We start from the raw sequence: 72,089 nt of genomic DNA, 5'->3' as shown, positions 1-72,089 counted from the left end.
TCCCAGAAATTTTCACTACACTAAATAAATTTATAAATATTTAAATCATTTAAATAAATATAAAACCTTGACTTTAAATCATAGAAAATTGTAGAAATTCGAGAAAAATATAAATACTCTTTTAAAAAGCATAATTAAATATTTTAAAATACTAAAAAATTTATTTCAACTAGTATCAAAATTCATGGTCCTTTACACACTCTCTCCAAGAAACCCTATCTCCTCTCGTACTCTATCTTTTCCTCAAAACCCACACCAAGCCATCCCCTCCCTCATCTCACCAAGAAAACCAACCCAGCTCCCCCTCTCTCCTCCACTCCCCAAGAAAACCAACCCAGCTCCCCCCCTCTCTCTCTTCGTTCTCCTTCTCTCTCAATCCCACAGGCCCCAGACGCACTAGCCCTTTGGCCGACGCATCCACACCCCGCCGCCAAGGCCTCTCCTACGCACGCCGCACGCACTACCGCGCCATCAACCCCTGAGTTCACTGCCCATATCTCCTCATCGCAGCACCCGCACCACCACCTCATCGTTGCCCAGCTCCATCACCACCCGATAGTCACCTTCATCTCGAGCTCAACCTTCGCCGCAACCAAAAACCCCTCATCCACCAACTCCACAGCCCTCACTCCATCACCTCAACTCCTACGACGTCCTAATCTTTCCCTCCACCCACTCCAGCACCCCAACGCCTCCAGTCTCCGCCTACACCCAGCAAACACCTTCCCTTCGTGCGCTCTCTGACGTCATCGTCCTCCTCTCTCCCCTGCTGCGTGTCCCACAATCAACCGCACCAATGCCACCACTCCTCCTCCTTTGCAGTCGAGCACCAACCTCTCTCTTTTCGTGTCCCATCACATGACTACCACCCTTCGTTCCCAACTCACCAAACCACCCTCTCGCTGATCCGTCAACTCTCCCCGGCCATTTTCCGAGCAGCCGCCACCCTTGAACCATCTTCAGTAGCTCCTCCCTCTCCCTACAGCAGCCCCACCATCACTCCTCCCACTATGCCTTAGCTCCAATCAGCCCCGTCACTGCTCGAGCTTCGAACCCTTGCCACCGTTCTCTTCGAGCTCTCTGTAGAGCCGTCGGCGCGATCAACAGCGCTCCTCAACCGTAGTGACGCCGTTGCCTCATCCGCGTGCTCGTATCCTCGCACGGTAACGACATATCGATCAACAAACCCCGAGGCAAGATCCTGATACTCTCTTGAAGTCATTCAATTCTTAGATCCGCTTTGTGAATTAATTAGTTGCTTGCAAGATTCTGCTTCTCTTGCCTTGTATTTTCATTATTTATATCTGTTAGTAATTGGTTACATAGATTAGTTTGTGATATAATTATCTGCGTGGGTTTGTTAATGAATAATATTAGATAAATCATGATAATTTAATAAATAGTATTTTCAGAATAACTATTATAAATTAAAAGAATTTATTTTGGTAGCAGAATCATTTCTAGATAATTATATTAATTTCAAAGGAATTTATTTCGAGAACGAAATCATTTTAGGAAAATTATAATAATTTAAAAGGAATTATCTTGGAAAAAGAATCATTTAGAATAGTTATAAATAAATTTAGTTTGAAAAAGGAATTATTTTGGATTAATTATAATGAGAAAAGAAATTATTTTAGAAGAGGGAATATTAAAAAACATATTTAAAGAATGTTTTTAGAATTATTTAAAAGGAGTTATTTTGGAAAATGGAATTATTTTTGGATAACGATAACAAGAAATAAAGAATTTTGTTTTGGAAAAAGAAATTGTTTTTGAAGTAAATAAAATTACTATTTTAAAGATCATTTTGAAAATTTCGCGATTCGTGATTCTCATTTTAATTATGTGATATGCAATGATATCGTTGCATATGATTGGTTGTATTTAGTGTTTCCTGTTGTGTTTGAGAACCCCTAGTAGTTCATGACTTAGTGGCCTCGTGCGTCATGAACGGACTTAGTGACATGTGTGTGTGCGTGGACTGAGTTTAGGTGGTGAACCCGAGTTTCAATGAGAATTATGGTTGACTCAGAAATACCAGAGAGTTGGGATGGGAAAGTCATAATTCATGTGCTCGAATAAGATTGTTGATATGTCTTCCAGGCTCGCGCCATTGGCCGGTGTCGCCTTTGGGGTTGGTTTGTAGGGCCTGAGTGAATGTGTGTACATCACTTTGGTTAGTAGGGATCTAAATTTAAAGAATTTATTTCCGACACCCGGGTCCTGTTTGAAGTTCGGACTAGACAGGAAACAGATTGCGTGTAGTCCTCTAGGCCACATGTGTGTAGCGGGATTGGATACATGTAGGGGATCTATGAACAGTTAGATATCTGAGAATATGAATGTTGACTCTGTGTGAGATGTGGACCAGTGAGCCATCGTAGAATGACTAGTTACATGACCCGTTACTTGGATGAGTTCGAGTTCTTATGAGATACGGACCAGTTATACTCCTTTTCATACATAGATCGGGATTAATATTTAATTATCTACAATTTGAGACATATGGTATATATATGAGGGACATAGATCGGGATTAATATTTAATTATCTACAATTTGAGACATATGGTATATATATGAGGGTTTCCTTATTTGGATTATTTCATAATATTTAATTATCTACAATTTGAGACATATGGTATATATATGAGGGTTTCCTTATTTGGATTATTTCACTCGATGTACTATGTCTCGAGTTGTAGATTTTTAAGTATTAATTCTATCTAGTTGTATGACCTTGTTAGTTGGATACTTGTTCTGATCGCTAGTTGCATAACCGACTTGTTACTTGATTGATTTTGTTGAATTTCCAGTTGCACGTCTTTTTATCGCTTATGTTATCGTATCGTTTTCCGCTTTGGGTTTTCGATCGTTCTAATTCTTTTGTGGGATCTTGCCGTGTGCCATGCACACTGATGTAAACCTGTTTCCTCTGGTGTACGTCAAATTTAGAGGACGGACATGTCCAGCTGGGAGATATGCCAGAGCCAGATGATCCAGAAATTGAAGCGTAGTTATTTCATTTAGTTGTTCGATGTTCCTTGTTTACTTTTGTAGTACTTTTTATTTCAGTCTGATCGATGTATATTATACTTTTCAGTATTTCATTCAGATCGTTTTATATATGGGCGTGTTGACCCGAATATTATGACTGGGATGATGTTCAGTTGTGATATGTATATTTTTCATTCTGTGTTATTTATTATATTCTCGCTACTATGATCGGGGACCTGTGCCTTTACTTTATATTTCTTGACGCTTAGCGTATTAGATTGAGAAGACGGGATCTAGCACTTATCTCTCCTCAGTCTAATATTTCACGGGCTTGTTCACGTTCCGATTCCCTGTTATTTTGGGAAGTGGGGCATCACACAAACTTAAACCAAAACTTAAACCCTTGTTAAAACACTCTTAAACTTATTTAAAACATTATCTTGATTTTCTCAGAAGTTAGAGGATATGGGGTATATATAGGCTCATGAAACAACCCCAAAAACTAAGAGAAAACATCACAAAAAGACAAAATAACAAAAACTAAAAATCTAAAAAAACTAGCCGTTATCATGTTATCCGTTGACTGATATGTCGACCGATGACCTCATCAGTCGACAGGTCAGTCGACCAGAATAAAAACAGATAGTTTTAGAGTTCTGGAATTTTGTGTATCTTGCTTTGTAAAATTAATTAAAAATAGTAAATCAACTTCAAAAATCATGTAATTTTGAGAGAAGTATATAAACATGTATAAAAATATGTTAGAGAAAGAATTTATTAAATATCATTTCCGATTTGTGAGAAATAATTATTTGAACTCAGATATTATAGTTTCTAAAAACTGCTAAAACACCCGATCTTGTAAAATTAATTTGACAAAGTAAATCTACTCCAAAAGTCATAACATTTCTAGAGAAGTTTCTAAGCATGTATGTGAACATGTTAGAGAAAGAAGTTTGTAAATATCTCTTCCCATTTGAGATAAATAATTTATTTTGTAAACTGGTCAAAAACCAAAAATCTAGAAATTGTACAAAAACTAGCCGTTATGAGTTTATCAGTCGACTGATGATCTCATCGGTCGACTGATAACCTCATCAGTTAACTGATGAGTCGACTAAGAAGAAATAGAGATTTTTTGATGATTCCAGGCATTTTCATCAGTCGACGGATAACACAATATCAGCCTGAAATTAATAATAAAACTAAACTTTGAAGTGCCTTTAAAAATATCAAATAAATTCCAAAATTATAAAAATTTGGAAAATAATTGTAAATATATAAATGAACATGTTACAAAAATAATTTTTTGAATTGCACATCACTTTGTAAAATATCATCATTTTATAAAATAGTCCAAAACATGAAAATACAACAACACTTATTTTTTGTCATTTTGATGAAACCATATTTTGAAACTTTATAAAGTGATTTTACAAACTTAATAAAGTATGTATAAATTGATATTAAAGTCTATAACCAAATAAGACAACATTATCACAAAAACACCTATATTTTGATAAAATCAACAAAATCAACAAATACGTGTGTATGATTAATATATGAGCTTAAAGTATCTACACACAAGTATAAACCTAAAACTAAATTACCCAAGCTTGATCTTAAAGTATCTACACACAAGTATAAACCTAAAACTAAATTACCCAAGCTTGATAGATCTTCATTGAAGTGCTTCTTGGTAAACTTACGGATGAAGCTTAAACTTGAATCTTTAACTTGAATTGTATTGCTTCACTCCACAATTTTCGCCAACCTCCATTGGATATGATCGTTGAAGCTTGATTCCATCCATCCTCCAACATATTGTTTATCTAGAATAGATACAAATCACAAACACTAGACAAATACCATTTGATGTAAATTGTTTGTAAATCATCATCAAAACAAAAGGACCCAACACCTCTCTCTCAAACCCTAGTCATAATTTGTGAGATTTGGGAGAGTTCTTGAGGCGTTTGTCGAGAGGAAGACGAGATTTTGCGACTTTGGTGAAAAGGGATCTTACACTTACGTGTTCAAGAGTTTAACACAACATTTGAGGCAAGATCATCTTCCTCCAAACCTTTCCCTATAGTTAATTCATGATTTAATATGTTTAATTGATGAATCTCATGTTTAAGCTTAACCTGATGTTTTAAAATATTAGTTTATGATGTTAATATTTAAACCAATATAAAAAGTTGTAGTTTTAGTTGCTGTTTATATTAGTTTGATAATCATGATCATTAGGGTTATAATTAATTTTATTTTTAACTTGTTAATCATGTTTGAATCATGTTTAAACCCTAGTTTAATAATTACTTGAGTTTTCTTGCTAATTAAAGAGGTCTAAACCTTAGGTTGATGATACCTAAGTGATGTGAGCATGTTTAAACGAATTTATCTCTGTTCAATGTTTAGAATTTAGATACCTAAGTGATGTGAGCATGTTTAAACGAATTTATCTCTGTTCAATGTTTAGAATTTATCATGTTTACTTAACCATATTATGTGAGCATGTTTAAACGAATTTATCTCTGTTCAATGTTTAGAATTTATCATGTTTACTTAACCATATTAATAAATTAGGTTATTTTAGAAATTTTGGTTAATTGAGATGCTATACCCTAACTAGATTAATTCAAGAGTTTAAATCATGTTTAGTTAATCCCTGTTAAACAAATATAAATGTTTAAATCTTGTTATATACCTTATGTTAATAAAATTAAGTTTTTGAATAAAGTTACAAAAATACAAATGCCAAAACCTGATCTATGAAGATCTTCTTTGGCCAGTTGACCGACCAAGGCTAGCCGGTCGACCGGTGAGATCCCGTGAGTACACTTTGTGCACGTTTACGTTCGGTCGACCAACGCCCTAGGGACGGTCGACCGACCTGTGTTCTTTTTTGTTTGAAATATTGTTTTTTACACCTTTTGTTTTCGAACGTGGGGTTTGAGGCGCATGATGATACGCATACAATCATGAGTATACATGTATAGTATCGTAGCACACACATGGGTATCTCGAAGAGGATTAATACAGTTATTGTTTCGATTACATGGGAGATATAAGTTATTTAAACATTATATACTTGTATGGATATCGTTGATGAGCACCGCTCAATACTACTTGGAATAATGCGTTGATATACCATTAGTACATGCTATTGCATCGATATACCATTAGTACAAGCCATTTGTTTTATAATTTTAAGGTTTTAGAGTGATTTTTGCAATTATTAAAATATTGAAGTTGTCTTTTACAAACTATAAATTTTTAAGGGGATGCTGATGATTTTTTAAATTTGCTACGTAGGGTCTGAGTTTTGCAATTTGTGAGGACCCTCCCCCCCGCTTTGAATTAATATTAATCGTAGATCTCGATCTGATAATTTTGAACCATCTGAGTTTGTTGTATCCTCGATTTTTGACACATGTCACATCTTTTATTCTAAGTTGTAGATCACAATTATCATTATGTTTATCTTTTGATAAAAATTAAGTTTTGAGTTTTTAATTTGTTATATTGGTTTCTTGATGACTTGATCTTTATGAGAGATAATGGGCTTTAAGGCATGATAACATATTCGGTTGGATTCACTTGAAGATATCCACTAACCCACACCACAATTCATGATTCCTCATATAAAAGCACTATTTTCTCTCCCTCAAAAACTAAGGCTAAGGTTTTGGAGAGCTTGGAGCCTAAGAGAAGAGAGATCTACACGCCAATGCAAGTGTTTTTGCTTGCTAAATTAATTATTTTAATATTCTAATTTATAGGTCTTTTAGATCTTGACTTCCTGTATCTTTTTAACCAAGAAAACTTTGATTTTGATTACTCTTAAGTTTGTGGGTTTTGATTAAAGGGAGGATTTCTCTAATTGGATCACATTCCACAATCTGTTTTAAGGGCCCATTGTTGTAGATAGATAATATATGTATAAGATTGAGTCTTTTATTTCATAATTTGAGGTATTTTTCATGTGTTCTTGTGTATTTTGAGATCTCTACATTTTTTTTTTTGATATTTTTGGATTGAAATGAGTTGTTTAGATAAGGGGTTATTCTCATTCTTAGTTTAGATTGCGATCCCTTGAGCTCTAATGGTGAATTGGTGAATACTTGATGTTTTGAAATACAAATTAGTGGAGTAGTTTTTTTGGGTAGTACAAAACTTGGGTAGATGTTTGTTTTTAAATGGATTTTGGATCTAGTGAGTATTTGATAGAAAATATTTTAGGAATCACAATTTTTAGCATAGATGCACGCGCTTGACCTGATGAGCTCAGACGAAAGTAGAAATATGAGAACAAATTATTTTACGATGTTTGAACGAACACACTCAATCAATGAACACATGTGCTTAAGCGAGCTTTTGGAAGATGGTTTTTGTTTTGTGTTTTCTCAATCTTCTATCAAAACTTGGCTGACATGGAGTCACGTTGAGCGCATGCACACAACATCTGGGCACACACATTTAACGTGCAAACAAATTCTTTTGATTTAGAGAAATTGATCTGTTTAGGCTTATTTTTTGGTGTATCTTTGGTTTCTTTACATGGATTATGACATCAATCATACAATTAAGCTTGTTCTTGCCTTCTTGAGATATAGTAGCATTTGTGTCGGAAATTGATTTCTTTGCTGAATCCATTACAATCGTTTATCGATTTTTACAGATTCAAAAAGATGAGTCTTTCTATAAGACTTCTTTACACAAAAGAAATAGATCAACAATTCCCTAGAAACACACACAGATGATGTTATCATTCGCTGCTTGCGTGGGATCTTTGCCTATGCTAGGGTTTATCCGTGGATCACCACGGATTAGATCCGGTTGATTTCGTTGTCTCGCAAAGGAAATAAGAAATTGAAGTGAATGACTCAGCAAAGTGAGGCAGACACTCTTCTCGAGATCAAATCAAAGTTTGATCTTAAGGGAAATAGGTAACAGGTGCTGAAGGAGCTAAAGATCTGCCGGACTCCTCCTCTTTATGCTGAAGAACACGCAGATCTTTCTTCATCCTCTGAAATTCATGCTCCTTTGCAGTTCAAAATGACAGGGCTTCGCCTCCAGCTCAAAATTCCCGATTCCCCATGCATAAGGGCCCTAGGGTTGTATTTATAGGCTTCCGGATGCCCTATTTGTAGATAAGAATCCAAGATTTAACCTTATCTTCGGTTTAACCACTCTCCCACATTTAAGGATAGGCTCAAGGCAGTTGGGGAGATTCCAGAACCGTCAAAAGAGATCCAAAACCACCAAAAAGCATCCCGAGAGTCCCGACTAGTGTGAAACACCAATGGTGTTTCGCATCAGGTGCGAAACACCAATGGTTTTTCACACATGGGTACGAAACACCAATGGTGTTTCGCACTATAGGTGCAAAACACGGGGTTGTTTGTCCGTTGTTTCGCCATTTTGCATGTTTCGTTGACTTGTACGCTTCACCAACTAGCTTCAAACATTCGTTTGTTTCTTTACGGCATCGGGCGATCCCAATTGAACCGGACAACAACATTCATTGCCTTTTCTTCATCACGAGCTGTGTACGGGAACCTATAGGTAATTTTTAACGCCTATAAATACCTCATCCAATATGTTTTAGTCTCATTCTTTTATAGAGGAGCCTGAAATACTTTGGATATGATACGCCCAACCTTCAATTCATTGACTTCTTCAGCTTTCAGTCTATTCAGTATTTTGTCGAATAGCTAAAATTCTTCCGATGCTGCATTTATCTTCTGGCTGTTATCGAAATCTTGAACTGAAGTTGGTGTGTTGATTTATAAATTTAGCTCGTGTAGTTGAATCAACGTTGAACTGATCATCCTTGTCGGGAATTCGTATCTGAATCACAATTGAACTCTCGAGGATTATCCTTTGACCTGGAATTTCATCCTGAGCCTTATTTCGACGAAAATCATTAACGTGTTGACTGGCGTAGTTCTTCATTATAACGTGTTGACTGGCTTTGACTTTCATTGCATAGCGTCATTTGACATTAACATAGTTTATATTCGTACGTTTATTTGAGTCTACACAGTTTGAGCTCGACCGGCTTTGTAAGAAGAAAATTGAAGAAAATGAGAAAATAAATTTGTATTATTCTCTCTAATAAACTCAGAAAAAGAATTAATTATAATTCTCTCGATACAATTTGATGCTGCATAATTATGTACCAAAATTACAAGTACACAATTGATCAAGTTATAGTATAAAAAGTTATCGATCCCACGAGGAAGGTGATTTTAAGAGATTATTAGAATTGGTTCTTATGTTGTGTGCGTGATAAATAGGAGTGAAGAATAAGTACGATTGTGGAGAGATAATAAGAGTGAAGGTGATAGTGTATAAATCAATGTGTTTGAGAGTGGATATGAGTAAAAATAAATGTGGCAACAAGGCAAGAAAGAAGAATGAATAAAATCGAGAAACAAATAAAAATCAAGAATGAAAATAAAATTCAAGAAAGTAAAGATGGCGGATTCAATTAAAGATATGAGTAATCTAGAATTGAATCCACTTCTTAGAAAAGAGTGATTCCCTAGAGGGTTATAGCTTAAAGGCGAATCAAAGAAAATAAAAATAAATAAAAAGAAAAACTAAACCTAAGAGGGTTCTAGCCTCAAGGTGAATAGTGTAAGAAATTAAAATCTAACTACAAAAAAATTGTAAAATCTAAACTATAAAATAAATTATAAGAATTAAAGATAAGAAAATAAATCTACTCTATAAGCATGAAATAAATCTAATCTATAAGCATGAAATAAATCTAAGACAAGAGGGTTCTAGCCTCTTTGCTATTTAAACAAGAAAATAAAATCTAACTACAAGCATGTAAATAAATCTAAACTAATAAGCAATAAAAAAGAAATAAAAGAGGAAAAAAACCTCCAAATTAATCTTCATCTCTATCTTTATCATCCAACAAAGAGAAGAAAAATTTAAAGTGGTGAAAAGATTATTTTATTAATTGTAACAAAAGTTATAAATTTGGAAGGCCTTCTCAATTAAGAGTAGCCTCCTCTCCAAATAGAGTTACAAAAATTTTCATACCCCTAACCCTTCACTCTCTACCCTTATTTATAGTAAACATCAGTGAATGAGAGCCTTTGGATTAAATCCTTATCCAAAACCATCAAAAATCAGCTATTGATCTGTAACTGATTCATCAGTATCGATACCAGCATCGATGCTGGTATCGATGCCAGCATCGATGCTAGCATCGATGTCCAATAAAAAATCTACCTCCGTAGATGGCTTCGTCCCGTCGAGATAGATGATTTTTATATATTATATGTTAAATTCCGTCATCCGGATTGAGAGATATCGTCGTTTCTTTACGGCCAACCATCTTGAATACATTTTGTTTTCATATTTGATTTTTTTTTTATTTTCTCCGGCTTCTACAAGCTACTCGGTTTGAATCTGGGCTTGGGATTTTTTGCTCTTGCTTGTGTTCTTTATTTAATTCATGAGCTTTTGTTGAGAGATGGGATTTTTGGGCTTTATTCTTCATTAACCTGTAATTAAAGATAAAAATAATTATTAATGGTATATTTATTCATTAAAAATAGATAATGAGGGTATAAAATTATAATAAAATGTTATTATCATAACTCCTCTCTAACAGACTTAAAAAAGAAATTACAAATCTTCTCGATCAGTTTTCTGATTTATAAAAGAGAGTAGAGTCGACTGAGATCCTTCCCTTTGTTTAACCTGGGTTCTTCACGGTAGATGAGATGCCTCTCTCGAAACTCGCGTCAAGTTTGCTTCTCGTTGATGATCCGAATACCTCCCTGGATTGAAGTTAATGAAACTTGCATGGTAAGTTTTAAGAATAACTCTTGACGAGTTTTAAAACATAGAACGGGTTTAAACTCTGTAACAGAGTTAATTTGAACCAAAAATCGGTTTTAAAGCCAAGTAGGAAATCCTTAAAGATTTTTTGTTTCTGAAGAAAGCTCCAAGATCTCCAAAAGATTGATCTCCAGATCCAAAGAGAAGATCCGAACGCCTAGAGCCAAAAAATCAGCCCCAAACTCAGTTGAGTTTACTCATATTTATAGGGGGATTAAGGGGTGTACCTTCCCCCTTAATTCACTCAGTGGGGCAAAAATCCCTCCAATTGTGGGGGAAAATAGTTTCTGCAACCGTTCAACTCATGTTTGAATGAGTCAAATGTCGAAAATGGCGTTCTGGGTTCCAACTCTACGTTTTAGACCTAAAACACAGAGCATGTGCTTTAGGCTTAAAACGCCGTGTTCACACTGCGTTGTGAATCTGGAATGCAGAAATGAACTCTGCATTTAAAGAAATTGTTGACTTCGAATCTCTTTCACCAGGGCATTTGTAGAGATTGTCATTTTGTAATCTCTACCTTAGCACCTTAAAATGTGGGAGTCGTCAGATTGTAACTTCTGCAGTTGTCTGTGAAGACTGTTGAATCATAGTTTCCATCGATTGTCGTGAAGGTCGTTGAATTGTAACTTTTTTGATCTACGTGGAAATCTTCTAATTGTAGCCTTCATTTGTTGATGTCAAAGTTATTCGCCTGTAACTTTCATTGTTAAATTGTTCATATAAAAGTCGTCAAATTATAACTTCTATTATTGGTGTTTAATGAGGATCAGCTATCTGTAGTAATTTTTTAAACAGTTTACAAAACCCCCTCCAAAGTTTTCGAAAGTTCGTGGTTGACTGGAATGAATTTTCAGAATACTTTGGATCCCCAAATTGATTTGAGATCTGTTGTCGAATGACATATCACCATATCTGTTTTGAAGATATCATGAATTCGATTGTAGAAATTTACTGTATGTTGTAGTTCTGTTTCCTCTATTTATCAACTTCTTCTCTAATTTCCTTAAGATCTCCTTTGGTAATGATTGAACTCATACTTCCGACGAACGCATAGAAGTAGTTAAGGTAGCTCTAACCTTCTTAAACCAAACAAGATAACTTTTGTATCTTAGTGAAAATGAACTTAGTCAAACAAGCTAAAGCCCAAATCATCATTGTCAGATTCATCAGTAAGATCGACTTTTTCCGCTAATGCAACAGGGGTGATGGCAATAGCGAATTTTCTTGGATCCTTGAGATAGTTCTTCAACTTGCATGAAGGTGTATTCAGTGTCAACAACACCAATAAAAATATTCTTGTAGGTATTGATAAGCACCCAAGGCGCAGCTGCAAGAGTTGGATAAGAAAGAGCCATAGACAACGAAGTAACCATAGAAACACCAGCTGCAAACTTGTTAACGGGGTCATCCTCAGTGAAGTTGAGCACCTCTGGGTTAAAGACAGATCTATTGTCATAAACAGAGAGAACCACAAGCCCATACTAGAAGGACCTTATCCCAAGTTTGGTTAGGAGGGCAGCCTCAGAAGAACCCACTTAGTCTCCTTTCTTGATCAACTAAACTGGGGTAATGATTTCAACAATATCCTTGTTAATCTTGGTTGGAATGTTAAGTCATTTGGAAGGATGAGTTGCGCGACTGATCGAGCTTGATAGTATTAGCATTATCAATTATAACCTGTCTGTACTCATCCAAAAATTAGTTTCTTCTCTGCTTTCATCATCTTTATGGCCATTACTAGCTTCTTTGAGTATCTGAAGACGATTGCCAAAATGCTTGTGTTGAAAGGCCAAAAACACACAAACGAACCCCACATCTAGGATTCAAAGCGCTGGGTGAACTTTGTATTTAGAAGTTCAACCAATATGAATGCAAAGTTCCTGTTTTGGGTAGGATTTTTGCCTAAAATCTAGTCCCGATTGATAGCTCATAGCTGTCTATAAATAGACCGCTGGGGTCAAATCAAGAGTCATTTGACTCTTTCATCTTGTCAGAAATTTAACAAAATTTTTTCGTTTAATTTCTGCTGGATATCATGTCCCCAAGATATAATTTTGAAGATAACAATTTATTCATTATGTGTATCACTATGAATATTATTATGCACTAACATAATCAATGCAACTTTCAACATCAAATATGAACAAATGCAAGATGAGTTCAAGGCATCATGAAGTAAAGAAGATGAAGAGCTTATACATCAATGTACATTTTACATTTTCTTTACTTAGATATTTTTGTACAAGCCTTGATCACTCACACATACACACACATAGTGATTAGAACACACTAACATATACTTAGTGTGTTGGTTAACAATAGAAATCCTCTATGTTAACCATTAGAGTTTATAACTTATCATTAAGTATAAAAATATCTCATTCATATCAATTTTTACCACTTAGTAGTCGACCAATAAGACTCGTAATTGACTACTGAAGTTTAGATAAAAAATATAAGTTTTTGTCAAATTATAGTCTAGTCGACTAATGACCTTTTATAGTCGACTACTAAACACTTAGGTAAAATCTCAGTTTTTGTAAAGTTACAATGTAGTCGACTACTAGACTATATAGTTGACTACTAAAAGTTATTTCAGAAATCTAACTTTCTGTTGTTTATAGTGCAGTCGACTACTACACAGTATAATCGACTATTCAGCTTTGAATTTGAATTTTAGACTTTTTGTCGTTTACAGAGTAGTCGACTAATGACCAGCGTAGTCGACTACTAAGAAAAATCTTGAATTTATAGAGTCTGTTTTAACTCAGTGTAGTCGACTACAACGACTACTAGTTGACTACAAGGACTACTAGTCGACTACAACGACTACTAGTCGACTACAGTGATAGTTTTCTGACATTTTAAAATTTGATTTACTGACTGTTTATAGCCATTATTTTCATTTGAAAACTCTTTGCATGATTCTCATGTTCCTCTTCTTTTGATTTCATAAATCCATACATTGTTATGATTTATTTAAAAAAAAATATCCCTTCTTGATTTTGTTTCCTTATACCCCTACATATAAGCAAATTATTTTCCTTTTTTGGATCCTCATTTCATCTCTTTGGGGCAAATATGATAAATGTTTGGTTTGTATATATACATCTTAAAATCTTTGTAACACCCTTCATGATGTTATATATACACATGTGTTCTTATTTCATGTGAGTTGTTTAGCATTTTTTTACTTGCTCACATGTTTTGCCATGATCTTTATTGCATACACTCCATATGGCTTTTTGATAGGGGGAGCTATTCCCTATTCTATATTTGTTTTTATACTCACCTATGTTTATTGATAGGGGGAGCTTTCGCTCTCTTAATTCTTTTGTCCCCTTTTTGATGTTGTCAAAGGGGGAGAAATATTATGAGTATATTCTTTCTTGTTTATATGCATGTGAATTATAAATTATATATTCATTTCCTTCATGCATATATTTTTTTTTGTAAATTGTTTGTCATCATCAAAAAGGGGGAGATTGTTAGCCATCTTGTTTTGATGATGTTTAACAAACAATTTACTTCTAATGTTATTTGTCTAGTGTTTATGTTTTCGCATTTATTCTAGGCAAACAACGAGTTGGAGGATGGATGGAATAGCGCTTCAACGATCATATCAAATGGAGGTTGACGGAATTGTGGAGTGAAGCATCGTACAATTCAAGTTCAAGATCCAAGTTTCAGCTTCATCCGCAAGATATATATATAGTTTCTATGCATATATATAGTTATATATATACATACATGTGTTTTTGAGTATTCATGTTTATAAATATGAAATCACATGTTTCATATTTATTATCGTGTTTTAGTATATATTGCATAGAATATGTAATTTTGTGAAAATTTTGTTTTTCTTAGTTTTGGAACTTAACAATAATCATATACATATTTTATTAAGTCTACAAAATCATTGTGCAAAGTTTCAAAACATGGTTTAGCCTAAATGTCAAAATTCATATGTTTATATTTTTTATGTTTTGGACTATTTTGCAAAATGAAGCTTTTTTACAAATGGGAAATGCAATTTGGAAAATTCTTTTTGTAACATGTTCATTTACATGTTTATATACAAATTCTTTTTGTAACATGTTCATTTACATGTTTATATACATTTCCCAAAGTTTTATTATTTTTGGACTTCATTTGTTATTTTTAACAATTTTCCAAAGTCTTAAAAATCAGCTTTTAAAAACTGTTTTTCTGTAGTATCAGATTTCGGTCGACCGCACCGGTCGACCGCTGATGTGATCATTCATTAGTGGGTAGCAGAGAGTTTGTCGGTTGACCGCACCGGTCGATCAGAAGCTTGAAATTTCCATCGATCGACCGCACCGGTCGACCGAATAAGTCTTTGCTCGTTTTCTCAAGTTGGGATCTGGATTGCGGTCGACCACGAATTTTTTCGGTCGACCGCCGCTCAGTTGGGATCTGTTTGTGTCAAAAGTTGCCTTTTCCATTGTTTTCAAACCTGTTACACCGTTTATTGATTACAAGTTCAAACTGAAAAGAGAGTTGATCTTTTTATAAGATCTTCTTACAACGAAAAATAAAGATTACAACTTTATCAAACAAAACGCAGCAGTAGTTTATCTGGATAGCGGGGTTTATTTTTATGCAAAGGGCTGAGACGATCCATTATGCTCATTTTAACTCGGGATAAGTCCACATTACCGTTGGGTTTTACAGGAGGTGAGGAAGTCATCGGAACAAAAGCAGGAGCTGTCGGAGACTTGAAGCTGGTCGCAGGAGGTGAAATTTCTGCAGACGGAGATAAACCAGCTCGGTGGTTACGCGGGTCAGCAATTGGTGGCTCGGCCTTGGCCGAGCCAGCGTTTGGCGGCTCGGCCTTGGCCGAGCCAGCGTTTGGCGACTCGGCCTTGGCCGAGCCAGCGTTTGGTGGATTTTGGCCTCCAGATTTGACGTGGTTTTGTCAGTTTAAAGTCTGCAGTACTTGTTTGTAGTTTCTTGGCCTCTTGTACCAGGATTCTTGCGTGCGCAAGTAAAGCGTGGCGCTTCTTGGTTCGTTCTTCAAGAGTGGAACGTGTCCTCTTAACGGGGACCCATTCATTTGTCATTGGTTTGGACCAATCGCTAAGTCGCTGTTGTGCCTGTTGGCGTCCTCTAGACTTCAGATCCGCTTCGTAGCGGATTCCATCCACCGGCTCGGAGGCCTTGGCCAATTGGCGTGCTAGGCGTTGACGCCGTCTTTGACGCGCCCTCTTGGATAAAGTCGGCTCGGCCTTGGTAGCTTCAGCTTCACAAGGAGTCTCTTGAACCGCTGCGGGATGAGGTTCTTGATTTTGAACCTTCAAATCCAAATGTCCTCGACCTTTCCTTGTGGAGTTTCTCCTATTCCTACGAGGGGAGGATGATCGGGAAGAGGAGGATAAGTACTCTTCATATTTTGCTTGGTCGAACTCGTACTCGACCTCCTCGTTGATCGGTATGACGATCTTTGGTTGCGACACTACAGCTTTTGCAGAAAAGCTGTCGGCTCCCACTGTGGTCGCCAGTTTATTTGTGTCAAAAGTTACCTTTTCCATTGTTTTCAAACCTGTTACACCGTTTATCGATTACAAGTTCAAACTGAAAAGAGAGTTGATCTTTTTATAAGATCTTCTTACAACGAAAAATAAAGATTACAACTTTATCAAACAAAACGCAGCAGTAGTTTATCTCCCGCTGCTTTGCGTGGGATCTTTGCCTGTGCCGGGGACGCGTTAGTCCGTGGACCACCGCAGACCAAAGCCGATCGACAATATAATTACGCTCTTGTTTCACGAGGGAAACAATTACGGAAGCGACAATCACGACCAAGCGAGATTGTGGCTCTTCTCGAGATTAAAACCAAGTTTAATCCGGAGGAAAGAAGGGAAAAGAATCACAAACCTTTCGAAGGGGCTTTCTTTATGAAAGTGTTCGCCAAGCTCTGATGATTCTCCTCTGAAATTCGTGGTTGACTGGTCAATTTGACAGCACCTCGCCTTCTTAATCTCAGATCTCCGATCCCCTTGAAAGAAGACCTTAGGCTTCTATTTATAGGCTTTTTGAGATGTGTCTCCTAGTAGGAATTGATGTTTAAACGTTATCTGCGGTTTATAACTGTCTAAACGTGTTTATGGATAACCTCAGAGCAGTTGGAGAGGTTTTGGGACGAAAGAATCCTTAAAAATCATCGAAATCCGTGTTTGGGGAGGTTTTGTATCCAACAAGAGTCCTGGTGACTCGGGACTGTGCGAGTCAGCTTCTGGTGACTCGGAACTGTGTGAGTCAGCTTCTGGTGACTCGGAACTGTGCGAGTCAGCATTTGGTGACTCAGCACTGTTCAAGCTTCTAAGCAATGTTTCGTGATTCTTCCAGCTTCTTTGTTTTGCGTACGCTTCGTCGCCTTGCTGATTCGTCGGTTTGTGCCGAGCTTTGGATAATAACGTTTATCGTCTTTTCCTTGTCTTGCACTGTGTTTGAGGACCTATGGGCAATTTTTAACGCCTACAAATGGCAGCTCCTCCAAGCCGCCAACGAATGAATGGGTCCGTGTCAAACGAAATCGTTCGATTGTCGAATATCTGTAAGAGTTCCGGTGCTGCATTTATTGTCTGACCGTTGTTGGAATTTTAAACTTAAAGTCGATTCCTGATTTTCTAATCTTTAGCTGACCATCGATTGTTGGCGTTGAGTTTTTATTTGCGCCGCGTTGTCCGGCGTAGTGTTGTTGAGTTATCCTTAAGAATATTTATAAAAAAATATTCTCTAGGAACTTCCCAACCAAAAATAGGGAATAGTTTATACTCATATACCTTATTGGAGTATTAAGAAGCAGTTTATACTCGTATACTCTTCGGAGTATTGATTCTTTCGTTGCAACGCATTGATCGGCGTTGACCTAGGGTTACGCGTTGACCGGCGTTGACCTTAGGGTTTTGAATGTCGTACGGTGACTGTTTGATCGCAACGCGTTGACTGGCGTTGACCTTTTGATCGCAACGCATTGACTGGCGTTGACCTAGGGTTACGCGTTGTCCGGCATTGACCCTAGGGTTTCGAATGTCGTTGGATGCTCAAGTCACGAGACCAACTAATGAAGCTGATGCGTCAGTGACTCTTCGTATTTATAGGATTTTTGGCAAACCCTCAGCCATCAACGGATTTGACGTGCTCTTACCGATTACCGTTTGACTCGGGCTTACATGCGGATTGTCTAAACCCGTTCCGCATGTGACGTTGTGATAAAGGAATGAACTCCCTCAGACTTGATGCTACGACTTCGAATACGTAGACTTCGCCATTGTTATGGGAATAGGCTACCCAGCAACGTGTTTTAGACGCTGACTTATCCCTACTTAGGCTTCGGGATAAAATTCCCCAGAATCGAACTCTGGTGTCTTTTATTTCGGAGAAAGACTAAACCGGCGACGCGTGTTAGGCGTCGGCATATCCTTTCTTAGGATTCAGGATGAAATTCCCCATGCGTGTAAGGCATGGATTCTGGTGTTATTAATAACAACCTGCCACAATATGTTGAATATGTGAACGGGTGTTCTTTTTGACGGTTAAGAACTAACCGGCAGCGCGGGTTAAGCGCAGACTTATCCTTGCTTAGGTTTCAGGATAGAATACCCCAGAATCGAACCCTGGTGTCTTTTTGTACGGAAAAAGACTAAACCGGCAGCGCGTGTTAGGCGCAGACTTATCCCTGCTTAGGATTCGGGATAAACTTCCTAAGATGAATCCTAAATTGACAAATTTTTTGGAAAAGGTTGGTGTCTTCTCTTGGGGCAAAGACGAACCCGAAATGGGAGAGGAAGAATTTTATATTCTATCTCCCGACACTGAAGAAGAAGAATTTTATATTCTATCTTCATCTGGAAAGGAGACTCGAGGTGGGATCTCCATCCCTAGAATCCGGAAAAGTGAAACTAAGAGTGAGATCCCCACTCCGAGAATCGAAAAGATTCAGATAACCCTAACTGTTGGAAGGTTTGATTACCGAACTAAAGATGAATTCCTCGTTTATCGAGAGTGAATTGTGGTTTTGGTCCTAACTGTAGGAAGGTTTGACCAAGCAGGAGTTTGAGATGACCCTAACTGTAGAAAGGTTTGATCACTCGATTTGAAAGTGGACCTCTCGTTCATTGGAGGAATCGAGAGGGGATTTTGACTGTGGTCCTAACTGTAAGAAGGTTTGACCAATTGGGAGGTTTGAGACGATCCTAACTGTAGGAAGGTTTGATCGCTCGATCTGTGGACCTCTCGTTCATTAAAGGAATCGAGAGGGGATTCTGGTTGTGGTCCTAAGGTTTGACCAGGTAAACGGTGGGTTTAGTGCTTATCACTTTATTTGTAATGATCGGGTTATCCCTAAGAAAATTACATGTAACATTCTTTCAGGAACTTCCCGTTACATGAATTATCCACCCCCAGCTTTTCTTGTGAAACTGGGTTTATCATCGTATCGGTTGCATGATCGGGTTATCCTTAAGAATACCACGCATGGCACTCTCCAGGAACTTCCCGTGGAAGAAAGGAAATAGTTTAGACAAGAATACCACGCATGGCACTCTCCAGGAACTTCCCGTGGAAGAAAGGAAATAGTTTAGACTCATATACTTATTGGAGTATCAGGGAGCAATTTAACCTCTTATACCGGTCGGAGGATTGAGAAGCAGTTTGTACTCATATACTCTTTGGAGTTTTGCCGTTCTTATTTGGCTTATCTGAGCGATATGACGCCGGCTTCAACCAAGGTCTGAATGCTATTCTTGAGAGCAAAGCAATCCTTGGTGGGATGAACGATCCTCCTGTGGTATGCACAGTACTTTGGGTCCGTAGTATTGTTAGCTTCCTCCTGATTTGTGATAGGTGGTAGCTTGATCCTGTTGCTTCCAAGGAGGGATTCGAAGATGGCTGGAACGTCTTCGTCCTTAAAAGAGTACTTTTTTTGGAGTCTCAGACCCGAATCCTTTTGCTGCCTTCGGGATTGCTGTTGTGACGTTTGATTAGCATCATCAGCAGCTACAGGTGCCTTGCCCTTACCACGAGAGGTGAAGTTTGAGTTGAGCGGATTAACTGTCGGTCGGTTCCTCTCGGCCTTCTTCCTTCGGAGGAAGCGTTCGGCTTGTTCACCGCGCACCTTCAAGTCTTTCCAAGTGTCAGACGGTGCTGTTCCCATTGCTTCCAACACGTCCAGTGCAAGGTTGTTGTGGCAAGTCTGGAGAATGAACTCCTCAGTGATCGGGTCCCGACAGTTCATCACCTTGTTCCGGAACCTTTTGACGAAGGTGTCGACTAACTCCTCGTCCTTCTGCTTCTCATCGAGTAATGATCCGATAGATACCTCGGTGTCATCGTCGAAGAAATTGGTGAGGAACATGGTCTCCATATCGTCCCAGCTGTTCACGCTACCTGGCTTGAGGCGGCGATACCAATCGAAGGCGGCTCCGCAAAGAGTGCCGACGAATGACCGCACCATCAGAGGCTCATTGCCAAAGATTACCCCCAGGTATGATTTGAAATAAATCACATGCTGAGTGGGCGAACCCTTCCCATCAAACGGCGTGAAGTTGATTAAGTTGAACTTCGCCGGATACGGGATTGATTCCCATTCTCTTGGGTAGGGACAAGGAATGCCAGTCTTCTTTATCTCTTGAGCGGAAATCAACGTATTGATTTTGCTCTCGAGGTTTTTAATCTTCAAACTTTCACCTGTATTTTCGTTAGCACGATTCTGAGGTGGAAGTGTGGCGTTATGACTAGCATTCTCGATACCACCCCCTGCATTGTGTTCTCGCGGGGAGTCTCGATGTTAAGATTTTCTTCTACCTCTGAGTCGCTATCTATCTGATTAGCGGTCGGACGAAGACTAGATTCACCGTGCTGGTTTGTCAGCTGTTGGAGTTGTTGTGCGTGTAAATCTTTAACACGTTGTACAGCCATCTCCATTTCAATTTTAAAATCCTCCTTTTGCTTTGCCAAAGCTTCTTGAAGAAGTTGAGCCATCTGTTCTGTGGTGATCATGAACGACTCTCGAGACTGTCCTGTACTAGATACAGTAGCATCTGAAGCGATCGCTGAGTTAGCATCCGACGCTTCTTCGTCTGAGGACTGTCCCCTCTGGATTCTGTTGTAATTGTAATCTCTAGGCCTTATAGCCCCGGTTTGCAGCCGAGTTAACCGTTTGGACATTTGTGAAAAGGGCTCAGGGTTGTAGCGCCGCGTGGACTTTCCTTTTTCTGCCATATTAATCGTGAATTCCGAAAGTTCACGTTCCTGAACGGGTGGCTTTCTTTTACGGAAACGTCTTGATTTATTTCTCTCCGTTTCTGTAGAAAGTCTTTCAAACACTGAAATCCTTTGCGAGGCAGTCTTGGAACAGTTACATTCTGCTAATACTGCCTTGATGAGTTTAGTACAAGGACAACGAGAATCCCTTTCTCGGGAGTTTCTCTTCCGAGATTTACTCATACCCCCAGTCTGATAGTACAGCTCATCGATATTATTATCGGAGCCACCTATCTTGTGTTGGCATAACCCTCTTATTCTAACATCGTCTTCTTCTGACGAATAAAACTCTCTTTGAGGATATATCGCTCCGTTATTATTTTCAAGAGTCGCTCGTTTGAAAACTCGCCTCCGCGCGCGTGAGGGTTCAACAGAATCTCGAACTTCTACCCGTAGCCCAAGGCGAGCGGTTACTGGTACTTTCTCTGTATGAGGAGTTTTTGAGTTACTGGAGACTCGCTCCCGTCCCCCATTTTGACCAATCAAGCGGGGTTTGTTTTTATGCAAAGGGCCGAGACGATCCATAATGCTCATTTTAACTCGGGATGAGTCCACGCCGCCGTGGGGTTTTACAGGAGGTGAGGAAGTCATTGGAACAAAAGCAGGAGCTGTCGGAGACTTAAAGCTGGTCGCAGGAGGCGAAATTTCTACAGACAGAGATGAACCAGCTCGCGGGTCAGCAATTGGTGACTCGGCCTTGGCCGAGCCAGCGTTTGGTGACTCGGCCTTGGCCGAGCCAGCGCCTTGGCCGAGCCAGCGTTTGGTGACTCGGCCTTGGCCGAGCCAGCGTTTGGTGACTCGGCCTTGGCCGAGCCAGCAGCCTGTGCCTCGGTTTTTTCGGGCTTTGTTCTGGATTTTGGCCTCCAGATTTGACGTGGTTTCATCATTTTAAAGTCTGCAGTACTTGTTTGTAGTTTCTTGGCCTCTTGTACCAGGATTCTTGCGTGCGCAAGTAAAGCGTGGCGCTTCTCGGTTCGTTCTTTAAGAGTGGAACGTGTCCTCTTAACGGGGACCCATTCATTTGTCGTTGGTTTGGACCAATCGCTAAGTCGCTGCTGTGCCTGTTGGCGTCCTCTAGACTTCAGATCCGCTTCGTAGCGGATTCCATCCACCGGCTCGGAGGCCTTGGCCAATTGGCGTGCTAGGCGTTGACGCCGTCTTTGACGCGCCCTCTTGGATAAAGTCGGCTCGGCCTTGGTAGCTTCAGCTTCACAAGGAGTCTTTTGAACCGCTGCGGGATGAGGTTCTTGATTTTGAACCTTCAAATCCAAATGTCCTCGACCTTTCCTTGTGGAGTTTCTCCTATTCCTACGAGGGGAGGATGATCGGGAAGAGGAGGATAAGTACTCTTCATATTTTGCTTAGTCGAACTCGTACTCGACCTCCTCGTTGATCGGTATAACGATCTTTGGTTGCGACACTACAGCTTTTGCAGAAAAGCTGTCGGCTCCCACTGTGGTCGCCAGTTTGTTTGTGTCAAAAGTTGCCTTTTCCATTGTTTTCAAACCTGTTACACCGTTTATCGATTACAATGCAGAAAAGCTGTCGGCTCCCACTGTGGTCGCCAGTTTGTTTGTGTCAAAAGTTGCCTTTTCCATTGTTTTCAAACCTGTTACACCGTTTATCGATTACAAGTTCAAACTGAAAAGAGAGTTGATCTTTTTATAAGATCTTCTTACAACGAAAAATAAAGATTACAACTTTATCAAACAAAACGCAGCAGTAGTTTATCTCCCGCTGCTTTGCGTGGGATCTTTGCCTATGCCGGGGACGCGTTAGTCCGTGGACCACCGCAGACCAAAGCCGATCGACAATATAATTACGCTCTTGTTTCACGAAGGAAACAATTGCGGAAGCGACAATCACGACCAAGCGAGATTGTGGTTCTTCTCGAGATTAAAACCAAGTTTAATCCGGAGGAAAGAAGGGAAGAGAATCACAAACATTTCGAAGGGGCTTTCTTTATGAAAGTGTTCGCCAAGCTCTGATGATTCTCCTCTGAAATTCGTGGTTGACTGGTCAATTTGACAGCACCTCGCCTTCTTAATCTCAGATCTCCGATCCCCTTGAAAGAAGACCTTAGGCTTCTATTTATAGGCTTTTTGAGATGTGTCTCCTAGTAGGAATTGATGTTTAAACGTTATCTGCGGTTTATAACTGTCTAAACGTGTTTATGGATAACCTCAGAGTAGTTGGAGAGGTTTTGGGACGAAAGAATCCTTAAAAATCATCGAAATCCGTGTTTGGGGAGGTTTTGTATCTAACAAGAGTCCTGGTGACTCGGGACTGTGCGAGTCAGCTTCTGGTAACTCGGAACTGTGTGATTCAGCTTCTGGTGACTCGGAACTGTGCGAGTCAGCTTCTGGTGACTCGGAACTGTGCGAGTCAGCTTCTGGTGACTCGGAACTGTGCGAGTCAGCTTCTGGTGACTCGGAACTGTGCGAGTCAGCTTCTGGTGACTCGGAACTGTGCGAGTCAGCATTTGGTGACTAGGCACTGTTCAAGCTTCTAAGCAATGTTTCGTGATTCTTCCAGCTTCTTTGTTTTGCGTACGCTTCGTCGCCTTGCTGATTCGTCGGTTTGTGCCGAGCTATGCTAAGGGACCTATAAGCAATTTTATATGCCTACAGGATCTTAGATTGGTTAAAAGATAACCGCGAATTTTTTTCGTTGGCCGGGGCTGTTTTTGTCTTTTGCTTGGGGGTTTTTGGCTGAGATTTTGAGTGGGTATAAATACCCCATTGCCTGTTTTTGTCTTTTGCTTGGGGGTTTTTGGCTGAGATTTTGAGTGGGTATAAATACCCCATTGCTGTTATCTTTTTACCAATCTAAGAAGTTTTTAAACAAGGTTTTAAACAAGGGTTTAAGATTGTTTAGTTTTGGTTTAAGTTTGTTTTGGGTTTGCTGTTACAAAGAGGAGTTTACATTAACTATTGAAGAGTTCATCTTCAACATTTCATCATCCTCTCTTTGTGTTTATAGAGAAGTTTCCTTAATTCTATTTCCTAGCATTTCTACTATTGTATTTCATATCAATCTTATTGATAGTTCTTTTTGAGTTAAGTTTTTGATTTTACTCATTGTTACATACACCCACTTTGAGCTTATTGTATTTGCATACATATTATATTAGGGTTGTGAGAGATTGTAACATTGAGTTGTGCTTAATTGAGTTCTCATTTATTGTAGAGAACAAATTTATATTTGTTACATTGTGAGTGTTGTAAGGTTTTCGGTGAGCTAGAAAACCGAGTGTGTTGTGAAGTTTTCTCTGAATTAGAAAACCGATTGTGAGGAGTGAACGTTGTTCGGTGAGCATTGAAAACCGACACTGTGAGGTGTAAACGTTATTCGGGTGAGCGTAGAAAAACCGGTTGTGATTGTGGATTTCTCCCCGGGGGTGGGGAGCGGAGATGTAGGACGGAAGGTATGAACTCCGTAATCATATAGTGTGTTTTAGTGTGCTTTGGCATTCATTTATATTTATGTTCATATCTTATATCGCCATTGTCCATAGCTCATTATTTATATGATCCACTTTTTAGTTCATATTGTTTACCCCTTGTGTTAGTTTACATATCCTTGCATATATCATATTGTATATCTCTTTGGTAGGATATATTATCTTGTGTTAGTTTATATATCCTTGCATATATATTTTTATCATATAGGATATATCTCTTTGTTGTTCATATTACTTATGCTAGCTTATATATCTTATGGTATTTCATACTTGCTAGGATAACTTGTTAATTAATTTTAATTGGCATATAATCGGATTAGATTAGCATAAGACCCTAATCACCCCCCCTCTAGGGTCTAACAGCCACAAGCTCCTAAATTACTGCCATCCGAGCTATAAGGGGAGCCATAATATCTATAAGGTACTGGGGGAGCCTGCTGCAGCTCAGATGGAGTCTGTTGTGGCTCGGATTGAGCTGGCTGCTGCTCAGATGGAGTCTGTTGTGACTCTGCCTGCCCATCTCTCCGAGTACGAGGCCTACCATGTCCTGCCATCTCTCTGATCATAAGAAAATGAGATTTTATGAGTCAGAATAGACCTTTTATAAATAACGTATCACAATACAATTTTTCACAACATATAGTATTCACACAAATACTTTAAATTTACACAAAATAGTTGTCATAATAAAAAAAATTTCAATTTTTGAGATATACGCATATATCGCCCTCACTCATACTAGGAAATCCTTACGGACTCTATACATGAATCCTAAGAAACTCTATCCTAGCTCCACGACTCGACACAAGATGATCCTAAGGATACTGGAACTAGAGCTCTGATACCAACTGTGACGCCCCTGCGTTCACACAAGGCTGCAGTCCAAGGTGAAACCAAGAATATCAAACCTGCCATGCACCACACCGTGTAATAACATGTTTCACCATCACAATTAACATTTCTCTAGTAGAGTCAACAACAAGTGTAGGTACAAAAGCAAGTAAAAGATAATACAAGTGATAACTACTGAAATGATAACAACCACATAGATATCTCATCATCCAACCTACAGAAATACATAGTCAATGGCTGAAGTAGATAAACTGGAGTTCTCAACAAGTCTCAAATACAAAATGTCTGAGTAAAGGAAATAAGGCACACCGCCTTTACAACATCTAAAATATAGTCCTCAAATGTCTAACAAAATCTACAGTGGAGCTCCAAAATAAAACATAACTAAAAATAGACAGCTAAACACTAAAGTGTGTCGCCATCAACCTGCGACTCTCCAAGCTCCTGGCTCGTTACCTGAAAAGGGGAGGGACAACGAGCGTCAAAGCTCTAGCGAGCAACATCACAACCAACCCCAAGGGAAAGGGCTCGTTGTAAGAAAATACAGTTAATACATATAAATCTAAAATCATGGATCCTATCACAAAGGGTTTTAGTATTTAGAAACTTACAACACGAACTTAGGTACGTCGAGCGAAATAATCCAAACAAGGAAACCCTCATGTATATACCTTGTATCTCAAATTGTAAATCCCTAAACACCAAACCTGAAAACTAGTACGGGAACAATAATAAAAAGAAAATACAACTCATCTCAGAATATAAATACTGAATCATGTCATATCTAACATAGGTGTCATGTCATAACATACATGAGTGTCATGTCATAACCTCATGTGAAGTGCCATATGCAGGGTTAATACAAGTGTCTAATACATGAACTAGATATAGTGATTTACCAACTCATGGTACAAATGAGTAAATGTCCAACACGAGGACTGAAATGGATTATAGTCCAACACGAGGACTCCTATGGATTATAGTCCAACACGAGGACTGTGCAACTATGCAATTATTACTAATATACATAGAAAGATCTACTATACAGATTTCACACTTGACTCGGTGTGCAATTCTAAGTTGGTACCCTCAGGTCATCTATCATGCATAGATACATAGTACGACTGAAAGCCAAAGTAGATAATTGAGGCAAATTCTCGAACACGTGTAAATATACCACAGAGCAAAATTGTGCGCCAGGCTGTGTGGCGGTCGACCGCAGAGGTCACTCTGGTCGATCGCGCACAGAGTTGAAATTCTCTACGCTTAAAACTGTGCGGCGGTCACAGAGCAAAATTGTGCGCCAGGCTGTGTGGCGATCGACCGCAGAGGTCACTTCGGTCGATCGCGCACAGAGCAGACGGACTCTGCCTTTACGCGCCCAGCGGTCGACCGTCGTAGTCCACCGCGGTCGACCGCGAAGCAGACAGAAGCCTAGTTAGGGTTTCTGTCAGCTTCGCAACAAATTCAAACATGATGATATCTATGTTAACAAAACTTTTAACATTTCTAATATGTCATATAGCAGCCAACAACGAATTTAAACCTTTAAAAATCTCATCACCAAGATCTCAGATATATATATAAACATGATTTAAAGAAGAAAAATGGGTTTAGAATAGTAAAACAGGTTTTAACGTTTGCTAAAACGATTTTAGATCTAGATCTCATTAATTAAAATTCGTTGGTGAGCTTTTAAAATCTGAATTACTTGATTCTCACATCATATACCATAATGATCTATTATCTATACATAAAAAAAATACAATTTAGTCCCAATAAAACCGGATTAAAACTCAAATAAAGTATGAAAACCAAAAGGGGTGAAGTTGGGCGAGATGTTACTCGCCTCTGATGAGAATAGAACCCTAGATCTGTAGGAGGATGGTCCCTTTCACTGAATCCCACCAAAAATCTACTGAAAAACCCTTCGAAGCTCCTCCCAAATTACCAAAGAATGAAAACTAGGGTTTGAGGGGAGAGGGGGGGGCTAGGGTTTCTGATTTCAGATGAAGAGAAGCCTCTCTCGTGTATAAATATATATATATACTAACCCCACAAACCCGACCCGAAACCCGTTAAGACCCAAACCCCGAAAACAAAAATGTCTGTTGTGCGATCGACCGCCACGGTCGACCGCACAACAGGAAAAGAATTTCCTGAGTGCCCGACTGCTGTGCGGTCGACCACGCAGTAGAAAAAAAAATGCCTGTTTCGATTGATATCAACATGCTGACTATCCACTTGATTCCTCTCACATAGAATCACTTGTTGGGTTCTCGAACACAGATTATCACATTCATCTATGATATTTATGATTATTTATCATAAAAGAATTATTTATCACTAATAATTCACATATATTCATATACATTCATTATAAAAAAAATTACGGGGTTCTACAACTAAGTATTGAGAAAAATATTATCTGAGTTAGCCTTTGATCCACATTCAATATACAACTTATTTAGGTAATTTTCAGAGATTAAAAACATTCCTAAAGCCACGGCTACACATCACTACAAAATCAAGTCTTATAGGAATTATATTGTTGATTCAAGAAAAGTTCTCTCAGGTGTGAGAGTTGTGATCTCTTAGTGAAGAGATTGTGTGCAATTTACATGATCTTGCAAATTGGTCATGTTTGCTATTTGATTTTGTAAGTTTTTCAAAATTATAGTGGAACTCTTAAGCAGGATTTTCTTAGGGACTGAATGTACACCGGGGAGGTGGAACCAGTATAAAATACTGTGTTTGCGAATGTGATTCTCTGTAATTTTGCTATCTTCATTGCAATTTATAATCTATTTTGCATCTTTTTTAAAAGGAACATTATTCACCCCCCTCTAGTGTTTTAGTGAGCATTATAAAAGATCCTACAATTGGTATCAGAGTAAGGTGAAAGATTGCATCATCAAGTACATCAAATACTTCACAATTCAAAGAGGGACATTCCACACAACGACCACCTCTCTTTGATGGCAAAAATTATAACTATTAAAAGTGTCGGATGAAGATCTACCTTTAATCTCTTGGCTATGACCTATGAAACATTGTAGAGACTGACTTCACAAACCCAACGACCCCATACACCGAATGGATAGTAGTATAGAGAACAAACGTTAATATGGACTCTAAGGCGATGAATGCACTATTTTGTGCCTTGGACAAAAACGAATTCAATCGAGTGTCTACCTCTACATCAGCACATCAAATTTGGCTCGCTATTGAGGTAACACATGAAGGAACTAATAAAGTTAAAGAAACAAAAAATTCTATTCTTGTTCACAGGTTTGAACTATTTAAGATGAAAGAGAATGAATCCATCACAGAGTTGTTCACAAGGTTTACAGATATTACTAACTCTTTGATTGGATTAGGAAAGAATATACTCAAGTTGAGATGGTAAGAAAAATCCTAAGAGCATTAACTTCGAAATAGGAAAAGAGGACTACGACACTTGAAGAAGCCAATGATTTATAAACTCTCTTTGTAGAACATCTTATTGGAAATTTGATGGCATATGAAGTTCAAATTAAAAATCGAAAGAAAGATCACGAACCAAAGAAGAAAAAGATACTTGCCTTCAACGCATCCTCTGACACTGATGAATACAACGAAGATGATGCTGATATTGTAATGATTACTAATAAATTCAAACGATTTCTTAAGAAAGGTAAATTTAAGTCAAATAAATTTAAGAATACTAATACTCTTCATTGTGTTTCCCTTGTAATAAGCTAGGCCATATAAAGAAGGATTGCCCATTACTCAAGTCAAAGTCAAAATCCAAAAACTCTAACAATTTTAACAACTTCAAGAAGAAGAAGAAAAAGACTATGGCAGTAACTTGGGATAATAGTGATGATTCATCTTCTTTCGAAGAAGAAGAAGAAAGAGAAGAATCAATACACATATGCTTTATGGCACAAGATGAGGTAAATTATTCTTTAGACAATGAAGAACTTTTAAATGCTTTTAATGAACTTTATATTAAGTTTAAAGATTTAAATGCAAATTATAAGATATTGAAAAGTGAAAATAATAGATTAAACTTAGAATTAGTTTCATCAAAATTTTCACAAATTGAAGAATTAAAGGAATTAAATGAAAAATTATTTATTGAAAATAGAATATTAACTGAAAATAATATTTATCTTAAAACTGAATGTAATGATATGAAAAATAAAATTTTAGATTTAGAAAGAATATGAAATCACTTAAACTTAAATATGAAGAATTATTCTTAAATGTAAACAAGTTTAATAAAGAAAAAGAAGACTTAACTGATTTGTTATCTTATCAAAAGTCTTCTAGTCAAAAATTTGGCTTAGGATATGGTCATAAGAAGTATGAAAATGTTTGTAGTACAAATCTTGCATCATCTTCTATGAATAACAATGTTAGAAAATTCCATGAACCATTAATAAGAAATATACATGTTAAAAATAATCATGCTTTATCTTTATTCATTTGGGTGCCTACAAATGTTAGTACGCATGAAAGAAATACTTATATTTCAAACTTGAAGAAAAATATATGCTATTCCACTAATTACATTCATGTTAACAAAGAAAAATCAAATTCCAAGTGGATTTGGTCTCCTAAGTGCTAATCCAATGGACCCAACATAAAATGGTACCAATGCTTAAATGTCTATTTTTTAGGTACCTAAAAAAGAAAAGTGGATACTATTTAGTGGATGTTCCAAATACGTGACCGGTAACTCTCAAATGTTGTTTTCAATTCAATACAAAGAAGGAGGCACAATTACATTTGGAGACAAAAATAAAGGTCAAATAATAGGTATTGGAATAGTAGGTAATATTAACAAACCTCTAATAGATAATGGATTATTAGTAGATGGTTTAAAATATAATCTTCTAAGTATACGTTAACTATGTGATAAAAATTTTAAAATTATAAAAGATTCATGTCTTATATATGATCAAAATTTATCAAATATCTTGTTTAAAGGTTTTAGAAAGAAAGATATATATGTTTTATCCATGAATTTTTATTCAAATGATCATTGCTTAGTTGCATCTTTAGATGATTCATTATTATGACATAGAAGATGTGGACATATTAAGTTGAGAAATATTTCACGTATTTCTAAAAATAATTTAGTAAATGGTTTACCTAAAATTGTAAATAAGAAAGATCATTTTTGTGATTTATGTAAACAAAGAAAAATGCATAAATCATCTTTTAAATCTAAATGTGTTGCTTCTACAAGTATATCATTAGAGTTATGACATATGGATTTATTTGGTCCTTCTAGAATTGTATCTTTAAATGGAAGTAGATATGCATTTGTAATTGTTGATGATTATTCTAGATTTATATAGGTTATGTTTTTAAAACACAAAAATGATGCTTTTGATATGTTTTTTCTATATTTTGTAAAAAGATACAAAATCAAAAATCCACTACTATTATTACTATTAGAAGTAATCATGGTGGTGAGTTTGAAAATGAATTATTTACTGACTTTTGTAATAAAAATGGCATATCACATGAATTTTCATTTCCTTAGACTCCTCAACAAAATGGAGTTATTGAAAGGAAAAATAGAACTTTACAAGAATGTGCTATGACTATGTTTGTTTAGTTTAACTTACCTAAATATTTGTGGGCAGAAGCAATTAATACTTCTTGTTATGTTCAAAATAGAATTTTATTAAGACCTATATTAAATAAAATAAGTTTTGAATTATTTTGCAATCGAATTCCTAAAGTTTCTTATTTTAAAGTATTTGGTTGTAAATGTTATATATTAAATACAAAAGATAATTCCTAAAGTTTCTTATTTTAAAGTATTTGGTTGTAAATGTTATATATTAAATACAAAAGATAATTTAGATAAATTAAATGTTATATATTAAATACAAAAGATAATTTAGATAAATTTGATTCTAAATCAAATGAAGGCATTTTTGTAGGTTATTCTATGCATAATAAAGCTTATAGAATTTTTAATAAGAAGACTTCTACATTAGAAGAATCCTTACAAGTTTCATTTGATGAATCTAATTCAAATTCTAACAATAATAATAATAATAATCATGATGAAGATGAAATTGTTAATCAACCACCCCCTATTGTTGATGATAATTTTAATGATGATGATTATTATTATTGTTAGAATTTGAAGAAAAATAGTTCAAAACTCAAACTTGATCTTTTTTGGTCGGATCAGTCGATTAATGTTGCTATCAGTCAACTGACAGGAGCTCATCAGTTGACTGATGGTAGTCATCAGTCGAGCGACGAGATTATTTCCTATCTTGTGCATGTTGATGTTCAGTCGACCAATATATCAGTCGACCAAAACCCTATATCTGTTGACTGATCAAGACCAGAACATGAACCTGGGTATTTTTCTTTGCTGTGTTGATTTGCGAGCACGATGCGCACGTCGTACTTTGATATAGATGTATATTTTGAGAGGTAGACGTACTGATAATCATATTTTATTATAGCTTTATACCCTCATTATCTATTTTATATGAATAAATATACTACTAATAATTGTTTTTATCTTTAATTGTAGGTTAATGAAGAATAAATCTCAAACTCTAATCTCTCAACAAAAAGCCCTTGATTTAATAAAGAAATAAAGCCCATGAGGCCAAAGGAATTCTTTCAAATATTTAATGAAGAAATAAATCAAAGCCCAAGTGGAAAATCAAGAGAAAATGCCAAAGTCCAAATGTTGAAGCCCAAAAGTACAAGCAAAGCCAATTGTCCAAACCCAAAATCCAATTGAAGAAGAATTCTGCAGGCAGCAAAAGAAGAGAGCTTGACATCGATGCCAGCATCGATAGGGGCATCGATGCCAGCATTGATGCTCGTATCGATGCCAGCATCGATGCCAGCATCGATACCCCTATCGATGCTGGCATCGATACGATGTACAGTTAGTTACGAATCTATGGCTGATTTTTGATGTTTTTGGATAAGATTTCGATCCAACGGCTCTCATTCACTTATGTTTACAATAAATAGGGGTAGAGAGTGATGGGTTAGAGGTGTGAAAAATTTTGTAACTTCATTTGGAGAGGAGGGCTACTCTTAATTGAGAAGGCCTTCCAAAAATTGTAACTTTTGTTGCAATTAATAATAATAAATTTTCTCTACTTTAAATTTATTTTTCTCCTCTTTGTTGAATGATGAGGATGGAGATGAAGAACAATTTGAAGGTTTGCATTTCTTTTATTTTTCTCTTTTATTTCTTTTTTGTAATTTCTTTATTATTGCTTATTAGTTAGATTACATTCATGCTTGTAGTGTAGATTTATTTTCTTGTCTTTTTTTTATTTCTTTTTGTACTTTAATTTGTAGATGTTCGCGGGAAAAATCGTGTCTTTCTTTGTAATTGATTCCATTGTCATCTTAAATAACAACTTTTTGAGTTACAAAGATCCGGTCTTTTTATAAGATCCGGTTACAATGAAAATCAAAGAAAATAAAAAAAAGATTACAACTTTCTCCTTGTTTGTCGAACAAATTCGCGACTCCTGTTTTGCGGTCGCTCGCTTTGTGGGTTCTTTGCCTGCGTCGGGGTTTATCCGTGGACCACCGCGAGATCTAGATCCGGTCGGATCTACGCAGTACGACGGGTATTATTTCACCAAGGAAATAATAGCCATGGAGGATTAGTTCACCAAGGAAATAATCGTCCAAATCTCGGGATTAAAGGCCAAGCTTTGATCCGGAGTATGCCTGCATAGATCTGAGATCCGGTCCTCTCGAACACCTGCCTTATTTGGCGTTGACGATCGCCGAGCACCAGATCTGGATGAACAAGTCCTCGAAGTCCCAAAGCTTGGATCTTTTTAAGTTCTGAGTCTTGAATCCAGCAGGGCTTCGCCTCTCCCAATTTTCCAACCTTTTCAAATGAACAAAGGGGAGCCTATTTATAGGCTCTCTGAACTGTGCCCGCGCACAGATCTGGGTCGGCCACCCATGGGTGGCCGGCACTGGGCCGAGCCACCCATGGGTGGCTCGGCTCTTGGCCGAGCCCCCCCTTAGGCATTTCTGTTTTGTCGTTTTGTCCGGTCTCGTGGTTGATTCGAACTCTGATTTGTTGATCTGATTTGGCAGTAGATCCGATTCCTGATTTGGCAGTAAATCCACTTCTGATTTCGAGTCCGAAACTGATCTTGATTCGATCGTGATTCGTCCGAGTCTGCCCTTGGTTGGGATTTGAACTCTGATTTGTTCTGGATCCTGATTTGGAAGTCTGGATCCTGATTTGGCAGTAAATCGGCTTCGGTGTTTGAGTTCGAATCCGTTCCGTAGTTGGATGACTCGTTGACTCATCGCGATTCGTCAACCTTGTCGCCTCGTTGGTTCGTCGGTTTATGCCGAGCTGTGCTAAGGGACCTATAAGAAATTTTATACGCCTACAGATACCCCCTCTAAAGTATTTCAGCCTCGTTCTTTTATAAAAGAGTCTGGAATACTTTGGATATGATTGTCCCAACCTTCAATTGGGGTAACGGGACCTTGGAATGGCTTCCGTTCTTGATTCCTTCAATCCTCCAGGCTATTCGGTGCTTTGTCGAATGTCTGTAAGAGTTCCGGTGCTGCATTTATTGTCGGAATTTTAAACTTGAAGTCGATTCCTGATTTTCTAATCTTTAATTGACCATCGATTGTTGGCGTTGAGTTTTTATTTGCGACGCGTTGTTCGGCGTAGTGTTGTTGAGTTATCCTTAAGAATATTTTTAGAAAATAAAATATTCTCCAGAAACTTCTCAACCAAAAATAAGGAATAGTTTATACTCGTATACCTTATTGGAGTATTGATTCTTTCATTGCAACGCATTGATCGGCGTTGACCTAGGGTTACGCGTTGACCGGCGTTGACCTAGGGTTTCGAATGTCGTACGTTTTAAGTTTGGTCGCAACGCATTGATTGGCGTTGACCTAGGGTTACTCGTTGACTGGCATCGACCCTAGGGTTTCGAACGTCGTAGGATGCTCAAGTCACGAGACCAACTAATGAAGCTGATGCGTCAGTGACCCTCGCATTTATAGGATTTTTGGCAAACCCTCAGCCATCAACGGGTTTGATGAGCCTTTACCGACTACCGTTTGAGTCGGGCTAGCATGCGGATTGTTCAAGTCCGTTCCGCATGTGACGTTAAGCTAAAAGAGTTAACCCTTTTAGTGCTACGATATTGAATACGTAGACTTCGTCTTTCTCCTGTGAAAAGACTAAACAGCAACGTGTATGAGACGTTGACTTAGGATTTTTGGCAAATCCTCAGCCTTCAACGGATTTGACGTGCTCTTACCGACTACCGTTTGAATCGGGCTTACATGCGGATTGTCTAAATCCGTTCCGCATGTGACGTTGTGCTAAGAGAGTTAACGCTCTTAGTGCTACGATATTGAATACGTAGACTTCGTCTTTCTTACGGGAATAGACTACCCGGCGACGCGTGTTAGGCGTTGACTTTAGGATTTTTGGCTAATCCCCAGCCTTCAACGGATTTGATTAGCCTTTACCGACTACCGTTTGAGTCGGGCTAGCATGCGGATTATCTAAATCCGTTCCGCATGTAACGTTGTGCTCAGAGATTGAATCCTCAGAGACATGTGGCTATGACTTCGAATACATAGACTTCACTATTGTTATGGGAACAGGCTACCCAGCAACGTGTATTAGACGCTGACTTATCCCTACTTAGGTTTCGGGATAAAATACCCCAGAATCAAACTCTGGTGACTTTTTCTTCGGAGAAAGACTAAATCGGGGACGCGTGTTAGGCGTCGGCATATCCTTTCTTAGGATTCAGGATGAAATTCCCCATGCGTGTAAGGCATGGATTTTGGTGTTATTAATAACAACCTGTCACAATGTTGAATATGCGGACGGGTGTTCTTTTTAACGGTTAAGAACTAACCGGCAGCGCGGGTTAAGCGCAGACTTATCCTTGCTTAGGTTTCAGGATAGAATACCCCAGAATCGAACTCTGGTGTCTTTTTCTACGGAAAAAGACTAAACCGGCAGCGCGTGTTAGGCGCAGACTTATCCCTGCTTAGGATTCGGGATAAACTTCCTAGACTGGAATTCTAGTGTATTCTTCAATCGGTGAAAGACTAAACCGGCAACGCGTGTTAGGCGTTGACTTATCCCTACTTAGGATTCGAGATAAAATTCCCCTATCTTCAGCTGGAAAGGAGACTCGAGGTGGGATCTCCACCCCCAGAATCCGGAAAGGTGAAACTGAGAGTGGGATCTCCACTCCGAGAATCAAAAAGATTCGGATAACCCTAACTGTCGGAAGGTTTGATTACCGAACTAAAGATGAATTTCTCGTTTATTGAGAGTAAATCGTGGTTTTGGTCCTAACTGTAGGAAGGTTTGACAAAGCGAGAGTTTGAGGTGACCCTAACTATAGGAAGGTTTGATCACTTGATTTAAAGGTGTACCTCTCGTTCATTGGAGGAATCGAGAGGGGATTTTGGTTGTGGTCCTAACTGTAGGAAGGTTTGACCAAGTGGGAGGTTTAAAACGATCCTAACTGTAAGAAGGTTTGATCGCTCGATTTGTGTGCCTCTCGTTCATTGAAGGAATCGAGAGGGGATTTTGGTTGTGGTCCTAAGGTTTGACCAGGTAAACGGTGGGTTTAGTGCTTATCACTTTATTTGTAATGATCGGGTTATCCCTAAGAAAATTACATGTAACATTCTTTCAGGAACTTCCCGTTACATGAATTATCCACCCCCAGCTTTTCTTGCGAAACTGGGTTTATCATCGTATCGGTTGCATGATCGGGTTATCCTTAAGAATACCACGCATGGCACTCTCCAGGAACTTCCCGTGGAAGAAAGGAAATAGTTTAGACTCATATACCTATTGGAGTATCAGGGAGCGGTTTAACCTCTTATACCGGTCGGAGAATTGAGAAGCAGTTTATACTCATATACTCTTCGGAGTCTTAAGAAGCAGTTTATACTCTTATACTTATCGGAGTGGTGCCGTTCTCAACTGGCTTACTCTAGCGTTATGACGCCGACTTCAACCAAGGTCTGGATACTATTCTTTAAAGTAAAGCAGGCCTTGGTGGGATGAAGGATCCTCCTGTGGTATGCGCAGTACTTCGGATCCGTAGTATTGTCAGCTTCCTCCTGATTCATGATCGGTGGCAGCTTGATCTTGTTATTTTTAAGGAGTGATTCGAAGATGGCTGGAACGTCTTCGTCCTTGAAGGAATACTCTCTTTGGAGTCTCGGACCCGAAGTCTTCTGCTCTCTCCGGGATTGCTGTTGCGACGTTTGATTAGCATCAACAGCCGCTGCAGGTGTCTTGCTCTTAACACGAGAGGCGAAGTTAGAATTCGAAGGCTTAGTTGTTGATTGACCCCTCTCGGCTTTCTTCCTTCGGAGGAATCGCTCGGCTTGTTCACCGCGTTGTTGATTGACCCCTCTCGGCTTTCTTCCTTCGGAGGAATCGCTCGGCTTGTTCACCGCGCACCTTCAGATCCTTCCACGTTTCGGACGGTGCTGTCCCCATTGCTTCCAACACGTCCAATGCAAGGTTGTTGTGGCAAGTCTGGAGAATGAATTCCTCAGTGATCGGGTCCCGACAGTTCATCGCCTTGATCCGGAACTTCTTGACGAAGGTGTCGACCAACTCCCCTTCCTTTTGTTTCTCGTCGAGCAACGTTCCGATGGATATTTCGGTGTCGTCGTCGAAGAAGTTAGCGAGGAACTTAGTCTCCATGTCATCCCAGCTGTTCACGCTACCTGGCTTGAGGCGGCGATACCAATCGAAGGCGGCTCCGCGAAGAGTGCCAACGAAGGACCGTACCATCAGAGGCTCATTACCAGAGATAACACCCAGGTGTGATTTGAAGTAAATCAAATGCTGAGTGGGTGAACCCATCCTATTAAACGGCGTGAAGTTAATTAGATTAAACTTCGCCGGATATGGGATCGATTCCCATTCTCTTGGGTATGGACAAGGAATGCCTGTTTTCTTCATCTCTTGAGCGGAAATCAATGTATTGATTTTGCTCTCGAGGTTTTTGATCTTCAAATTTTCACCGGTGTTTTCGCCAGCATTCTCATTACCACCCCCTGCGTTGACGGGAGGATCATTGGTGTTACGAGCATTTGTATCTTCATCCGCATCCGTATGCTCAACTTCCTGAACAACTTGATTACGACGGCTTGGTTCGCCTTGCAGGTTCGTCAGTGTCTGGATTTGTTGCTCATGCATTTCTCTCATATTCTGCATGGCCATCTGCATTTCGAACCTGAAGCTCTCCTGCTGTTTGGCCATGGCTTCTTCGAGCATCTTGGCCACTTGTTCTGCGCTTATCATAAATGACTCGCAGGGTTGTCCTTCGCTGGACACTGTATTATCTGATGCGACCGCAGAGCAGGCATCCGATTCTTCATCTTCTGAAGGTGTTCTTGTCCGAACCCTACCATAAGTTCCTCGTATGATGGCTCCAGACCTCAGACGAGTTAGATACTGGGGTACCGGCGGAATTGACTCAGGATTATCCCTTGTCGATGCCCTTTTGCTGGTCATATTGGTGGTGACCCTCGGAAATTCCCCATCTTCAACCACCGTTCTTCTTCGTCGGAAACGCCTAGGCCTTGGTTTTGGCGTTTCGGTACTAAGTCTTTCGAACACCGAAACTCTCTCGGGGACTGCCTTGATGCAGTTGCATTCAGACAGTACTGCCCGAATGAGCTTTGAACAAGGGCACTGAGTTTCTAGCCTTCGAGGACTCCTCTTTCTTGCTTTGCTCGTACCCCCAGCACGATAGTACATCTCTTCTGTTTGAAAGTCGGAGCAACCTATTGTGTGTTGGCATGATTTCTTAGGTATAACGTAATCATCATCAGACGATAACGTTTCCTTCTGAGAGCGAATTACCTTCTTCGGACTTTTGAGAGTCACGCGCCTCGAAACGCGCCTTTGTGGGCGTGAATTCTCAACGGGCTCCTGGACTTCAATGCGCAAGGTAGTGCGTTTGGGTGCCATGATCTCTTTGTCATGTTGAGGGTTACGGCGACCCCCAGCATGTTGATTCGTTCGGGACTTCTTCATTGGCCCTAAACGTTCCTGGACTGGAGCTTTGCCTCGTTCCTTGGGAAGTGGACCGAGGTGCTCCAAAACCGACTTCCTTTTCTGGGATGGTCCCGCGGGATCTCCCGGAATAGTCGTGGAAATCATCGGTGGTTTGGATTGATTCGCCGGAAGTTGAACTTTCGACGGCTGTAGTTGACGCTCTTTGGTCTGAACCGCCGCTTCAGACTTCGGCCTCCAAACTTTGCTGGTTGATGGAGGCTTCTTGGCCACCTCTTTCTGCAAATTCCTACGGGCTTCTTCAGCTTGAGCCCGTGCCTGCGCTGATAGTGCGCGGCGCTTGCGAATGCGCTCCTCCAGCGTTGATCGGTTCCGTTTGACACGGACCCATTCCATTGTTGGCAGCTTAGAGGAACCAGCATTCATTAATTGTTGAGGCTGCTTGCCTCTTTTGTTCTTCAGATCCACGTTGTAGCGGATCCCGTCAACTGACTCCATGGCCTTTGCGAATCGTTTCGCAAGGCGTTGACGTTGCCTTTGGCGGGCTCTCTTCGAGAGAGTCACCACGCCCTCTGCGGTAGAAGGGTTGGCCAGAGCAGATCTGCCCTGGTTGGGAATTGGAGGAATCTCACCCGATGCGACTTTGGCATCAAACGGGGCGAGATCTTCGTTGGTGGCTTCGACTTCTTCAAACCAACGAGTTTTTTTCCTGGAGGAGAACTTGGACTTCTTGGACTTGCGGGGGGAGGTTGATCCGGACGAGGACGACAAGTATTCCTCGAACTTCTGTTGGTCGAACTCGTATTCGACCTCCTCCACGACCGGGATTGAGATCCGCGGCTGCGACGCTCCGATCTCGTCGGCGAGATCGGTGGCTCCCACTGTGGTCGCCAGATTGTTCGCCGGAAAAATCGTGATCTTTCTTTGTAATTGATTCCGATTGTCATCTTAAATAACAGCTTTTTGAGTTATAAAGATCCGATCTTTTTATAAGATCCGGTTACAATGAAATCAAAGAAAATTTAAAAAAAAGATTACAAACTTTCTCCTTGTTTGTCGAACAAATCAGCGAGCTCCTGTTTTGCGATCGCTCGCTTTGTGGGTTCTTTGCCTGCGCCGGGGTTTATCCGTGGACCACCGCGAAGATCTAGATCCGATCGATACTACGCCAGTACGACGGGTATTATTCCGCGAAGGGAATAATAGCCGGGGAGGATTAGTTCACCAAGGAAATAATCGTCCGAATCTCGGGATCAAAGGCCAAGCTTTGATCCGGAGTATGATCTCGTGTAGATCTCAGATCTGATCTCTCTCTCTCTCGAACTCCTACCTTTTGTGACGTGGATGCTCGCCGAGAATCAGATCTGAATCTTCAAGTCCTCAAGTCTTCAAAACTCCAAGCTCGATCTTCAATTCGGCAGAGTTTCGGCTCTCAAAGTTCCAACCTTTTCAAATGAACCAAGGGGGGCCTATTTATAGGCTCTCTGAACTGTGCCCGTGCACAGATCTGGGTCGGCCACCCATGGGTGGCCGGCACTGGGCCGAGCCCCCCCTTAGGCGTTGGGTTTTGTTGTTTTGTCCGGTTTCGTGGTTGATTCGGACTCTGATTTGTTGATTTGATTTGGCAGTAGATCCGATTCCTGATAAGGCAGTAAATCCACTTCTGAGTTCGAGTCCGAAACTGATCTTGATTCGATCGTGATTCGTCCGAGTCTGCCCTTGGTTGGATGACTCGTTGACTCTTCGAACCCTTGGCTTGATTCTACACGCGAATGGATGTATTCCGTTGCTTGCGTGCGATTCGTCAACCTTGTCGCCTCGTTGGTTCGTCGGTTTATGCCGAGCTGTGCTAAGGGACCTATAAGCAATTTTATACGCCTACAGTAGAGTAGATTTATTTTTTTGTATTTAATTTCTGTAATTTATTTTGTAGTTTAGATTTTTATTCTTTGTAGTTAGATTTATTTCTTGTTCATAGTTTAGATTTTTCTTTTCTTTTTATTTTTATAATTAGTTCCTTTTCTTCTTATTTTTATTTCTTGAGATGTGAAATTAATTCTTGTAGGAATCTTAGAATTGCAAAAAACTTGTCTAATTTCTTTTATATTATATGAATTATTTTTTTTCACTTAAAATGTTCATGTTTAGGATAGTCACCTAGAGAACTAATCAGTAGAAGAAGAATTTAATAATCTATACTTATCTTAAATGGTTTGATAGGTTATGCTTATGAATTCTAGGATTATTATCTTATTGTTGTTCTTATCATGAATAGTAATTTTGACTTAGATGATAATTTGATAGGTTATACTTTCCTTAAATAGTTTGATAGTCTATGCTTAATAAATCTAAGTTGAATTATGATAAAAAGAGAATAGTTTGTATTTTGTAATTAAAATTAGCTAGTGGATTATATTCTAGATTTCTTACCTCTTTTGAATCCTCCATCTTGACTTTCTTAAATTTTCTTTTCATTCTTGGTTTTATTTCTTGATTTTATTCATTCTTCTTTCTTGCCTTATGATTTTATTTATTCTTTGATTCTTATTTCATTCTTCTTTCTTGCCTTATGATTTTATTTATTCTTTGATTCTTATTTCTTTTCTCTAAAATTCAATTTCTTGTTACTTGCACATAAATCAAAACAACCACTCATCATATCTCTCTTTACAATTACACTTATTCTTTAATCCTATTTTGTCACGCACAAAACATAAGAACAAATTCTAATAATCTCTTAAAATCACCTTCCTCGTGGGATCGATTACTTTTTATACTATAACTTGATCAATTGTGCACTTGTAATTTTGGTACATAATTATGCCGCATCAAGTTTTTGGCGCCGTTGCCGAGGAGGGTGCTAAAATAGGATTTTATTATTTTGGTTCTTTTACTTGTGTGTTTTCTTGTGAAGGAACCGCTTGGAGCTTGAAAGTCTTGGATTGAAGATCAAGAACTTAGAGAATTGCTTCTGGGTAAGTCCTCTTTCTAGTTTTCAATTCCACTCTTTTAGTTAGCTTCACAATTAGCGACAATTAGGATTTAAAAAAACAAAAAGATTTTATTTTTGTTGACCATAGTAAAATCTACCTTTCACTTGGACATTAACTAACAAGATAATAAATTCAAACAAGAGCTCTCTTCTCACATTTGATTGTTATTGACCATAATTAAAAAAATATAAAGATTTTCTTTTTATCATCCTTTTTAGTCGCTTTTAATTTCTAGGGTTGCATTTCATATAGTGTAGGAATTCACCAAAGTGATTGTAGCACTTGATTTGGCACACACTTAAAACATTCTTAAGGGCACAACCCATAATCAAGATAAGATAAGGGATTTCATCATTATTTCCTTAGCCCACAAATCACTAATTCCTCACTTCACAAACCCAAGCCTTCTAAAACTCATTAGACGTTGATCCCTAAGGATTCGAGGTCAATAAGGAACAAGAAATCCTTAAGTGAACTGGTTTAAGTTTTCTTAGATTAGTTGGTGTCTAAGGCACGGTTTAGGGGTTGCGTAAAGCGCGCCACAAGGAAAGAGGTACTTAATTGATCTTTATCACCCTCTAGTACTATCTTTACCTGGCTAACTACCTGGGTAAAACTTTAATCTTTTCACTGTAGGAGTTTTTGGTTAGAAGCTGGTCTAATGAGTTAGGCTAAACCCTAGAATTAGAATGATAAAAAATGATTGCTTTGATTTATTTTAGTTATGATTTTTCTTTATCCTTTTCTTCTCATAAAAAAACTAATTTTCTTTCTTTCCTTAAAAAGAAAAAAATTTGTTTTGGTATATGCAAACTTGGTTTCAGGATAATTCTCATCGTTTAATCCGTGTTGAACCAATCCAATAAATGGCAAATCAACCCGTTCTTCAGGATATGTGTTACCCCACCAGAAATGCAATTCCATCTTGCATAAGGCTCCCCGAAGCAAATGGAGCAAATTTTGAGCTTAGACCGCATTACATAAACATGCTTCCCAAATTCCTAGGTAATGAAACAGAAGATGCATATATTTTTATCTCGGAATTTGATGAAGTGTGTATTATGATTAAAATGAGAGAATTAACCGAAGATGCGATTAAGCTTAGATTTATTCCATTTGCTCTTAAGGATAAAGCTAAAAATTATCTGTACAGCTTACCGAAAAATTCCATCTCAACTTGGGATGAATTTGTAACCGTTTTTCTTAAGAAATTTTTCCCTATTCACAAAACGGTAAAGTTAATGAACAGCATTCAAAACTTCAAAATTATCCTGGGAGAGCCATTCTTGAAATATTTTGACTGATTCAAAGATCTTTTAATCCAATGTCCTCATCACGGTCTAGAAAAATGGCGATTGTGCCAAGTCATATATGAAGGATTGAACTATTCTTCAAAAACATCTTTAGAATCGATGTGTCAGAGAGATTTTATGAGAAAAACGTCGATGAAGCTTGGGAATTACTAGAGAGTCTATCCGAGAAAACAATACAGTGGGAAAACTGTGATGACAGGGTTTCATCTGTTCCCCAATCTAAGTCTAGTGGTCTTTCTCTGGAGTCAAACATTGCGTCTGAAGCGAAGATGGTGACGATTCTGTGGAGGTTAGAAGCCTTAGAAGTTAAGGAACGAGCTACAGCTCAAATTAATCATGTTTCTTCCCCGGGATGTCATAACTGTCACTCTTCTACCCATGTTTCAGAGGAATGCCCTCTCCTAGAAAACAACCATGCTTTAGAACAGATGAACGCTGCATTCCAGCGCCCTAGAAATGATCCATTTTTTCTAACCTACAATCCAGGTTGGAGAAATCATCCCAACTTTGCTTGGAACCAAGGAAATTCTCATGGAAACCAAAACTTCATTCTCGCGTCGAACCAACAATTCCCTAGGGGAATCACTGTCCCATTCAACGCACCAAACAATTTTCAACAAGCTAACCCAATTTTTCTAACCCAACATCCTCATCCTCACTAGCCTACAAATCCTTCAAATTCTGATCATGACAAACGTTTAAGTGTCTTAGAAAAGGGTTTAGAAGCTATGATCAAAGCTTCTACACAAACGACCAACATGTTGACCCAGTCTTCCACCACTATAAATTCCTTCATGCAAACAACCGGCCAAGTGCTCAACTCGAACACTTAAGTCATAACCCGGTTAGAAACCCTACTTGGGCAACTAGCCACTGTCGTGAGTGAAAGAGAGAAAGGAAAATTTCCAAGTCAACCTGTTACAAACCCTAAAGACAATGGATCCAGTTCAAACCATCCAACTCATGTGAATGCAATTCACACACTACGATCAGGAAAATAAATAGACAACCAAGTTTGAATGCCACCGGATCAAACCCCTTCTCCTATCCAACACACTCCTTCCGATGAAGCAATTCCTTCCGATGACCAAAATGCTGAACTTGAGATTGAGCCTGATCTAGATAGGTATAGGCCTGTTGCCCCCTTTTCAGATAGACTCAAACCTAGGAAAAACTCCCCGCGGGTTGAGAAAATCCTAGAAACATTCAAACATGTCAAGATCAACATCCCTCTTCTAGATGCAATCGAACAAATTCCCTCTTATGCAAAGTTCTTGAAGGACTTATGTACTAAGAAAAGAATCACCAACGTTCCCAAAAAAGTCTTCTTAGCTGCCAACCTCAGTGAAATTTTTTCGAAACCAATGCCGTTGAAATACAAAGACCCTGGTTGTCCCACAATTCCATGCGTCATAGGTAACACTCACATTGATAAGGCACTTCTAGACTTGGGAGCCAGTATCAACCTCCTTCCTTATTCAGTCTATCAACAGCTAGGTATAGGAGAACTTAAACCGACAAGATGCACTCTACAGTTACCTGATAGATCTGTAAAAATTCCCAAAGGAGAGGTAGAGGATGTTCTGATCAAAGTTGGAGAGTTTATTTTCCCTGTTGATTTTATTGTCTTGGAAACGCAGCCTATTTCCAATCTCAAAAGTCAAATCCCCGTCATTCTAGGAAGACCGTTCTTAGCCACCTCAAATGCTTTGATAAATTGTAGAACAGGTCAGATGAAACTATCTTTTGGGAATATGACTGTTAACCTTAATATTTTCAACTTAGGAAGACAGCCTAGTGATCCATCTGATGAACCCATGGAAGTGAATTTCATTCAAAGAATATCCAGTGAATAAAAAGAGGGAGAGTGTGAGTCTGATACAAATGCATCTGATTTAATGATTGAGGAACTTTCTGATGACGAACTAGAGATAGAACCCCTGGACAATCATGTTTTTGCTGTTGGCTGGCAACGAGAACATTTAGAGATAGAACCCCGAGTCCAGCTTCACCCATCTGTAGAGGAAACCCTTAAGTTAGAGCTCAAACCTCTACCTAAAAATATAGAGTATGCCTACTTAGGGGAGAACGAGTCTTTACCAGTTATCATTTCTTCCGATTTGACTACCGGTCAAAAGGAAGCTCTCTTAGATGTTTTAAGAGAGAATAGGGAAGCCATTTGATGGACCATGGCTGATATCAAAGGGATTAGTCCAACCATTGTTCAACACCGAATCCATTTGATAGATGACACCAAACATACTAGAGATCCTCAACGTAGATTAAACCCAGTGATGAAAGAAGCCATTAGGAAAGACATTCTGAAATGTCTTGATCATGGGATCATTTATCCCATTTCTGATAGTTCATGGTAAGTCCGGTCCAAGTTGTTCCAAAGAAATCTGGGATCACCGTGATCCAAAATGAGGCTAATGAGTTGATTCCCACTCGAATCCAAACTGGATGGCGAGTCTGTATTGACTACAAAAAACTCAACTTAGCCACTCGGAAAGATCACTTTCCTCTTCCTTTCATTGACCAAATGCTAGAGCGTTTAGCAGGACACGAGTTCTACTATTTTCTGGATGGATATCCAGGTTACAATCAAATCCCTATCGCTCCCGAAGATCAGGAGAAAACCACCTTCACTTTCCCGTATGGAACATTCACATACCGACGCATGCCCTTTTAACTGTGTAACGTACCGACCACATTTCGCATACCGACGCATGCCCTTTTGACTGTGTAACGTACCGACCACATTCCAACGTTGCATGATCAGTATTTTTTCCGACATGGTAGAACGATTTCTCAAAATTTTCATGGACGACTTTTCCATTTTTTGTGACATGTTTTCCCAATGTTTGCATTATCTTAAACTAGTCCTAGGACGGTGTAGGGAGAAAAATCTAACTCTCAATTGGGAGAAATGTCATTTCGTGGTCAAACAAGGCATTGTCTTAGGACATATAGTTTCTAGTAAGGGAATTAAAGTGGACAAAGCTAAGATAGATCTCATTTCCAATCTCCCTCCTCCCAAAATAGTCAAAGATGTCAGATCATTTCTTGGTCATGCTGGTTTTTACCGACGTTTCATCAAGGATTTCAGCAAAATTTCATGATCCTTGACCAATCTCTTAGCCAAGGATACATCATTTGTCTTCTCTCCCGACTGCCTTAAAGCTTTTGAATATCTAAAAAGGAGCTAACCACAGCTCCTATCATTCATACACCAGACTGAACCTTACCCTTCGAACTGATGTGTGATGCATCTAATTCTGTGATTGGAGCTGTTTTAGGACAACGGTTTGATGGAAAACCGCATGTGATCTACTACGCCAGTAGAACTCTAAATGACGCCCAGCAAAATTACTCTGTCACAGAAATAGAGTTTTTAGCTGTAGTCTTTGCCTTAGAAAAATTCAGGTCCTACCTCATCAGTTCCTTAACCAAAGTTTTCACTAATCATGCCGTACTAAAGTATCTTTTGACCAAAAAGGATGCTAAAGAACGGCTCATTAGATGGATTCTCCTTCTTTTGACCAAAAAGGATGCTAAAGAACGGCTCATTAGATGGATTCTCCTTCTTCAAGAGTTTGACATCCAAATTCTTGACAGAAGGGGAACAGAGAACCCCGTAGCAGATCACCTTTCTCGACTACCAAACGCACCAACATCAACCGTTCCGATCAATGAGCATTTCCCTGATGAACAACTCCTACAAATCCAATCTGTCCCATGGTTCGCTGACATTGTGAATTACATAGTCATGAACCAGATCCCTTCTCATTGGTCCAAACAGGATAGATCCCGTTTTCTCTCCCAAGTAAAATACTTTTACTGGGATGATCCATATCTGTTCAAATACTGTCCTGATCAGATCTTTAGGAGGTGTGTTCCCACAGAAGAAACTAGGAGTGTTCTATCCTTTTGTCACGAGCAAGCCTGTGGGTTTGGCCCAAGAAAAACAGCTAAAAAAGTTCTCCAATCTGGGCTGTATTGGCCCACTCTCTTCAAGGATTCATTCGAGTTTTGCAAAACCTGTAACCGCTGTCAGTTTTTAGGGAAGGTAACTAGAAGAAATATGATGTCCTTACAACCCATCTTATCCGTTGAACTTTTTAATCTGTGGGGTATCGATTTCATAGGACCATTTCCAAATTCCTTTGGAAATATTTACATTCTAGTAGCCGTTGAATACATGTCAAAATGGGTTGAGGCGGTAGCTTGCAAAACTAATGACAACAAGGTCGTTATCAAGTTTTTGAAAGAGAACATTTTTGCACGGTTTGGAGTACCCCGAGCGATTATCAATGACAACGGTACACATTTGTGTAACCGTTCTTTTGAGGCTTTGATGAGGAAATATTCAATCACACATAAATTGTCAACTCCTTATCACCCCCAAACCAGTGGACAAGTAAAGGTCACAAACAGGCAGATCAAACAAATATTAGAAAAAACAGTTAATCATAACAGAAAAGATTGGTCTGTAAAATTATGTGCTTCTCTGTGGGCATATAGAACAGCTTTCAAGGCTAATTTGGGGATGTCACCATACATACTGGTATTCGGAAAAGCTTGTCACCTACCAGTAGAGTTGGAACATCGAGCAATGTGGGCGATAAAATAGTTGAATTTTGATTCAGACTCGACGGGTAAGAACAAATTGTTCTAAATAAATGAGTTGGAAGAAATTAGAAATGATGCATACATAAACTCAAAAATTTACAAAGAGAAAACCAAGATTTTTCATGACAAATCAATTTTACAAAAAAATTTCTCTAGGACAGAAAGTTTTATTGTACAATTCAAAATTACATCTTTTTCCTAGAAAATTAAGATCAAGAAGGATAGGTCCATTTATTGTAAAACAAGTTTTCTCACATCGGGCTGTCGAGATAGAAAATCCTAAAAATGGTAACATTTTTAAAATAAATGGCAACGTTTGAAACCATTTTTAGAATTTTCTACGCTCGGAGAGGAAGAGGTGTTGGTTCTTCATGAACCTCATTATCTGTAAAAAAAAAACTAATTTTTCTTTTGTTTTATAAAAAAACATAACAAAATTTGAATAAGTAACATAGGTTATAAAAAATTAAAAAAAAATAATTATATATACATATTTTAATAATATAAATTATATATATAATAATACTATAATATATATGATATATTATATATATATATATATATATATATATATATTCTCATTTCTTTTTTAAAAAAACGTTGAATAAGTAAAATAATAAATAAATATATATGTTAAAATCAAATTTTTTTAGGCCATTTTCTTGGCCAAACAAAAAAACAAAGCAAAAACCAAAAACAATATATATATATATATATATATATATATATTATTATATATATATATATATTATATATACCATACATAATAAATATAGGCCCCAATATCATAGGCCCAGAAAAAAAAGAAAAAAAAAGAAAAGCCGTGTTTGCGGCTGGCCAAAAGCTATCGGTGGAGGCATCGATGCCAGCATTATGCCGCATCCCGATGCCAGCATCTATACCCTCCAACTAGCTGCCTCAAAAACCGCAATCCCCCTTCTTCTTCCCCATTGTTTTCTCTTTCCATATCTCCCCAAAACCAACCCCAAAAAAAAACTCCCATAACCTACCCGAAAAAAACCCATGGAGATTGGAGGGCTTCTTCTTCAATTTTGTTTCCGAATCTTTGCTTTCTCCACCTCTACACAATTCCAAGGTATAATCTCTATCTTGATCTTGTAATTTCCTTATGTGAATGGGTTCATGGATGAATTGATGATTGAATCTTGGGTAATTGTGAATGATTATCATATTTTGTGTTGATTCATGATCAATTTAGTAAATTTAGGGTTTAATTTGGGGATTTGCCAAAAATTTAGGGGGGTTTATGCAAAATCCGAAAATTTCTTAGGGGTTTGAACTTAGAATTCAATTAAGGATATCTTGTTCAAAAATCTGAAAAAAAAATTATGGGGTGTTTTGTGCAAAACAAACAAAAATTGGGGTGTTTCATGCAAACCCAAAAATTCTTAGGGTTTTTGTGCAAAAACACATAATTTTGAACATTTAATTGTGTACGTGATTTCAAATTGAAATTATTTTTGGGTGTTTTATGCAAATCCAAAAAAAATTAGGGGTTTTTTTGCAAAAATAAACTTGAATTTGGGGTGTTATGTGCAAACAATTCAATAATTTAAAAAAAAATTTAAAGGTTTAGCTTATAATTGTAATATCAACATGTGTATTTCACCGATCAAGTTATCAAAATTTTAACATTTAATATCAACATGTGTATTTCACCGATCAAGTTATCAAAATTTTAACATTTTTGTTCTAAAAGAACAATTTTGAGGAAATTTATTGTTATCAAAATTTTAACATTTTTGTTCTAAAAGAACAATTTTGAGGAAATTTATTGTCAAAACAAAATTCTAATAACTTGAAATTAACTCATGTTGAACAATTTGTAGCTAAATTCTTGTCAATAATAATAATAATAATAATCTTACTAATAAAATAAAATACATATATTGGAAATTTTTTTATTAAAATGTTTTTTTTCTTTTTCTGTAGATGCCCCTAGAAAGAAATCCAGAGCAAGTTCATCATCTTCTGATCCATCTGATACTGATTTAGATAGACCTACTATTTTAGCTAGAATTGTGGGTCTTAACATTCATTTTGAGAGGAGATTTCAGATGAATGCATTACATACATATCATTCCACAGTCACCATGTTAACGGCGGTAGGTCTTAGGAGCATGATGACTAAACCCCTAGAAAAAGCCAACATTTCATTAGTGCATGAGTTCTATTCTGGATGGGAAATTAATCCAAATAGCGAATTTTTAGCTTTTTCTATCGTGAGGGGTGTTAGGGTTATTTTCGATCTTTCCACTATTTGTGCTACCCTTGACCTTGCAGAACCACCCACTGATGTACCAGATTACTTTCCATTTAGCCTCCACATTACAGCCTGGTACACCAGAATACAACAACATGTCTGCAACCTTGTGTGGGAGGATCTTTACATCTAGTTTCGGTTCAGGAAATCTCAAACCAGAATATAGATTACTTAATCTTTTCCTGAACTTTGATTTGAAACCCACCACTGCATACTCTGGCATTACCCCACACGATATTCTCCTTCTCTTTTGGATAGCCACTGGTCAGCGATTTGATATAGCGAGGATTATATTTGTATGGATGCACTCATCAGTGGAGAATACGTTGGATTGGGTAAGGACACAGTCTGCATCACGTACTCAGCTTATTTACCCCTATTTTATCACTAGACTCTGCCATAGATTTTACTTTCCAGTATTCGCGGAGGATAGGTTAGAAGCAGGGAAGGGGTTACTAAATGATCAGACTATGAGGAGGAGCATTTCAGGGCGAGATCAGTCCGGTCCTTCAGGTAGAGAGCCTCCTCAGCACTAGCCAGCTACACATGACCCCACTCGAGAGGAGATGGATAGAATGCGGAGTCGCATGGACAGGATGCAGATACAGATGCACATGATGCAGCGACATATACACAAGATACATGGTCAGATGAGCTACTCCACTGATACCCTGGCATATTTGGCGAGAGGATGGCAGAGAGAACATGGAGATACAGATGGACCTCTACGGCTCTACCTGAGCTTCATAGTTATATCACACCATTTCAGCCAGATGATTTCCCAGGAGAGGATGAGGCGGGACCGAGTTAGCAGCTGCCGCTGATGATATGGATGACGATATATCAGGAGATGCGCAGTGAGGGATGTTCTTTTTATTTTACCCTGTCTTTGATTTTTATTTTGGCATGTACTTATTAAACTTTGATATTTTGGATATTATTTGCCTTGAGGACACTACAAAATCTGGGTATGGGGGTGTAAGCTAGTTAGCTTTTGTTTATATTTTGCTATATAGTATTTTGTTTCAGTATTTTTTTTTCTCCCAGCATTTTTCTTTTTAGTAAAAAAAATTAATTATAAAAATATTGTCACTTGCCAAATTAATAGAGTTAAGTAATAATTGATCTAATTGATAGCTTTTAAAATTTCTAATTCTTAGTTAGTGACATACTCAAGTTCACATTTTATGATAACTCCAAATAAAATTCTTAAGAAATAATTTTTCAAGTAGTATACTTTACTTAAGTCTTATCTTAGATTTTTAATTAAAAATAATGAAATTTTTGCATGCTTAACTTAGAGTTGAAAATATTTTTTTCAAGTTATCTTGATTTACACATTTTTTTCAGACTATATATACTTACACACATATATATATTTAAAAAAAACTAACCTTATAAAAGAAGAGTGCGAAAAATGGGCACAAAAAAAAACTCTTAGATTCAAGATGATTCTATCTTATAAAGCCTAAGTTGACTGAGTAATTAAGCCCAAGGAGTAGTTTTATACTTAATGACATAAGCCCAATTGGGTTGAGATTCATTGGTCCAAAACTCGTTAAATGGTCACTTAGAAAGCCCGTTAAAATAGAAAACAATCACCAAGAATTAAAGAGTGAAAAATTTTTTTATACATATAACACTAACCATTTTTTATATATATTGTTGTATTGTATATATGGTTTTGAAAAATAATTTTTGATCAAGAGACTTGAAAGTTATTTAAAACAAAGAGTTAGCATGTTCTTTTCAAAAAATTTTAATTAAATCTCTAAGATTTGACTTGGTTTTGTATTGTTATAATGAAAAAGATTTTCTAAAAGAGTTACATTGGAGTTATATATAAAAATGTTTTCTTGATTATTAACTAACTTTAATTAGAATGTCTAAATATATCAAGGAAAATTAGTTATTTACTACTTATTTAACTTGGAAAGATTGACCGAATTTTGTGGGTATATTCACTGTAAACCCTCACGAGACTACAAGTCGTCCACTAGGGTAACCTAGGGGTTTAAAGGCTTGTTGTATGCGCTAAATACAACCGCGATTCCTGCAAAAGTGAGTTAGAATTTTCTTTTTATTTTGTTTGCTAGAGGACTAGCAAGAGTTTAGGTATGGGGGTATTTAATAATTACATTTTATTATAGTTTTATACCCTCATTATTTATTTTATATGAATAAATATACCACTAATAATTGTTTTTATCTTTAATTGCAGGTTAATGAAGAATAAATCTTAAACTCCAATCTCTTAACAAAAAGCTCTTGATTTAATGAAGAAATGAAGCCCATAAGGCCAAAGGAATTCTTTCAAATATTTAATGAAGAAATAAATCAAAGCCCAAGTGGAAAATCAAGAGAAAATGCCAAAGTCCAAATGTTTAAGCTCAAAAGTACAAGCAAAGCCCATTGTCCAAGCCCAAAATCCAATAGAAGAAGAATTCCGAGAGCAGCAAAAGAAGAGAGCTTGACATCGATGCCAGCATCGATAGGGGCATCGATGCCCGTATCGATGCCCCCATCGATACCCCTATCGGAGCTGGCATCGATACGTCGTACAGTTAGTTACGAATCTATATATGGCTGATTTTTGATGTTTTTGGATAAGATTTTGATCCAACGGCTCTTATTCACTTATGTTTACTATAAATAGGGGTAGAGAGTGAGGGGTTAGAGGTGTGAAAAATTTTGTAACTCTATTTGGAGAGGAGGACTACTCTTAATTGAGAAGGCCTTCCAAAAATTATAACTTTTGTTGCAATTAATAATAATAATTTTTCTCCACTTTAAATTTGTTTTTCTCCTCTTTGTTGAATGATGAGGATGGAGATGAAGAACAATTTGAAGGTTTGCATTCCTTTTATTTCTTTTTTGTAATTTCTTTATTATTGCTTATTAGTTAGATTACATTCATGTTTGTAGTGTAGATTTAATTTCTTGTCTTTTTTATTTTTTTTTTACACTTTAATTTGTAGAATAGATTTATTTTTTGTATTTAATTTCTGCAATTTATTTTATAGTTTAGATTTTTATTCTTTGAAGTTAGATTTATTTCTTGTTCATAGTTTAGATTTTTCTTTTCTTTTTATTTTAGTAATTAGTTCTTTTTCTTCTTGTTTTTATTTCTTGAGATGTGAAATTAATTCTTGTAAGAATCTTAGAATTACATAAAACTAGTATAATTTCCTTTATATTATATGAATTATTCTTTTTCACTTAAAATGTTCATGTTTAGGATAATCAACTAGAGAACTAATTGGTAGAAGAAGAATTTGATAATCTATATTTATCTTAAATGGTTTGATAGATTATGCTTATGAATTCTAGGATTATTATCTTATTGTTGTTCTTATCATGAATAGTAATTTTAACTTAGATGATAATTTGATAGGTTATACTTTCCTTAAATGGTTTGATAGTCTATGCTTAATAAATCTAAGTTGAATTATGATAAAAAGAGAATAGTTTGTATTTTGTAATTAAAATTAGCTAGTGGATTATATTCTAGATTTCTTACCTCTTTTGAATCCTCCATCTTGACTTTCTTAAATTTTCTTTTCATTCTTGGTTTTATTTCTTGATTTTATTCATTCTTCTTTCTTGCCTTGTGATTTTATTTATTCTTTGATTCTTATTTCTTTTCTCTAAAATTTAATTTATTGTTACTTGCACATAAATCAAAACAACCACTCATCATATCTCTCTCCACAATCACACTTATTCTTTAATCCTATTTTGTCACGCACAAAACATAAGAACAAATTCTAATAATCTCTTAAAATCACCTTCCTCGTGGGATTGATAACTTTTTATACTATAACTTGATCAATTGTGCCATTGCAATTTTGGTACATAACTAAGTTGGGTACACATGAGCTTCTTAGTTGGAGTGATCACATATTTGTGTCGTTATGAGTAACGAAGGTTACACTTAGCTCTAGTCACAGATTGTTTGAGTGGGGTCAGTTGGTACCTGCAATGAGACTGTGGATGGACTACAGTTTGAGTGCGTTAGTCAGTACCACAATGAGAACGCGATGGAATTCACTCCTTCATTCATTTTTTTTGTCCGCACGAGCGTGCTCATAGCTCATTGAACCTATGTTTTAGGTCTGCATGGCTATGTGCAGAGGTTGATATACTTATTTGTCGGTCTACAGGAGGGTGCGATGATTTGAAGAATTTTAGAAAATGACAATTTGATAGATTTGATGATAACCTAAGTGTAGGCGATTATTGACATTCTTTTGATACGATGTAGTGTGGAGGTATTTCATATCGTTAGCACACGAGATTGTGTATGAGTATCTATTTTGTCCATTAAGGGTAACATGAGGAGTTGGATGATATTTTTGGAGATGGTTGTGGTGATACTTACCTATATTGTGTTTCTTTCTTATTTTACTTGTTTTGTTGGAATTTATATCTAGAAATTTACAACTTGAGATACATGGTATATACATGAGAGTTTCCTTGTTTGGATTATTTTGCTCGATGTATCAGTCTTGTGTTGTGGATTTCTAAATATAAATCCCATGTAGCACAGGGTAAAATGATTTAGGTAGACTATGCACTTGTGGGTAGAGCCTCTATCATACTTAGTATCCCTTACCTTGGGGACGGATAGAGATGATCTTGCTAGCGCTCTAACACTATTGATTTTCCTTCTTTTTAGGTAGCGGATCAGAGTCTCGGAGAGTCGCAGGTTGACGAACTTTCAATATAGGCTCCGTCACTTATTTATAGTAGTTTCTGCTCCACAGTTACTTGGATTGATTTTAGTTGATTATTAGACGTGTATTTAATTTTGAGAGCTAAGAACCTATGATTTTTTAGTTGACTCTTGTAGTTGAGATTATTGACCATTTGTATTAGATTGTTGGACGCATTTTCTTCTATGTCTATTGAGACTTGATTACTTATGATATTGATCATTTATTTCTTATGTTCTATTTCCTATTTTCATTTTTTTATATTTTCTTTCCTGCACTGTCATGGTGAAACGCATTATTGCACTGCGTTGGTAAATGGAAGGTTTGACATCTCTGGATTAACCTTGAACTGTAGCCTTGTGTGAACCCAGGGGCATCAAAGTTAGTATCAGAGCTCTAGTTCCAGCATCCTTAGGATCATTCCTGCATTGAGTCATGGAGCTAGGATAGAGTTTCCTAGGAATCATGTATAAAGTCCACTAGGAATTCATAGATTGAGTGAGGATGATATATATATAACGCGAAAATTATGAATTTTTTTAATAACTATCTTGTTTTGAATATAAAGTATGTTGTGAATAATATGTGATGCGATTTTTCCATTGGTATATGTTATTTTATTTATGTTTGAGATCTCATTTACTGTGACTTATAAGCTCTCCTCTTGAAATTATAGATGTCAGGACAAGCTGGGTAAGCTGAGTCAGGGTCTGAGCCGCAACAGGCTTTACAATTTTTGATTGATATCATAGCGCCAATTGCTGCTAGAATAACAAGACTAGAGGAGAAAATGGCAAACCAGATTCCGCCAGCAATACTATCATCTGAAGTTATGCCACCAGTCGCACCAGTCGTGCCTAATACAGAGACATCACCGATAGTTACACCATCACCACCACCAATTTTTGACAGAACTGTAGAGAAAGTTAGAAGCCCTAAAGCAAAGTAGTCCGGGAATAAGGGCAAGGGCAAAAGGGTGTTTACAGGACTTAGAGGACCTCAGCAACAGGCCAAACCTCGTTTGAATAATCAGCAGTAGCAGCAAGGTGCTTATCCGGAGTGACAACAAGATCAGAAAGCACTGAAGCGATGCAGGTTTCTAGGAAATTATTACCATTGCCACAAGTATGGACATCTGGCCATGAATTGTCATAGCGCGTTGGTAGGAGGAAAACAAAACAAGGGTCAGAAATTGCTTCAGGACCAAAGAATGCTGAAACAATGCAGATTTCAGGGTGCCTGTTTTCACTGTCACAAGTTTTCCCATAAAACAACAGTGTCATAGTGCACCACTAGGAGTATAGCAGGGCTAAGGACAAGGTCAGCAGCCATAGGGTCATGGGCATGGACAAGAGCAGTAGAGTTGTGGACATGGTCCACAGTCGTAGGACCACGGGTATGGCCAGCAACAGAGGATAAAGGCATAGATGACCGTTCCGAGGATTAAGGGGGAGATATACGCCATCTAGGAGGCACCTCTGGGATAGATAGTCCTATATTTTCCAGAGTTTTCAGCATAGAAGGCTAAAGCTACCGACAAAGTTTATGCAGTCATGCCGCGCGACCATGGTGCGAGTGGGTCCGTTGTGGAAGGTATGTTCCTTGTGATTCAGGCATTTCACATTCAACCACCCCTATGATTTCATAATTAGACTCTAGCTAGTTACACAACCTTTAGATATTCCTTTACCAGTTTCCACCCCTCTAAGTGATGTGTCACTTCTAGAGAGCATATGTAGGATATGCATTATCAGCCTAGACGAGTCTGAATTTGTGGTCGATTTGATTGTCCTACGTATGTCCGAGTTTGATGTGATTCTTGGTATGGATTGGTTATCTTCCTACCATGTTAGTATAGACTATTTTGTGAAGACAATCATCTTGTGAGCATTCGATGGCACTGAGTTGGTTGTAGCGACCTCACAGGGCAACTAGTTTGCGGAGTCATTTCTGGCCTACGTCGAGGAGGTGATGATGCAGGATCAGAGTATTAATTTGAACGAGACATGATTAGTCTCAGAGTATCAGAATATCTTTCAGGATATACTAGGATTGCCTCTAGTGAGAGAGCTAGAGTTTTGCATAGAGTTATAGCCGGGCATAGCACCGATATCCCGAGCACCATATCGTATGGCGTATGTTGAGGTGAGGGAATTATAGGCTCAGTTAGATGAGCTATTATCCTAGGGTATTATTCACTGGAGTCATTATCTGTGGGTAGCACCGGTCCTCTTCGTGAAAAAGAAGGACGACAGTATGCGTTTATGTATAGATTATCACTAGTTGAATAAGGTCACCATTCGGAACATGTATTCACTACTGAGGATTGATAACTTATTCGACTAGTTATAGGGAGCATAATGTTTCTCAAAAATTGATCTTCGTTCTGGTTATCATCAGTTACGGATTCAGGAGATGGATATTCCTAAGACCACCTTTCTGACTCGATATGGGGTTTTTTGAGTTTTTTGTCATGATGTTTGGGCTGACCAATGCACTCACGGTATTCATGGATTTAATAAATCGGGTTTTTTATCCCTACTTAGACCAGTTTGTGATTGTTGTTATCGACGATATTCTCATTTACTCACGATCGGAGGCCGAGCATGAGCAGCATCTACGATTGGCGTTGCAGACTTTACGGGAGCACCAATTATATGTTAAGTTTAGCAAGTGCGAGTTTTTGATATCTGAGGTCAGGTTTTTAGGCCATGTTATCAGCAAGGAGGGCATTATTGTAGATCCAGCTAAGGTAGAGGCAGTACTTGATTAGGAGCCGTCGAAGATTGTTATAGAGATTCATAGCTTCTTAGGTCTGACCGGCTATTATAGGAAGTTTATCTAAGACTTCTCTAAGATTACTACGCTATTGACACACCTTAGGAAAAAAGGTGTACAGTTTGTTTGGAGCCCAGAGTGCCAGAAGGCCTTTGAGACTTTGAAGACTAAGTTGACTACAACGCTGGTGTTGATCATCACGAGCAGTGATAAGACCTTTGTTGTGTACACAGTTGCATCGTTATCAGGTCTAGGAGGTATATTGATGCAGACCCATAGAGTAGTAGCTTACATTTCGAGGCAGTTAAGGACTCAAGAGCAAAACTATCCCACATATGACTTGGAGTTAGTAACAGTGGTCCTTGCACTAAAGATGTGGAGGCATTACATTTATGGAGTACAGTTTGAGTTTTTCATAGATCACCAAAGTATGAAATATCTTTTCTCCCAGAAGGAACTCAACCAGAGGCAACGGTGATGGGTTGAGTTCATTAAGGATTATGAGTTTGCACTTTAGTATATTCGGAGAAGGCGAACGTTGTAGCAAACGCGTTGAGTAGGAAGCGTCGTCATTAGATTTCAGCTTTGAGGTGCTTGTTGTATTGAGATCTTCTTACCCTTAGCCAGTTTGATTTTAGGCTAGAGATTGGTGGGAGCAACATATTTTTGGGACCTTTAGTCGTGCAACCATCTTGGACTAATAAAGAGGTCAGAGCTCAGCTGGAGGACTCTTGGATTCAAATCCTAAAGGAGGAGTTTGTTAGTGATGCCGAATAATTCACAGTTGAAGAAGGAATTGTTTGATGAGGCACATCGTACCAGGTACACAGTGCATCCAGGCATAACTAAAATGTCCAAGGACCTGAAGAGGCATTTTTGGTGGAGCAATATACGAAGGAATATCGCGGAGTTTGTGGCTAAGTGATTTACCTGTCAACAAGTAAAGGCTGAACATCAGAGACCCGCAGGAACCCTATAGTCTTTACCCATTCCTGAGTGGAAGTGGGTAGATTTTTTTGTGGATTTTATTGTAGGATTGTCAAGGTCTAGCAAGGGGAATGATTCCATTTGGGTGATAGTTGATCGCTTAAGGAATTCGGCACATTTCTTACTGGTCAAGACGATCTATACGGCAGAGACTTATGCAAGGATTTTCATCTAGGAGATTGTATGATTACATGGAGTTCTAGAGATAATTGTGTCAGATCGAGGTTAAGTTTTCACATCTCATTTCAGGAAGAGTTTCCAGAATTCATTCGGCAGCCAGTTGTCATATAGTAATGTCTTTCACCCGCAGACAGATGGTCAGATGGAGAAAGTCAACCAAGTGTTGGAGGATATGTTGCGAGCGTGTATTATTAATTTTCAGGGTAGCTGGGAGGATCATATTCCATTGATTGAGTGTGCTTACAATAATAGTTATCAAGTGATGATAGGTATGACACCGAATGAGGCGTTATATGGGAGGCCTTGTAGATCCCCGATTTGTTGGGCAGAGCCGGAGAATAGCTTATTGCTTGGGCCAGAACTTGTGAGACAGACTACAAAGAAGATAGAATTGATTCGAGAACGTATTCTTGCTGCTCAGAGTCGGTAAAAGATCTATGTAGACTAGAGGCGACAACCTTTAGATTTTTAGGTGGGAGATTTTGTTATGTTGAAGGTGTCACCGATGAAGGGTGTTCAGTGATTTGGCAGATAGGGAAAACTTGCCTCGAGGTATGCTGGTCTGTTCAGGATTGTTGAGCGCATTGGAGCCGTATCATATAGGCTAGATCTTTCGACATTGATGTCGGGTGTACACGATGTATTTCACGTTTCTATGCTAAAGAAGCATTTACGTGATGAGGAGCAGCAGAGGGTGATTGATGCACCAGAATTATAGCTCCAGGTTAATTTGATCACTATTAAGATTCCAGTTTGCATCCTTGCCAAGGAGGACAAGAAGCTTAGGAATAAGGTGATTCCTTTAGTGAAGATCCAGTGGAACTGGAAAGGAGCTGAGGAGGCTTCTTGGGGGCGCAAGGACGATATGCGTCGTGACTACCCTCACCTGTTTGAGTAGGTAAAATGATTGGCTATGGTTTTTTTGTGATTCATGTTATCTATATAGCTAAATTTACATTTAACACTGGAATGAGGGTATTGACACTTAACTCCTAATCACTCGAAACACATGGTATATATATGGGGATCCTTATTTGGATTTTTTTACCCGACGTACTAGTTCCGTTTAATTAGGGGTTAAGTGGGAGTATTTGCATTCTTGATAGTTAAGAGTAAATGATTGCTTGTGATTCATATCTAGAAATTAATAGTACGAGATGTGTACGGGAGAGTTTCCTTTGTTTGGATTATCCCCTCAGTGTGCTTTTCTCGTATTATTGATCTCTAAGATACAATTGCAGAATTTCAAGGACGAAATTCTTTTAAGGGGTGGTGAATGTAAAACGCTATAAATTTTGAAAATACTTTGATTTATATTGATAAATGAGTTTTAATCATGATAAATATCTATTATTGATGTATGATTATGCTAACAATTAATTTATTATCAATTTAGAGTATATATGAGAGCATACAAGTGATAAACATGCACACATGCATAGGATTTGAGGCTAGAAAAAGCCTATGATCAGTCGACTGATGTTGCCCATCAGTTGACTGATGGGTGGTCATCAGTCAACTGATGACATGCATCACTCGACTGACGCGCTGAAATCTAGTTTTTATTAGGTTTCGGGTTGGGCTGTTTGAGTTCGGGATTGTTCCTATATAAACACGTTTTTGTCACAAAAATCTCTCCTTTATCAGAACTTCTAAACCTTAGCAGCCTCTCTCCTCCCCTCTCAAAGCCCTGAACACTGAAAGGAGGACGAGATTTGCGACATTTGGTGATAAGGGATCGAGTCGTGCTTGCTAAGAGGGATCTGCACGTGGTAAAAGGCAACATCACCTCCCTCCAAACCTCTCCTTAATTAAAGATTAAGTATTTATGTGATAATCATGTTTAATCTCATGTTTAGAGTTAATCTAATGTGTTAGAGCTTAATTCGTAATGTTTAAATCTTAAATCAGTGCTATGAATAGTAGTATACTTCTGTAATTGATGAGCTTATATGATCATGATCATTAGGGTAAATTTTAACATGTTAAATCACGTATTAATTTGTTTTAAATACCCTAATTAATCAATTTGAACAAGAGTTTAGTTAATTTAAAATTTTTTAAACCCTAGATTTATGAATCTGCATGTTTTCTCTTGCTTAAACAAATCTCTTATTAAATATTCATGAGTTTTAAATCAGTTTTGTTAATAAAAATCTGTGCTTTGAAGAAAAAGAGTTTAAAACTCAAACTTGATCTTTTTTGGTCGGATCAGTCGACTAATGTTGCTATCAGTAGACTGACGGGAGCTCATTAGTCGACTGATGGCAGTCATCAGTCAACCAACGAGCTTATTTCATGTATTGTGCATGTCGTTGATCGGTCAACTGAAACCCTGTATTGGTCGACTGATTAGGACCAGAACGTTAACCTGGGTATTTTCTTTGCTGTGTTGATTTGCGAGCGTGATGCACACGTTGTACTTTGATATAGATGTATATTTTGAGAGGTAGACATACTAAGTTGGGTACACATGAGCTTCTTAGTTAGGGTGATCACATATTTGTGTCGTTATGAGTAACGAAGGTTACACTTAGATCTAGTCACAGATTGTTTGAGTGGGGTTAGTTGGTACACGCAATGAGACCACGGATGGACTAAACTCTGAGTGTGTTAGTTAGTACTGCAATGAGACTGCGATGGACTTTACTCCCTTATTCATTTTTGTGTCAGCATGGGCGTGTGCATAGCTCATTTAACCTATGTTTTGGGTCTGCATGCTTATGTGCAGAGGTTGATATACCTATTTGTCGGTCCGCACGGGGGTGCGATGATTTGAAGAATTTTAGAAAAGGAAAATTTAATTGATTTGATGATAACCTGAGTGTAGGCAATTATTGACATTCTTTTGATACGATTTAGTGTGGAGGTATTTCACATCATTAGCACACGAGATTGTGTATGGGTTTCTATTTTGTCCATTAAGGGTAACATGAGGAGTTGGATGATAATTTTGGAGATGGTTATTGTGATACTTACTAGTATTGTGTTTCTTTACTATTTTACTTGTTTTGTTGGAATTTATATCCAGAAATTTACAACTTGACACACATGGTATATAAATGAGGGTTTTCTTGTTTGGATCATTTCGCTCGATGTACCAGTCTCGTGTTGTGGATTTCTAAATATAAATCCCATGTAACACAAGGTCAAATAATTTAGGTAGACTATGCACTTATAGGTAGGCCTCCATCATACTTAGTAGCCCTTCACCTGGGGATGGATGGAGATGATCTTGCTAGTACTCGACGCTGTTGATTTTCCTTCTTTTTAGGCAGCAGATCAGAGTTTCGGAGAGTCGCAGGTTGACGGACATTCAGCATAGTCGTCGACACTTATTTATAGTATTTTCTGTTCTACTATTGTTTAGATTGATTTTAGTTGATTATTAGACTTGTATTTCATTTTGAGAGCTGAGAACGTATGTATTTTTCAGTTAACTCTTGTAGTTGAGATTATTGACCATTTGTATAATATTGTTTGTATGCATTTTCTTCTATGTCTATTGAAACTTGATTACTTTTTATATTGATCATTTATTTCTTATGATCTATTTTCTGTTTTCATCTCTTTTATATCTGTTTGTTTTACACTATCTTTTATTGATTCCACTAGAGAGATATTATTGTGATGGTGAAACGTGTTATTGCACTGTGTGAGTACATGACAGGCTTGACATCTCTAGATTCACCTTGGATTACAGCCTTGTGTGAACCCTGTTCGCGTGGAAAATCGTAGGTTTCTTTGTTATTGATTCCATTGTCATCTTGAGTTACAACTTTTTGAGTTACAAAAGATCCGGTCTTTTATAAGATCCGGTTACAACGAAAATCAAATAAAAATAAACAAAGATTACAACTTTTCTCCTTTATGTCGAACGAATCGCGAGCTCCTGTTTTGCGGTCGCTCGCTTGGTGGGTTCTTTGCCTGCGCCGGGGTTATTTGCCGTGGACCACCGCGAGATCTAGATCCGGTCGGATCTACGCAGTACGACGGGTATTATTTCACCAAGGAAATAATAGCCGGAGAGGATTGTTTCACCAAGGAAACAATCGTCCAAGTCTCGGGATCTAAGACCAAGCTTAGATCCGGAGTATGCCTGCGTAGATCTGAGATCTGATCCTCTCGAACACCTGCCTTATTTGACGTTGATGATCGCCGAGCACCAGATCTGAAGGAGTGAGTCCCCGAAGTCCCAAAGCTTCAATCTTTTGTAAGTTCCAAGTCTCCAATCCAGCAGGGCTTCGCCTCTCTCCAAAATTTCCAACCCTTTTCAAATGAACAAGGGGGTGGCCTATTTATAGGCTACCCTCACTGTGCCTTGGGCACAGTGTGGCCGGCCACAGTGGCCTCGGCGCACCGAGCCCACCAATAGGTGGTCGGCCGCCACCTTGGTGGCTCGGCCGCGCCACCTTGGTGGCTCGGCCACCGAGCACTCTTGCCGTGGCCTGCGTGGTGCGCCGAGCCACCAAGGTGGCCGCCGAGCCACCATAGTGGCTCGGCCACCGAGCCACCATTGTGGTGGCTCGGATGGTGGCCGAGCCACCTATCAGTGGCCTCGGCCACCGAGCCACCTATAGGTGGCTCGGCCCCACCGAGCCACCACCTGCGGGCTCGTGCGTGCGACAGCCACCTTGTGTGGCCGCCGAGCCACCACAAGGTGGCTCGGTGGAAAAAAAAGCCAACCCCCAAAGGGGGTGGGCCTTCGCGCCTTTACCGAGCCACCTAGTGCTCGGCCGAGCCACCACTTGGTGGCTCGGCCACCGAGCCTCCTTGGTGGCTCGGTGAGCCGACCTCCAGGTGTTTGTCGTTTTGCCTCTTTGTGCCCGTTTTCCGGTTTTGTAGTTGATAGGTTCGGATTCGATTTGCTGATCTGATTTGGCAGTAAATCCGGATCCCGATTAGGCAGTAAATCCGCTTCTGAGTTGGAGTCCGAAACCGATCTTGATTCGATCGTCATTCGTCCGAGTATGCCTTTGGTTGGATGACTCGTTGACTCTTCGAACACTTGGCTTGATCCCGCACGCGAACGGACGTATTCCGTTGTTTGCGTGCAATTAGTCAATCTCGTCGCCTCGTTGGTTTGTCGGTTCGTACCGAGCTGAGCAAAAGGGACCTATAAGCAATTTTATATGCCTACAGATACCCCCTCCAAAGTATTTCAGTCATTCGTCCGAGTATGCCTTTGGTTGGATGACTCGTTGACTCTTCGAACACTTGGCTTGATCCCACACGCGAACGGACGTATTCCGTTGTTTGCGTGCAATTAGTCAATCTCGTCGCCTCGTTGGTTTGCCGGTTCGTGCTGAGCTGAGCAAAAGGGACCTATAAGCAATTTTATATGCCTACAAACCCAGGGGCGTCACAGAAGAACCCTTTGATGATGAGCTTAGGTTCATAAAAGATATGGAACAACCAAGATCAATGCCTCAACCATAAAGCTTGGATTTGAGGAAATTTTAAAAAGAAGAGCTGATTTAATTGGACAAACCTTCATTCATATGACATCTGAGTTCAAATTTGAGTTTAGATTTTCAATTAATAGGCATTAGAAAAAGTATGATCCATGATAAATTTAATTTGACAGATCGCCCTCTATCAACCTACCATGAAATGCTATAAAAAATTGTGAAAACCTCGAAGAGTATAGAATTCAAGCACATCGTTGAGTTTATCATTTTAAACTTCTTTAAAATTCGACACAGAATTTTTAACAATAAGGTAAGAACTGATGTAGAATATGATGGGATCATATGCAGTTTTGTGAACTTTGTTTCTTTCTCACATGCTTTGATCGTGAATACGAAGTACGAATTGCATGTCGATACATGTACATAGTTTATGAGGATTCAAGTATTGGTTTTGAGTACACACGAGTGTTTGAAGGTGTGTAATCTCTATATTTTAAATTTGTCATGATAGTGAGTGACGCATATTGCATTTCATGATAGTTGTGGATGCATGAGTAGGTTAGTTGGCACTCCACAATGAGACTGCGGGGGACTATGTTAGACCCTAATGCCATTAGGAAAGAACCCTAGAGGGGGGTGAATAGGGTTTATGCTAATCTAATCCGATTTTATGCTAATTAAAACTTACTAACAAATATCCTAGCAAATATGATATGTAACAAGATAACTATGCAAGAATATGAAACAAACACAAGGGGAAACAAAACAAGATAAACGAGATAGTAGGCAATATAAACAATGAGCAATTAACAAAGGCGATATAAAGATAAACACAAAAATAAAAGCGTCAATGCAATCACAAACAAATGATATGTTCACAAGGTTCGGTCCCCACGACCTACGTCCCCGCTCCTCACCTCGAGGAGATCTCCACTATCACACCGGGTTTTCTACGCTTACCCAAAAAACATTTACACCTCACAATATGATTTTCTAGCTAACCGAAAACTCTACACACTCGGTTATCAAGTCAACCGACAACTCTCACAAATCATCACAAAGTACATACACAAGCTACAACCTCAAGTGTTGGTCCTCACGTATCGCCTCCCTCAAGTGCTTGGAATTATCACCTCTCACTAGGCCACCGACTCCACTCCTCTCGGTATCGACTACGTCCTCAACACACACTCCTCTCGGTGTACAAGTGTATTACAAAGTGAACTTCACAATTAGGCACACAACAAATGATTGTTCTCTAAACAAGGTGAGAACTCAATTAGGCTCAACTCAATGTTACTATCTCTCACAACCCCAAATATATTATGAATGCAAATACAATAAGCTCAAATGGTGTGTGTAACAATGAGATTAATCAAATCTAAACTCAATATAAAACTAGCTTTAATAAGATGATAATCAAACAAATAAATATAAAGCTAGAAAAGAGTTTATAAAACTTCTCAATAGATGACAAGAGATGGAGGGAGAATAGTTGATTGCTCAAACTCCAATAGATGATCTCCTCAAGCTCTTGTGGAATTGAATTCACAAACTAAACTCTTAAACACTCTTTTAAACAAACTAAAACAAACTTTAAAACCTTGTTAAACTTGTTTAAATTATTCTCTTAGTTAAACTGAAAAAATGAGAGCAAAGGGGGTTTATATAGCCACCCAAAACCTCAGCCAAAAACCCCAAAGGAAAAGACCACAAAGCCCAAGAATCAGAAATCTGATTCTGTACAAATATAGTCGTTACAGTGTTATGGGTCGACTCGTCACTGTTCATGAGTCGACTCATAACTAGTCATTACAGACTACAAACAACTTATAGGTTGACTCATAAAATTCATGAGTCGACTAATCATGCATGGATCGACTCATGAATTCATGGGTCGACTCAGCAGAAACAAAACTAGTTTTCCAGCACACTTCATGAGTCGACTTATGACAGGCATGAGTCGAGTCAACCTGATGGGTCGACTTATGATGTCATGAGTCGACTCGTCAGAACCAAAATGTAAACTACACAACAGTTTATGAGTCGACTCAACACTGTTCATGAGTCGACTCATGACATGCACACAGCCTGTTTTAAATAGTATATGTTAACATAAAACAGGGTTTAAAAATATCAAAAAATATAAAACTTTGGAAAATGATTGTAGATATGATAATAAACATGCTACAGAAACTGGTTTTCAAAAAGAACTTCCCAAATGTAAAATATCATCATTTTGTAAGGAGGTCCAAAACATAGAAATGTAAACATATGAATTTTGACATTTTGCCTAAACCATATTTCGAAACTTTACAAAATGATTTTATAGACTTGAAGAAAGATGTAAACTATTATTATGAAGTCTATAAATAATGAATGTAGTATTTTATCAAAATACACATATAATGCACTAAAATATGATTTCATTGAACTAAATAAAATTTATATTGATGAAATCATATATATGCATATAATTATGAAACAAGAAATGTATTTTCAATTGTATTCAATTGTTTCATATTAAAACTCGAATAATATTAAACTAAAACATTTATGTATATATATATAACTATATATATACAAAAATCAAAACGTGTATGTGTGTATATAATTAAGCTTAAAGTACTTAACAAACATAATATAAACTCCTAAACTAATTATATCCAAGCTTGATGAAGGTCTTCAATGAGCTCAACTTGGTACACTTGCGGATAAAGCTTGAACTTAGATCTTTAACTTGAATTTGCATAGCTTCAACCACTATTCCACCAACCTCCATTTGATATGATCGTGAATGCGCAATTCCATCCATCCTCTAACATATTGTTTTCCTAGAATAAATATAAAACACAAATACTAGACAAATAATATTAGATATAAATTGTTTGTAAATCATCATCAAAACAAGAAGGCCAACAATCTTCCCCTTTTTTATGATGATAAACAATTTACAAAAAGGATATATGCATGAAAGGAAATGAATATATAAATTATCATTATCAAGCATATAAGTAAGAATGAATATACTCACAATATTTCTCCCCCTTTGATAATATCAAAAAGGGGAAAACAACAAGAAGAGAGCGAAAGCTCCCTTATCAATATGCATGAGTGAGTATAAAACAAGTATAGGGAATAGCTCCCCCTATCAAAATGCCATATAGAATATATGAAATGAAAGCTAAGGCAAAAACATGTGAGTAAGTATAAATGAAAGATATGCTAAACATAACTCATATATGAAATGAAAGCTAAGGCAAAAACATGTGAGTAAGTATAAATGAAAGATATGCTAAACATAACTCATGTACAAACAAGACAATGAGAACACATATTAATAAGTCATTTATGAAAGAAGTGTCTCATTACATAATTATAAAAACATAGTGTATAAAAATAGATTTATAAAAACAAAGGAATGAGAAAAACATGAGAACCACGAAATAAATCAAGATTTGAGTCCAAAAGCAATGTTTGATCAAAAAGAGAATTTTTTTTGTATAACTTGATCAAACCACTCATAGAATACATAATAAGACACGAATAGATGATCCATAAGAACAAACACATAAATATCATCATATAAGTGAAATATAATGAATTCAAAGCAACAAATAAAAACAAAATATTTGACAAAAGAATTTCAAGAGAGGCAACAATATATCAAGCTCTTAAGCTTGTTCTAACCCATATAATCATTCTAGCATCCGGTAAACATGATTTGGAAATAAACACCCAATAAACACGGGGGGTTACATAAATGATCTACAGGTCGGCTGATGAGATATAATTGGTCGACTGATGAGATATAATTGGTGTTTTAAACAATTTAAAAGAGTGATCTTTATACATAAACCAAGTTTGGTAAAATCCAATAAAACCAAAATAACCAAGAAAAATAGGGGATGAGTTTAGAGGAGATGAAACTCACCTCAAAACAATACTGAGCTCCTCAAACATGCGAGAGACTTGATCCTCCTTCACCAAACACCGAGAAACTCGCTCTCCTCTAGGTTTTAGCTTCACAAAGCTCTTCAAACTCATGAGAACCAACTATAGGGTTTTTGAGTGAAGGGGTGGCTATTGTTTATTTGAAAATATAAAGAAAAAGGGAAATTTTGGATATATATACTCATATATATACAAACAAACCCGAACCGAAACAAGTCCTGACCCGACTTGAAACCCAGATTCGTGCATTGATCGATCGACTGATGGTCATTTATCAGTCGACCAACTAATATCTATCGGTCGACCAATTTTAATAATCAGTTACCAACCGGAGGTGGTCTCAGCCTAAAGTTTCTCATGTGTTAGTGCATCTTTACGCTATATATTTTCATATACGTACTTAATCAATCTTAAATCGATTATTAACATACTCATTCAGCTCAGAATAGTAGCAACCATAATAAAAATTATTAAATTATTAAATTATTTTCATAATATTTTCAAAGAAATTATGAATTTTTACATTCACACCCCCCCTCTAAAAAAAATTCGTCCTCTAAATTTCACAAACTATAATACGAGAAAAGCAGGTTGAGGGAATAATCCAAACAAGGAAACCCTCATGCACACATATCGTACTATTAACCTCCAGATAAGAATCACAAGTAATATCTACACTTCACATTCTAGAATGTGAATACTCCCACTTAAACCCTAATTAAACAGAACTAGTACATCAGGTGAAAAATCCAAACAAGGAACCCCCAATGTATATGCCATATGTTCCAAATGATTACAAGCTAAGTGTTAATAATCACATTCTTACGTGAAATGTAAACACGGTTATATAGATAATATGCGCACAAACAATACTATTGTCAAAAATATACCTGCTCAAACATATATGGGTAGTCACGTCGCATATCCTCCTCGTGTTCCCAAGAAGCTTCCTCAGCTCCTTTCCAGTTCCATTACACTTTGACTAATGTGATCACTTTATTTCAAAGTTTCTTGTCCTTCCTAACAACAATGTGGACGGGAATCTCAATGGTGATCAAATCAGCCCGAATCTCAACCTTTGGTGCATCAAATACTCTCTGCTGCTATTCATTGCGTAAGTGCTTCTTGAGCATCAAAACATGAAAGAGATTGTGTACTTCGGGCATCGATGCTAGAATGTCTAGTCGGTACGAAACAGCTCCAACACGATTAACAACCCTAAATGGTCCAATATATCTCAGGACAAGCTTTCGACGTCTACCAAATCGCTAAACACCTTTCATCAATGATATTTTCAATAAAACATAGTTTCTAACCTAAAACTCTAATGGTCATCACCTCATATCTACGTAACTCTTTTACTGACTCTGTGCCGTAAGAATACACTACCAAATCAACGCTACCTTCTCTAAAGTTTGTCTAACAAGATATGGTCCTAGTAGCAAGCTGTCCTCTGGCTCTTCCTAACAAATTAGGGATCTTCATGGCCTCCCATACAAGGCCTTATAAGGAGCCATACCTATAGTCAATTGATAACTATTGTTGTAAGCAAACTCAATTAAGGATATATAATCCTCCCAACTACCTTGGAAATCTAACACACATGCCCGAAGCATATCTTTCAACACTTGGTTAACTCTCTCTATTTGACCATCTATCTGCGAGTGGAAGACGATGCTATAAGCAAGCTCGTTGCCGAAAGAATTCTGGAAGCTCTTCTAGAAGTACGATGTGAAAACTAAAACACGATCCAACGCAATCATCTTTGGAACTCCATGTAATCGTACTATATCCCGAATGAAAATCCTCGCATAAGTCTCCGCTGTATGAGTTGTCTTAACTGGTAGGAAGTGCGCCTTCTTCGTCAATCGATCTATGATCACCCAAATAGAATCATTGCTTTTGCTGGACCTTGGCAATCCTACAAGGAAATCCATCGAAATATCTGCCTATTTCTACTCAGTAATTGGTAAAAGCTATAGGGTACCCATGAGTCTCTGATATTCTGTCTTCACTTACTGACAGGTAAAACATTTAGCTACATACTTTACAACATCCCTACGCATGCCGCTCCACCATAAATGTCTCTTCAAGTTATTATACATATTGGTTGTGCTTGGATGCACAGTGTAATTGGTACGATGTGCCTCATCAAATAGATCCTTCTTCAATTGCGGATTATCTGGCACCACTAACTGGCCTTTTATCTGAAGGTCCCCATCTGATCCGATGGTTTAATCTACCTTGGGATCTTTGGAAATTTCTCCCTTTCGAGTTTGAATCTAAGAGTCATCTAGTTGAGCGCTGATCGTTCTATCCATCTAGGATGGTTGTACGGCTAACGCTCCCAAAAATGCATTGCACCCATCGACTTCTAGTCTAAAATTAAACTGACTGAGTGTACGAAGGTCTTGATATAATGAACATCTCAAAGTTCCAACTCTGTGACAACGCTTTCTACTCAAATCATCTGCTACGATGTTCGCCTTTCCCGAGTGATACTGAAACACAAACTTGTAATCCTTGATGAACTCAACCCATCGTCACTGCCTCTGGTTGAGTTCCTTCTGAGAGAAGAGGTATTTCATACTGTGATGGTATATAAACAGGTTGAATTGTACCCCATAAAGATAATGCCTCTACACTTTAAGTGCGAAAACCACTGCTGCTAACTCCAAATTGGGAGTGGGATAATTCTACTCATGAGTCCTCAACTGTTGTGAGATGTACGCTACTACTCTCTGAGTCAGTATCAAAACACCTCCAAGTCCCCACAATAATGCACCCGTGTAGACCACAAAGTCTTATCGCTGCTCAGAATGATCAACACTAGTGTCGTAGTCAACTTTGTCTTAAGAGTCTCAAAGGCACTCTGGCATTCTGGTCCCCAAACAAATTGAACACCCTTCTTCGTAAGGCGTTTCAATGGGGTAGCAATCTTTGAGAAATCTTGGATGAATTTTTGTAATAGCCTACAAGTCCCAAAAAGCTACAAATCTCCATCACTATCTTCGGCAGCTCCCAATCAAGAACGGCCTCGACCTTCAATGGATCAACTGCGATACCCTCCTTAGAAATAACGTGGCCTAAAAATCTAACTTTTGAAAGCCAAAACTCACATTTACTAAACTTCGCATACAACTGGTGTTCCCGCAAAGTCTACAATGCCAAACGAAGATGTTGCTCATGTTCGGCCTCTAATCTCGAGTAAATGAGGATGTCATCGATAAAAACAATTTTGAACTAGTCCAAATATGGACAAAAAGCCCGATTCATCAAACCCATGAATAAAGAGGGTGCATTGGCTAGCCCAAATAGCATGACTAGGAATTCGAATGACCCATACCGAGTCAAGAAGGCGGTCTTGGGAATATCCATCTCCCGCACACACAACTGATGATAACCGGAGTGAAGATCGATCTTCAAGAAACACTATGCTCCTTACAACTAGTCGAATAAGTCAAAAATCCTCGGTAATGGAAATCTGTTCTGGATGGTGACCTTATTCAACTCATGATAATCGATACATAAATGAAGGCTTTCATCCTTCTTCTTCACAAAAAGTACTAGTGCTCCCCATGGAGAATGCCTCCGACGAATACAACCCTGAGCACTGAGCTCATCTAACTGAGTCTGTAACTCCCTCAACTAAACAGGTGCCATACGGTAGGGTGTACAGGATACCGGGGTAGTGTCAGGCTGCAACTTGATGCAGAACTTGACTTCTCTCACTGGAGGTAATCTAGGTATGTCCTGAAAGATATCCTGATACTCTGAGACTAGTATAGTCTCACTCAAATCAGCACCCTGAACTTGCAACAACACCTCCTTGACGTAAGCCAGAAATGACTCTGCAAACTGGTTGCCCTATGAGGTTGCTATGACCAACTTAGTCCCATCAAACGCTCGCAAGCTAACTGTTTTAGCAAAATAGTTAATACTGACATGGTAGGAAGATAACCAATCCATATCAAGAATCACATCGAACTCTAACATATGTAAGACGATCAAATTAATGATAAACTTACACTCATCTAAACTGATGATGCATCTCCTACAGATAACTCTAATAGGGACACCTCACCCAAAGGGGTAGAAACTGACAACAGTACGTCTAGGGGATGTGCAACTTGCTGAAGTCTATCCATAAATGCAACGGAGATGAAGGAATGCAAAGCTGCTAAATCAAATAAAATACGGGCTTGGAAGGAGTTCACAAGGAGCGTACCTTCCACAACGGTCCCGCTCGCACCATGATCACGAGGTTCGACTGTATAAACTCTACCCAAAGCTATGGTTATTA

The 72,089-nt window shown here is 38.2% G+C and overlaps 1 pseudogene; it reads right to left on the bottom strand.

Moving 5' to 3' along the window:
* Positions 11,998–55,759, bottom strand: LOC109847491 (annotated as a pseudogene).

The sequence above is a fragment of the Asparagus officinalis genome, chromosome 7 (genome assembly GCF_001876935.1).
Source record: "Asparagus officinalis chromosome 7, Aspof.V1, whole genome shotgun sequence".
Taxonomy (NCBI): domain Eukaryota; kingdom Viridiplantae; phylum Streptophyta; class Magnoliopsida; order Asparagales; family Asparagaceae; genus Asparagus; species Asparagus officinalis.
This window is presented reverse-complemented; position numbering and strand designations above follow the sequence as displayed.